This window comes from Poromitra crassiceps (assembly GCF_964638095.1).
Source record: "Poromitra crassiceps genome assembly, chromosome: 2".
Classification (NCBI taxonomy): Eukaryota; Metazoa; Chordata; class Actinopteri; order Beryciformes; family Melamphaidae; genus Poromitra; species Poromitra crassiceps.
The window spans coordinates 101,058,741-101,130,829 of NC_139624.1; the positions used below are offsets into that span (position 1 = coordinate 101,058,741).

Genomic DNA, 72,089 nt, shown 5'->3' on the forward strand with positions numbered 1-72,089 from the left:
CTATAGTCATTGGTGTGGTCTCATATACTATTTCTTTTTGTGCTATGACATTGTTTATTTTTTACCACTACCTCATTTGCCAATGTGTGATTTTAGTGGATTACTATCTACCTCTATGTGTTCTATTCCACTGTTATGCGCATTGTATATGTATTATCTTGCTAATAGTAAGTATCATCTTTTGTCATGTATCTTGATTGTTTAAACATTAGGATTTTCTTTTAATTGCTGTATTTGATATGTACTGTGTGCGCACAGGACTCTGTGTGCCCAGGGACTACAGATGCAAATGAGCTTTTAGCTATCTCTGGTGCAATATATTTATTGTGTAATGTCGCTGCTTAAATAAACAATAAAGATAAAGATAAAGATTCAGTCAAAACACATGAAGTGAAGATGTGAAGATGAAACTTCACACATCCTCATCGGGAAATTGAGGCATTGCAGATTGCAGCAGCAAATAGTAATAGCATACACTTTAAATGCTAGAGCGTGTTAAACAGAAATGTATAAAAGTAATGAGTATGAAGAACTGCAGCTTTATGAGGGTGTGCAAAACATCAGCTGTAGATCATACTGATACTAAAAAGTATGCTTTGTGAACTAAGTGAAAAAATATTAAGTAGGCTACATAGCCTATATGCTATGTATAACAAGAAGAATAGTTCTGCTATTTTGCACATCCTGATATTGCTGGATTTTTTTTTTTACATATCCAATGCCCTATACAGTATATCTTATGTTGGAATTGTTAGTTGAGTATGTCTATGTAACCCTCATTCTTATTTATATAATATTCTTTTATATCATAGAATAGGATATAAATAGCTACATGAGCTGCAACGGCCCAGTTTCCCATTAGGGTTCCATCTACTCAAATCCATTACAATTGTACATACTATCAGTAAGATTTATGTGAAGCTAAAAATATAGGGAGACAATATACAGCAAATTAAAATATATAGTCTGAAATTACAATCCACAGCATCGCTAGTAGTCATACTACTGGTCCCATCCCATGCCATGGTCCCCATAGTCTCATAATTTGAATGAACCCCCCCCCCCCCCCCCCCCCGCGCATCTGATGACGATTACTCCCTCCCACGTATTCACCCTACAATGCCATTGGCGGAAACACCAAGAAAGCCTACGTGAACCAAGACCTCATTGGCCAATAGCAACGCCAATCTTCCGTCCCACTGTCACTGTATGCAAATCGCTGAGTGGTTACGAAACAGGCCAGGGAGAAGGAAAGAGGATAGCGGGCACAGACTGGAGGGGCGGACGATAGTTTTGCCCTTCATCATTTTAGCACAATTTCAGCCTACTGTAATATTGTTATCGAGTTGGATAGGAATATATTGTGAAACGCTGTGAAAATGGCGCAGCCAGACAGCAAGAAGATCTTCTTTGAGAACCTGTCAGGAGCGGGGAAAGCCATCGCAGTGCTGACGAGCGGCGGGGATGCTCAAGGTACCTAATAACGCTACCCGGGTGACAGGCTGACAGAATGTACTCAGTGACATTGCATGGCGTGGATAGGCCCGTAGAGGGCACAGAAAACAAAACACACGCCCTCAAACTATTTGGTGCAGAAGTTGCGGTATTATTGCAGCCAATGGCCGAGGCGTTTAGTTGTATCACCATGTAGCCACACCATTACGCAATTAGTAAATCGGTGGAAAGAAGCACAAGTACCATCATAGCATCCATCCAGGAATTCCGCCGGTTAGCATGATGCTAGCGTTACCTAACGCTATCTAGCTAGCCAGCGGCTAACAACATCCTCTCATTTGGCAGCATGCTTTTCCCCACCATTCACGCTGGCAGCAGTTGAACGGGCTGCCACGGACAAACCGCGTTGTTTTCGCCATACAGTCATTCACTGACTGACACAATTTGTCATCAGTGGCTGCTGATGAGTTTACGAGACACAACATAATAGCCTCCAGCGTGATGAAACGATGAGTTTGGACAGAGAGTCGTGTACGCATGCGTAGTGGTGGGGGGCATTATTGAAGCCTTTAAATCGTGCCACTGCATTGCAGGTGGCCCACCATACCTGCTGGTGCTAGACGTGTAGTAGCTAGTCCTATAGTGTTGTTACATTTGCCAATTAGAGAAGAAATGGCATGCAGATATTTGGTATATGCGACTGCCCAACCAGGAAGTTGGTGACTCTCAACATCTTGCCAAGCTGATTGAAATATTAATATCAGTCGTGACTCGTAACATTTTTATTCTCAGTGAGAGAGACGAGACTGACTACAGTGCTCCAATAGTTGAGGAGGTTAATAACGGTTTATAGGACAGTGGCGACTGCAAAGCTTAGGGGATGCCCAGCAGCAGCATCCTGTGTACGTGATGAACTGCATACAGTTCAGTGAGTCACTCCGCTACATCCCTCCCTCCCAGCCAAGCTTATGTCAGAGAGGAAACCCTAGTCACATGCTCACTGGACCGTTATATGGTTTAATAATGAATGAAAAACACTTGTTATCCATAGAATACAGCTCAAGTCCATTTCTGTTGCTGAAATCCAGGATAGTACATTGGACCACAGACACATTCATGGTGCTTTTGCCTCTCACATGATAACATTGCAAAGCACACACACACACACACACACACACACACACACACACACACACACACACACACACACACACACACACACACACACACACACACACATATATATCATATGTGTTGGACTGAAGCTGCCAATAGTTGATATTTTGTGTCAGTATGTATGACCATTTTCAAGTTCAGAGTTCGAGTTTTATTCTTTTCAGGGTGGCAGTGCCTTTGAAACATTTTCTTTGACACCAAAAATCATTAATTCATTCATTTTCCATACCCATTTCTATACAAAACCACGTCACTGGGTGGCAATGGAATTCATTCATTCATTTTCGATACCCATTTCTATACAAAACCATGTCACTGGGTGGCAATGGAATTCATTCATTCATTTTCCATACCCATTTCTATACAAAACCATGTCACTGGGTGGCAATGGAATTCATTCATTCATTTTCCATACCCATTTCTATACAAAACCATGTCACTGGGCGGCAATGGAACCCTATGGAGCCTGAGTTTGATCGTCTGACTCTAGCCCGGCCGACCGTGTTTACAATTTAAAAACTGCGACAGTGCACACAACTTTAACACAACATGCATATATTATACATCAAACTCTTGAGCTAATTCTGCTCTCACGCAGAATGTCAAAGTATAAGCGATGGGATGTATACTTTTTGAGATATTAACGTTTGTTTGGCACAACTCATACTAGTTAACTGCCGCAGGGTTATGCATTTTTGGGTGGCAGTGACGTCATGCTGATTGGTCCTATTCAGGGTCATGGGGGGACTGGAGCCTAAACATTGGGTGCATGGATGGCAGGAAAACATTTTGCTGCAAGAGCCCTAACAGGCTCAGTAGCTGCTGTAGCACGAACGCTAGTGCACTTTAGCCTAAATTGTTGCTGGCGGAGAGAGGTGGGGCTATGGCGTCATCGGTTCAGGAAAGATGCGTATGGGTTGTAAACACGGAAATGCAAGGGTGGCGTCTTCAGATTTATTCACTCTGGGACCCGGTTTCAATAATTAGCGTATACTCCCAGAACGTATACTCCAAGAACGCTGGTTCCGTCTGGACGAAACGTCTATACGAGAAAAAACTTTAGCGGATACACCTAAACTCGTCTCCGTGTGGACATGGCCTCAGTCTCTCTGCCTCCTCACCGAAGCACCTTTTGTTCTGTTCTTTTCGTTTAATATAGTTTGTGTTGCCTAGTAGTTATTTTCCCTTAGTTTGAGTTCATAAGGTACTTAAAACCAAGGGAAACTAACGACAACACTGACGGCTACCAAAAAGCCTCTCCCTCAGTTCTGTACAGGACAGAAGGATTGAGATATGCACTGACTCACCTGCCAGTTCAGGTCCTGGCTACTGCCTACTAGATCTGAGGTAACGGGAAGGCAGACGAGGAACCAAAACAAACTTTCAATTCCATCAGCGCCAACTGAGTGATATAAAACATCCCCGATCCCATTCCTCACATCCCTCATCAACAACTGTGAGTGAAAATGGACTGATGCACCACAGGCTCCTCTTTTAAACGGGTTTAAAATTCATTAACCATTGTCTTAAAGTCATGAATTGTTTGACTTGTTTATTTATCTTGACACTTAATATGCCTTTATTGCTTATTTGCTTATTTATTTAGATTTTATTTTATTTTAAGATGCGTTTATTGCTTGTTAGTTCTTCATTATTGAAATGTCCATGAATTTCAGTGTCCTCTACCATGTGGGTAATAATAAAACTTGAACTTGAACACAAACTACCATGGGTGCGGGAAGGTGGGTGCTGCAGCACCCCCTAGTGGAACAGTGTTTAAATTGTTGGGGCTTGACATTACCACCCACCAAATGCGGGTATGATTCAGCAGTGGTGTGTAACCGTGTCAGGAGAAATGACTCAATCGTTTGCAGCTGACTTTAGAAGAGAAGAGAGTTCAGTGTTATCTCTAGTATGATCTACCTGCTGCTGGGCCCCAGCAACTACAACTACTACCCACATACACACACAAAGTCCAAAGTAGGTAGTGGAGCTGTGGCATGCGTGACGAGCTGAAGGTCAGTGTCACACACAAAGCATGGTACGTGCAGTCGTGCAGCCTTGGCTTAGTCCTTTTTCTCACTGTGCACGAGGGTACGTGTCAGCCATGCATAATGAGAAGGCCAAACTTACTTCCTGCCTCCTCCTACCACTGAGATCTGTAAGCCTAGTTAAGCTAATTTATAGATACAGCTCCTGGATGGTCTTTATACTCTCTCCCTGTCTCTCTCACGTTCGTGCTCTCTCTCTGTTTCATCCCCTCTTTCTCTCCTCCGGTCCCCTCTGTCTTCTCTGAATGTAATAAAATCGAGGCCATTCATCTGACCATGGTTAGGTTACATAACCAGAGAACATGTCCTCCTGAGCTGTCAGCATGGAAAGCCATGAGAACCTGTAGCTGATCCTCTTCAGATGGCCACGGAGGGGACTGCTCCTTTCATGGCTTTCTATTCAGGCTTTTCCCTGGCTTTTTAGAGGCCTTATTAGGATCATTTTGACTTATTACCATCTGTGTGTACAAACACATGGGAAAGCCAGAGCAGTTAAGAAATAAACAACACTATAAAATAGGGGTGTCACAATAGTAGTTAAATAGGATACCTACACCACCCACACTTGAGAAAAACGCCAAAATCGAGGGGCGGGGTTTAGGGCACCTACATCATCAAAGGGGCGTGGCTTCTTTTTGGGTAAAAATCAATTTCTCAGTACTTCTGCAAAGTGCACTTCTCCATTTTTTTTGCCTTGTGTTTTAAAAACACCTTTCTTGGGAAAGTCATTTTTTCAGTAGTTCCTCAAAGGGCACTTCTCCATTTCGCCCTGTGCTTAAAGCCATTTTGAACAAAAATGCTTTATTTCACTTGTTCTCCAAAGGGCACTTCTCCATTTCCTCCATATCAGCTAGACCATCTTGTGGGTGTTGCAATGTTGTGCGCATCACACAGACAGCCTGACAACGTGTATAAAGCCACCGTGTCAGCCAGAGCAAAGTTTTGATCTCGGCCAAAATGCATTTTGGCCCATTTTAGGAACTACTAAACTAATATTTTGTTAACAGCGGAGACCATTTTCACTGTCTCAATCAATCTCTATCTCAGGGCCCTCACCAAGACAGATTCCTCTGCTTGTTGATGTTTTCTCTGACTCACCCCACCCATAGAAACCCAGGCTTCCCCTGCCAGCCCATCCCACCCCATCCCCCACGTTTTATTTGTCTATTACCACGGCCGGTGTTCTGTCGATTTCCCAATTTCTATAGACAATTTTTGACCGTCAGGTGGGGGGCGTTCCCGACAGCATGTAACGCCCCTTGAAAGCTACGAATAGCGGCGAGATCAGGTGGGCGTTCCCGGCAGCACGTAACACCCCTTTGAAAGCTATGAATAGCTGCTTGCTCACGTATTTCTCTGACTCACCCATAGAGCCCCCACAGTTTTTTCCTCCCATGCCCCACTTATATGTATGTACAACACAATGTACAATGTATCCAGCATTCAAATATTCCATATTTGCATGTTGTGGCAGGCTATCTTAGCTAGTATAGCCTACTAATGTATAGCCTACTAATGTATTCCCAAGGCTATTCTGTAGATTCCATCCGGGCAACACACACACACACACACACACACACACACACACACACACACACACACACACACACACACACACACACACACACACACACACACACACACCCACTCACACACATATTCACAGCCAGCCACAAACACACGCACCCACAAATTCACAGGTAAACATGACACACTGAAACATTCCAGTCAACTTCATCATTCATGTGTGATATTATGTATTTTCCCATGTTTTTCCCACTCCGGATCCAATTGTGACATCACCATTATGTTTTTTTGATAGGCTATAAGCCTATTAAGCTTTGAATTAAATATGATCAATACAGATTGAGGTTTCAATTTCAGGTTTGAATTGAAAACGATTGAATACAGACTATGGTGTATGACTATGCCGTTTGCCCTGTCTCCCTTATCGCCGTAATGCATTATGGGTAGTCAGATACTACCGGTACTTTGGCTAATGTATCAGCTAACGCTACTTACTTTGCATTACAGTAAAACGCCACTGAATGACCAAATTGATGCATTGATAAAAGTTAGTTTGTTGTTTATGCGTATGCAATAACGGATGCGTTATTATATTTACTGGAATACATACACACGCCAGCCTATGTGTCCTATCAGAGTTTGTTACGTTATTGTACAGTACAATAAACAAAACAGCATGATAGCATCAGCTGCATCACTATACGTGTGAGCGTAAGTATTAATGGTTTACAACTTGTTTGTGTTGTACAGCATTTGGTTCAAACATATGGCGACATTGAATCAGTGTTAGCTTAGCGCTAGCTAGCTAGCATACACTACGATCTGTAGAATTGGCCTGGTCTTGGTCGATATGACCAAAAATTGATATAACGTTTCAGTAGCATGGACCCCTCTCGTTTTTTATTACAGTTGAAGATTTCACAAATCTCAACCACTCTCAATCTTGGTACAACCCAGACCCCGGATATCCGTGACCTACGGGTATTATTTCAAAATATAGAATATGGAACGTGAACAAACATCTTAGTTTTATTTTTCGTATTTTTATATGATTATTTTAATAGTTACTAACTATATTATTATATAACTAACTAGTCCTCCTCACAGAATTGGTTAATTTACTGTGAGACTTTATGGTTTGTAGACAAGCACCAAGTATATATAATAATGGTATATAATAATAATAATCTTTGTAATACAATTGTTATAAAATTAAAACGTATAGCACACTTACAATATGTTTGTTGTATGTATTACAACTTAATTCAACTTGGTCTCCCCCCACATCTCCTCTTCTCTCCTCTCCACACCTCACCCCCTCCTATCTCCTCTCCTCTTCTCTCCCCTCCTCTCCTCTCCTCTCTTCTCTTCTCTCCTCTCCTCACCTCACGTCTCCTCTCCTCTCCTCACCTCTCCCCTCTCTTCTCCTCTCCTTACAAGCCTATAGATGAGGGGTTTCAGACAATGTGCCCATTGTTACAATATTGTCAACAAAAATAGCACTAGTCTAAATAACATAACTTAATTCAACTTTTCTCACTACACTTTCCAAACATTAACACACATCAAACACAACAACTCTTTTCTTACTACACATTCCAAACATTAACACACATCAAACACAACAACTCTTTTCTTACTATACATTCCAAACATTAACACACATCAAACACAACAACTCTTTCCCACTACACTTTCCAAACATTAACACACATCAAACACAACAACTCTTTCTTACTACACTTTCCAAACATTAACACACATCAAACACAACAACTCTTTCCCACTACACTTTCCAAACATTAACACACATCAAACACAACAACTCTTTCTTACTACACTTTCCAAATGTTAACTGCATACATAATGTTATGTCTCGAAAGACAAGAGCTATGTAGCCTACTTTAAATCAGATCACTCCGGTGTATAAACATACATTGGTTGTCTAATAAAGTTTTACAAATCAATTAATTTGGTTGTCAACCATCGTTAAACGAAACTTAGTAGTTGTAAACTAAGTAGTTGTATCGATAAAGACTCTAATCGTTAAGCAGTCTCGAAAGTGGGGTCAATATCAATCTACAATCTAGATTGATTTGATTCACTAATTTGGCGTTCTCTCATGCAAAATATCCAACATCCAATATCCAGAAGTAGTGATTACTACACAGAAGTAACTTTAGTTCCACCATTTGCTATTTGCTTCAAACATAATTTTGGATCAGTTGTAACTTTGGCCATTTCTAACAATTTCTAGACAGTGAATTTACACAAGCACTTGAGTGAAATTCATAGTACCTATAGGGACTGTGATTGAATGAACGCAGATTGTCAGATTTGTTTACCAAACCCTTATCCTGGTGCCTGCAAGGGTCGTCTGTACCACTAATGTCAGCCACTATGTGTTACAATATTGGGCTGGTTTCATAGACCTGGCCCAAAAGTACATGCATCACATATATGTATGCTGCATATATCCATATATGCCTCTACCGTATGGGTTAGTCATAATAGTCAAACATGGTTTTTCATGTTCTGACTTGCTGAAATGTGTGCTGCATATATACATGTTAGTTACACATAATAGTCAAACAGGGGTTTTCATGTTCTGATGTGCTGAAATGTTTTACACGTCACGTAAAACAGTTTTTAAAACAGTTAATTGGCCTACACAATGTGTAATTTCAGGTTATTGTAAGTTATTGCATAGTTGCAATCTTTCATACTTGCATACTTACAAGTGGGTTGTTTTTAATGGCATGTGATTTGCGGTTCTAATTACCCAATGTGTAATTTCAGGTGATTGTAAGTGTGTCATACATACAAGCCTTCATATCAGTTGGCTGTGTCAATGATTTTCTGTACCTCTTGGTGCGTCATCATTGTCTTTGTCAGGCTTAGAAGCAATGTCTAAACAGTAAACAGTTTATGACAAGTGGTGGCAGCATGCTATGCTACTACACAAGACGTGTTATGGTACATAAATAATATGTAGCGTGTAATAATCTGTAGAACTCTGTCAGAGTTCTACTCTGTCATTATTTTTACATTTGACTTTGAGAACTATGATGAACTGTTAGTCAGTACTCTGTACTGATGTACAAAAGTAACAAGATTGAGGTTGTGAAATCTTCAACCGGAATAAAAAACTGGATATAATATAACTGAATCAGTTAGGCCAAACTATTATCAGTCAGGTCGGTAATGACCGGGGGAAATTATATGATTATTGTCCATTGTGTGTATGATACAACTTTGTTTATCATTCTGTGCCACACACTATACAGTCTGTTTTTAACTCAACACACTCTACCTGCCCCTGACCTCAGAGGGGCTCTTCTGTCAACGGGCCTGAGGCAAGGTGTGGTGATCACAAGCATTGGCATAAATATTGTGGTAAATGAAATTGGTAAATTGGTTAAGCAAAGCAAGTAATGCTTTTGCAATGAAGTTTGTAAGATAAGATTTGTTGTATTTGTTGTATAAGATGTATTTTACAAGATATTTTCTGAGATTTGGTTATATTAACTTATTATTTATATTATTATTCTATTATTATTATTCTAATTATTATTATTCTAATTATTATCTACTATTATTCTAATTATTATATTATTATATTATTATTATTATTAGGGGTTATTAACTATACATATTAAAGTATAGATGATTGTTTTGCCCACCTTATCAAAACAAATGTACAGCATGTTAAAGTATAGATGATTGTTTTGCCCAGCTTATCAAAACAAATGTACAGCATGTTAAAGTTTTAAATAAAGTCAAGTCAAGTCAAATCCAACAGGTCTTAATGTCAATTAATTTAGCTTTAACGTTTTTTTTTTTGAAACACACACACCCACACATTGACCCCTCTCATATATACGTAACTGCCTATAACTGTACATATATTCCTTTCACACACACTTTTCAAAATAGACACTCTTTCATATTGTGATTCATAGTGATTCTTGTTTGTTTTATGTGATCCCGGTTTTTAAGCAAACCGGATCCAGTTTCCTTGTGTGTGTACATCCTGTACAAGGCACATCCTGTACAAGGTACATACTACATTGGACTCAATGATTCACAGATGTATCAAACAAATGTATGTTTTACTGATACAAATGACCAAATTACCACAAATTCAACATGTAATGCCATTTTCTCAATAATTTTGGTCAAAACATTTGGTGTGTCCCAGATCAGTCCTTGTAACGAGGACCTTGTTATCACTGGTGTATAGCCAGACTTGGCACATTGGATGTGACCCAGATCAGACATTGTAATGAGGACCTTGTTATCACTGGCGTATAGCCAGACTTGGCACATTTGGGGTGCCTCAGGTCAGTCCTTGTAATGACTTGATCAAAAATATTACAGACAATATATATATATATATATATATATATAGTAAATATAATTGTATAATATATTCAAAGTATTGTTAATTGTTAAATATTATTATTCAAAAACCTGAAAATACTGTAAATACTGTAAATAAACTAAACTAAAACTAAAACTTGCTAAGTTGTACTGTGTGTTAATTTAATTTGTGTTTGTGTTAATTTAATGTGTTTTTGAAACACACAACCACATATAAAATCTCAAGTGAGATTTTGAGAAAGAAAAAAGAGAAAGAAAAAAGAGAAAAGAAAAAAAGGTTTAAAGTATATAAACCCCTCCTAGATATGTGATTATGCCTGACACCTAGAGGCGAAACGTGGTACTGAATTGGCTATCCAAATAGCACGTGGTAAACTAAGTACTTATCAAAGCAACGTATCAAACTCTTCATAACACCCTGACTACTGTAATAGTAGTAATACTGACAGGCTACAATTAGTCCAATTAGTTCAATTAGTTTAACTAAAACCAAGAAGAGAGGTCACATAACTTTACATCACATAAATTTCACTGTTTTACTGATTTTCACTGATTTACCTTTGTTTATTCTTCATGTGTAAAACGCTTTGAGCTGCATTTTATGTATGAAAGGTGCTATACAAATACAAGTTTATTATTATTATTATTATTATTATTATAAACAAGCTATTTTGTGCTGGTCTCTATAAAACTTTAACTTTAAAAGTACACTTTGCGTGGAAAACAACTCTTCTCGAGCAGTTTGTGTAATTGTAATTGCATTTACCCACACTGTCCCACAATCAAACCTCTGAAAAATCCTGTCCCACCATAAAACCTAAACCCTAAACCCTAACCATGCTTGGTGGAGACCATTGACATATATATTAATGGCCCCATGGTGCTCATTGACTTTGACACAGCAAAATTAAGCTCACTTCCGGATATTGGTTCATTTCGTTTGATGGGTTGAATGAATTAAATTGAATGAAATGCGGCCCCCAGCGGGTACCGGGGGAGTTTCCGAATTTGCATTATCGCCGTAATGCATTATGGGTAGTCAGATACTACCGGTACTTTGCCTAATGTAGCGGCTAACGCTACTTACTTTGCATTACAGCATTGCATTACATTGATTTATCTCGATTTTTGATTTAACCCCGGCGCTGGTTAGCTGTTTATAACGTGGCTATATTTATAACGCTATAACGTACTCTGTTTTTCTGGCTGAATCCAATGGTCTGAATACAGAGTTAAATCTGAATACGTTAAATGGTCCACCATGTTATGGACGTTAGATTTATGGTAGCTCTATAGTGACGTGTGTCTACTAACATAAGATAACATATGATAATTTGCTCAACTATTACTTGCTACCTGATGCCTTGCGGTGTTCTTACTGTTCTTACTGTTCTTATTATCCGATGTTTGTCGTCAATTTTACTCGAAATGGGGGAGGGCCCGTTGACAGAAGAGGCCCTTTGGCTGATGGGGAGGAGTTTGACTGTGTATAAGTAGCCATGCCCCTATACGATTTCTGCACGTTACTAAGCATGGCATGCATGGAAGAACACGGATGTAACTATGAAAAACGCCACATGCATAGCTTCTACGTTAGGAAGCAGAATAGCGTCACTAGGTGGTCACGTTCGTGCGGAAAACCCTGTACCATCGAGAAATCGATACAGCAGCTGAGAATCGGCGCCAATCCCTCGGGTTGTATCCTCTGATTACCAGAGAGGATGGAAGCATGCTAGCGCCACATGCTCCTTGTGGTGTAGTCAATGTTGGCGAAACGCTCACCCTCAAGCTGATTAAGTTCGATGACATACCGAAGCATTCGGACAAGCTGTTGTACCCCGACGAGCCGCTGGATCGCTACGGCACATTCTTTGTGAATGTAACGTGGAAAGACAAGGGTCGCCAAATGCTAAACAGCAAGGTGTTGAGGAAGATGTCCCAGCGGGAAAAGCTGACTCTGCAAGTGTATGCGCTAAAGGGAGAAGAGCTTCAAGAGGCATTGAATCGGGATGGCCGGTTCACCGACCAGGTGAACCATAGCGGGTGTTATCTGGTGAAGGAGGAACGAGGAGACGGTACATGTTACATGGGATGTTTTGTCGACTTTTACCAGGGCCAGCACTTCCGATTCCGGTACGAGCGGAAAAAAAGAAAAAGAAAAGAGCTGACGCAGGCTGACGCAGGCTCTGTGGCGACGGCGACCGATGAGCAAGGAGGAGAAGCTCAACGTAACTGTACGATTATGCCCATGGTGTATTTGGTGACGTAGGTTTGCACCTGTGGTGCCAATATTTTTATATGCAATATGTTTATTGAATACTGTCCCTGTTCAAATAAACAATAAAGATAATAAAAAAGAAATAACTCTTTTCTGCGTTGTTTTGCCTTCGATACCCCAAACCTCTGGAAATCCCTGACCCAAACCCCAACCCTAACCCGTGACCACTTCTCAAGGGTAAAGGGAGTCGGTGTACGTACAATGTTGAACAATGAGAATCTGCAACTTATATATTAGAGGAGCAATATCTAGATATTTAGAGGAATATTTAATTTTAAATTAACATTAGGATTATATTGTGTAATAATGTTATTCATTATTTCATTACAACAGACATTTGTACAACATTATTATTATGGAAAACCCAGATTATGATGAGAATCAATTTTATTTTTATTGGCACATTATACAAGTTACATATGTTGAATTTGAATTTATATTTCCCTCAGTTAATGTAGAAAAGCTTCCGAAGCATCCAGCACTCTTGAAGGGGTAACATCGATGGCTTGAGATTCCAAAACACGTATGACACCTGGAAGAAAGTGTTCGTTCCACAATTCTTTCAACAATTCTTTGAATTCGACGGATACATAGCCATTCTTAGCCGGGTACAGACAAGGAGGGTTAGTAAGACATCCGTTACACTCCGCCTTCTGCATCCGCAATATCACTTCACCGAGCAGAGTGCTGCTGCAGGCTTTTATAATGTTTAGAAAAGTAAAACTGAGCAGTCCATCTGTTTGGTCCAGAGTCAGGGGTGAGATCAGAGGAGAAGGAAGGTCTTTCGGTGAGGAAGGATGTGAGGAAGGAGTCGAGGTAGGTGGGGTGTGGAAGAACAATGGTGACGACGACACGGAACATCCGTACATCAGACGGTGCAACTCTTCTTCTTCATCCCCCGAATCAGTAATGAAGGACAATGGTGACGGGGTCTCCATGATGATATCTGTCTTTTTTATTGTGTAAAATGGTATGAGTCTCTTTTGAACCCGTCTCTTTTATCCTTATGTTGTGATGAGGAGGAGGAGGAGGAGCTAGGTCTAGGGGAGGGCGTGTCGTAGGGATATGGGAGGAGATCATCAAAAATGGCGCTGACCGGAATTTGTTAGAGAACAAATGTGAACAAAAAGTAAGATGGAGGGCGTGGCTTTTTAAAAATTGGGTCCTGTTAAACGTTCGGCTAAATCGCCCCTCCCCATCATCCGTAAAATGTGTGTGGTTATGTCCATGGTGTATTTCTCGCCGTAGGTTTGTTGTATTTGATCTATTGTGGCCAGGATGTCTGCCTTCTTCAAACATCTTCTAGGGATGGTTTGAATTATGCCGATGTCATCAGGTAACGTTGCGATAGCAGCTGCCTCATCACAGTCCTCAGGATTCCTTTCTGTATTGCCATCTACAGCTACAGCTGCAGTAGCAGGGCAAGGAGGCCTACGAAAACACTGAATGAGTGTCGTTTGAGTCGTTTGCTTTCGCATCATTGTGTACCTATCAAATACGGCATCTCCTCCCCTGAGCAACTGTTTTGGGTCGCAACAAGCAACGTCACAGTTACGTCACGCTCGTCATGTTGGAGTCGGCTCGACGGAAGCCCCTAGGGTCCAAAAGTCCGCACTTTGTAACACCGAGCGCACAGGGTGAATTTTTCTTTTCTCTTTTTTCTTTCTCAAAATCTCACTTGAGATTTTATATGTGGTTGTGTGTTTCAAAAACACATTAAATTAACACAAACACAAATTAAATTAACACACAGTACAACTTAGCAAGTTTTAGTTTTAGTTTAGTTTATTTACAGTATTTACAGTATTTTCAGGTTTTTGAATAATAATATTTAACAATTAACAATACTTTGAATATATTATACAATTATATTTACTATATATATATATATATATATATATTGTCTGTAATATTTTTGATCAAGTCATTACAAGGACTGACCTGAGGCACCCCAAATGTGCCAAGTCTGGCTATACGCCAGTGATAACAAGGTCCTCATTACAATGTCTGATCTGGGTCACATCCAATGTGCCAAGTCTGGCTATACACCAGTGATAACAAGGTCCTCGTTACAAGGACTGATCTGGGACACACCAAATGTTTTGACCAAAATTATTGAGAAAATGGCATTACATGTTGAATTTGTGGTAATTTGGTCATTTGTATCAGTAAAACATACATTTGTTTGATACATCTGTGAATCATTGAGTCCAATGTAGTATGTACCTTGTACAGGATGTGCCTTGTACAGGATGTACACACACAAGGAAACTGGATCCGGTTTGCTTAAAAACCGGGATCACATAAAACAAACAAGAATCACTATGAATCACAATATGAAAGAGTGTCTATTTTGAAAAGTGTGTGTGAAAGGAATATATGTACAGTTATAGGCAGTTACGTATATATGAGAGGGGTCAATGTGTGGGTGTGTGTGTTTCAAAAAAAAAAACGTTAAAGCTAAATTAATTGACATTAAGACCTGTTGGATTTGACTTGACTTGACTTTATTTAAAACTTTAACATGCTGTACATTTGTTTTGATAAGCTGGGCAAAACAATCATCTATACTTTAACATGCTGTACATTTGTTTTGATAAGGTGGGCAAAACAATCATCTATACTTTAATATGTATAGTTAATAACCCCTAATAATAATAATAATATAATAATATAATAATTAGAATAATAGTAGATAATAATTAGAATAATAATAATTAGAATAATAATAATAGAATAATAATATAAATAATAAGTTAATATAACCAAATCTCAGAAAATATCTTGTAAAATACATCTTATACAACAAATACAACAAATCTTATCTTACAAACTTCATTGCAAAAGCATTACTTGCTTTGCTTAACCAATTTACCAATTTCATTTACCACAATATTTATGCCAATGCTTGTGATCACCACACCTTGCCTCAGGCCCGTTGACAGAAGAGCCCCTCTGAGGTCAGGGGCAGGTAGAGTGTGTTGAGTTAAAAACAGACTGTATAGTGTGTGGCACAGAATGATAAACAAAGTTGTATCATACACACAATGGACAATAATCATATAATTTCCCCCGGTCATTACCGACCTGACTGATAATAGTTTGGCCTAACTGATTCAGTTATATTATATCCAGTTTTTTATTCCGGTTGAAGATTTCACAACCTCAATCTTGTTACTTTTGTACATCAGTACAGAGTACTGACTAACAGTTCATCATAGTTCTCAAAGTCAAATGTAAAAATAATGACAGAGTAGAACTCTGACAGAGTTCTACAGATTATTACACGCTACATATTATTTATGTACCATAACACGTCTTGTGTAGTAGCATAGCATGCTGCCACCACTTGTCATAAACTGTTTACTGTTTAGACATTGCTTCTAAGCCTGACAAAGACAATGATGACGCACCAAGAGGTACAGAAAATCATTGACACAGCCAACTGATATGAAGGCTTGTATGTATGACACACTTACAATCACCTGAAATTACACATTGGGTAATTAGAACCGCAAATCACATGCCATTAAAAACAACCCACTTGTAAGTATGCAAGTATGAAAGATTGCAACTATGCAATAACTTACAATAACCTGAAATTACACATTGTGTAGGCCAATTAACTGTTTTAAAAACTGTTTTACGTGACGTGTAAAACATTTCAGCACATCAGAACATGAAAACCCCTGTTTGACTATTATGTGTAACTAACATGTATATATGCAGCACACATTTCAGCAAGTCAGAACATGAAAAACCATGTTTGACTATTATGACTAACCCATACGGTAGAGGCATATATGGATATATGCAGCATACATATATGTGATGCATGTACTTTTGGGCCAGGTCTATGAAACCAGCCCAATATTGTAACACATAGTGGCTGACATTAGTGGTACAGACGACCCTTGCAGGCACCAGGATAAGGGTTTGGTAAACAAATCTGACAATCTGCGTTCATTCAATCACAGTCCCTATAGGTACTATGAATTTCACTCAAGTGCTTGTGTAAATTCACTGTCTAGAAATTGTTAGAAATGGCCAAAGTTACAACTGATCCAAAATTATGTTTGAAGCAAATAGCAAATGGTGGAACTAAAGTTACTTCTGTGTAGTAATCACTACTTCTGGATATTGGATGTTGGATATTTTGCATGAGAGAACGCCAAATTAGTGAATCAAATCAATCTAGATTGTAGATTGATATTGACCCCACTTTCGAGACTGCTTAACGATTAGAGTCTTTATCGATACAACTACTTAGTTTACAACTACTAAGTTTCGTTTAACGATGGTTGACAACCAAATTAATTGATTTGTAAAACTTTATTAGACAACCAATGTATGTTTATACACCGGAGTGATCTGATTTAAAGTAGGCTACATAGCTCTTGTCTTTCGAGACATAACATTATGTATGCAGTTAACATTTGGAAAGTGTAGTAAGAAAGAGTTGTTGTGTTTGATGTGTGTTAATGTTTGGAAAGTGTAGTGGGAAAGAGTTGTTGTGTTTGATGTGTGTTAATGTTTGGAAAGTGTAGTAAGAAAGAGTTGTTGTGTTTGATGTGTGTTAATGTTTGGAAAGTGTAGTGGGAAAGAGTTGTTGTGTTTGATGTGTGTTAATGTTTGGAATGTATAGTAAGAAAAGAGTTGTTGTGTTTGATGTGTGTTAATGTTTGGAATGTGTAGTAAGAAAAGAGTTGTTGTGTTTGATGTGTGTTAATGTTTGGAAAGTGTAGTGAGAAAAGTTGAATTAAGTTATGTTATTTAGACTAGTGCTATTTTTGTTGACAATATTGTAACAATGGGCACATTGTCTGAAACCCCTCATCTATAGGCTTGTAAGGAGAGGAGAAGAGAGGGGAGAGGTGAGGAGAGGAGAGGAGACGTGAGGTGAGGAGAGGAGAGAAGAGAAGAGAGGAGAGGAGAGGAGGGGAGAGAAGAGGAGAGGAGATAGGAGGGGGTGAGGTGTGGAGAGGAGAGAAGAGGAGATGTGGGGGGAGACCAAGTTGAATTAAGTTGTAATACATACAACAAACATATTGTAAGTGTGCTATACGTTTTAATTTTATAACAATTGTATTACAAAGATTATTATTATTATATACCATTATTATATATACTTGGTGCTTGTCTACAAACCATAAAGTCTCACAGTAAATTAACCAATTCTGTGAGGAGGACTAGTTAGTTATATAATAATATAGTTAGTAACTATTAAAATAATCATATAAAAATACGAAAAATAAAACTAAGATGTTTGTTCACGTTCCATATTCTATATTTTGAAATAATACCCGTAGGTCACGGATATCCGGGGTCTGGGTTGTACCAAGATTGAGAGTGGTTGAGATTTGTGAAATCTTCAACTGTAATAAAAAACGAGAGGGGTCCATGCTACTGAAACGTTATATCAATTTTTGGTCATATCGACCAAGACCAGGCCAATTCTACAGATCGTAGTGTATGCTAGCTAGCTAGCGCTAAGCTAACACTGATTCAATGTCGCCATATGTTTGAACCAAATGCTGTACAACACAAACAAGTTGTAAACCATTAATACTTACGCTCACACGTATAGTGATGCAGCTGATGCTATCATGCTGTTTTGTTTATTGTACTGTACAATAACGTAACAAACTCTGATAGGACACATAGGCTGGCGTGTGTATGTATTCCAGTAAATATAATAACGCATCCGTTATTGCATACGCATAAACAACAAACTAACTTTTATCAATGCATCAATTTGGTCATTCAGTGGCGTTTTACTGTAATGCAAAGTAAGTAGCGTTAGCTGATACATTAGCCAAAGTACCGGTAGTATCTGACTACCCATAATGCATTACGGCGATAAGGGAGACAGGGCAAACGGCATAGTCATACACCATAGTCTGTATTCAATCGTTTTCAATTCAAACCTGAAATTGAAACCTCAATCTGTATTGATCATATTTAATTCAAAGCTTAATAGGCTTATAGCCTATCAAAAAAACATAATGGTGATGTCACAATTGGATCCGGAGTGGGAAAAACATGGGAAAATACATAATATCACACATGAATGATGAAGTTGACTGGAATGTTTCAGTGTGTCATGTTTACCTGTGAATTTGTGGGTGCGTGTGTTTGTGGCTGGCTGTGAATATGTGTGTGAGTGGGTGTGTGTGTGTGTGTGTGTGTGTGTGTGTGTGTGTGTGTGTGTGTGTGTGTGTGTGTGTGTGTGTGTGTGTGTGTGTGTGTGTGTGTGTGTTGCCCGGATGGAATCTACAGAATAGCCTTGGGAATACATTAGTAGGCTATACATTAGTAGGCTATACTAGCTAAGATAGCCTGCCACAACATGCAAATATGGAATATTTGAATGCTGGATACATTGTACATTGTGTTGTACATACATATAAGTGGGGCATGGGAGGAAAAAACTGTGGGGGCTCTATGGGTGAGTCAGAGAAATACGTGAGCAAGCAGCTATTCATAGCTTTCAAAGGGGTGTTACGTGCTGCCGGGAACGCCCACCTGATCTCGCCGCTATTCGTAGCTTTCAAGGGGCGTTACATGCTGTCGGGAACGCCCCCCACCTGACGGTCAAAAATTGTCTATAGAAATTGGGAAATCGACAGAACACCGGCCGTGGTAATAGACAAATAAAACGTGGGGGATGGGGTGGGATGGGCTGGCAGGGGAAGCCTGGGTTTCTATGGGTGGGGTGAGTCAGAGAAAACATCAACAAGCAGAGGAATCTGTCTTGGTGAGGGCCCTGAGATAGAGATTGATTGAGACAGTGAAAATGGTCTCCGCTGTTAACAAAATATTAGTTTAGTAGTTCCTAAAATGGGCCAAAATGCATTTTGGCCGAGATCAAAACTTTGCTCTGGCTGACACGGTGGCTTTATACACGTTGTCAGGCTGTCTGTGTGATGCGCACAACATTGCAACACCCACAAGATGGTCTAGCTGATATGGAGGAAATGGAGAAGTGCCCTTTGGAGAACAAGTGAAATAAAGCATTTTTGTTCAAAATGGCTTTAAGCACAGGGCGAAATGGAGAAGTGCCCTTTGAGGAACTACTGAAAAAATGACTTTCCCAAGAAAGGTGTTTTTAAAACACAAGGCAAAAAAATGGAGAAGTGCACTTTGCAGAAGTACTGAGAAATTGATTTTTACCCAAAAAGAAGCCACGCCCCTTTGATGATGTAGGTGCCCTAAACCCCGCCCCTCGATTTTGGCGTTTTTCTCAAGTGTGGGTGGTGTAGGTATCCTATTTAACTACTCACAATATATCGTCCCACGAAATTTCGCGATAGTAAAACGTCACGATATGTATCGTTGAGATGAAATCTCATGTCGCGCAAAAAAAAAAAAAAAATTTTTTTTTTTTTTTTTTTCTCCTTCCAAAAAATAGACTAAGAAACGTCTTTGTTTGTTGAAGTTCAATGTGTGGAAAGTAGTTCAGTTGAACAAGTCTCTGAAGAGACACATGAGAAGTTATACAGGAGAGAAACCATTCAATTGAGTTTCTGGCAAAACTGTTTACTTTACAGGAAAAACTGAAGATGCATAAAAAATAGATTAAGAAAAGTCTTGTTGTTTGAGTTTGAAGAAAAACTGAAGATGCATAATGAGAATTTATACTGCTGAGAAACATTTTAGTTCAAAGTAAATCTAAGTGACGGTGTAACTCATTCTATTTCAAGATAAGCCTTATCTCCAATCTCATGTTTTTTCTAGTTGTTATTGTAATAACAATTTCCCACAACAGCATGTTTTGTATTTGTGCATTTCAAATAAAATACTACTTTTCCAGTCATATATTGTCATTATTCAAGTTTAAAAAAATATTGTTAAAATCGTATCGTATCGTATCGTTATCGTGAACCCAGTATCATGATACGTATCGTATCGTGAACTGAGTGTATCGTGACACCCCTACTATAAAAGCTTAAAGACAAAACTTGCTAAAGACGTCCACTGGGAAGTTGGGAACCAACAACATTGATTGTATACATTGATTTGGTGCCCAAAATGGCTTGGGTGCTGCTAATGGTAGCAGGGGAAACACTGTACGTATAAAAGAACAGACTTGTGTAGACAAAACTTTCAGTGGTTCTCAATTCCCAATAGTTTATTTAGGCTTTTTTTCCACTGTCTTTAATTTTTTTTCCTCATTTCTTCCCACTATGCTAATGACCAACAGATATCTAGCTTCATGTTGCTTAGTAACGGCACTTTCTAACGCGCAATTACCATGAGGGATGTAGTGTTTTCCAGAGAGCATGGCAACAAAATCCTTTGTCCGCTGGTTTATGTCTCCCCTAGTCGGCCAAGTTCCAACCTGCCTGCCCTGGGTAAAGCATTAGCCATTATTCACACTGTCAGAGTGCGGATTTGGCAAAAACTGCCGGGAACAGACTCTCGCCCATGTTAATAGATGGGCAATATACATGCAGTACGGAAAACAGATGCACCTGTTCTATTTTTGCCATAACGCACGCCGTGGACAAGACATAGGCCATTAGGCTAGCCTGGCATTGACATTCAAGTCACAGAACAACATCTTATTGGTTGATCTTCACTTGAAGAGCCACTGAGTAACTGATAGAGCCAGGAGGAGAAGCTGAGGAACATTTTGACCAAACATGGCAGTCCAGTCTCGCTGTGGAGAGAAATGTCCTGTGCGCACATGCCGTGCACACACGCATGCACACACACACACACACACACACACACACACACACACACACACACACACACGCACACACACACACACACACAACCAGAAACACACACATACACACTTGGAGAGGAACTTCAAGTTGTAGAGCTGAAGCAGCATGCAAGTTAAAGTGTGCACAGCCATCCAAAATGCTAATCCAGATTTGACATTGATTTGCTGCAGTGGATGGAATCCTGTGTGATCTCCTCTTTCAGCTCTTACAACTATTAACCCTGACCAACACATTGTTGTTTTATATATATATAAAAAAAAGCAATGTTATTGGACCAAGCGTATTTTACTTTGTAATATTCTGCTTTCCTATGTGTTTTCTTTTGATTAGGGATGAATGCTGCTGTTCGTGCTGTGGTTCGAATGGGGATCTATGTGGGAGCAAAAGTGTACTTCATTCGTGAGGTGAGTCTCACTACAAACTACAAAGCACCAGTGTCCTGCCGTTTATTTAGGCTTTCCTGTCTCACTTTCATGAAATGCTACAGTGGCCCTCGAGTAGGGAGAGATTCTCTGCACTATGCCATTTATTTATTTATTTATTTCATGTTTGAAGACATTTTTCATGCATAGCATTCTGTTACTGTAAGTAAAGCGTTTAACTGTGAAAATCTCATTTCCCACTTGTCTTTATTTGTGAAAGGGGGCAATAGAGAGAGAAATGTAATTTCTTATTGGAGAGCAAACGAACAATTCAATATGCTTTTTTTTAACAAAACAGTTTCCACGCTTTGTAATAGAATGTTAAAAAAAAACAGTTCCACTCATTGTAATAGAATGTCGAAGCTGCCTGTGGCGCCGTGTGGCGGTGACAAGTCTTAAATTAACGGCTATGTCTCACAGAGGAGGGATGTGCACTTTGGCTGCGTACAGGCTTAGAAAACAGTGTGCCTCGCTCTGTAGTGTGTGCTATTTCCTCTCACACAGCAGAGGTTAGCAGAGGTTTGGCAGGGGGCCATATAATGCTTGCTCATTGTCTGATCTCAGCACATCTGTGTGTACATGCTGGTCCTCACGCAGTGTGCTGCTGTGACATAGCTGGCCCCAGGCTTTAGCATGCAGCTCAGCTCCCACTCAGGTGCCACAGCAGCACTCTGGCTGTGCTCTCGCCTGCTTCAGCACCATGAGCCGATGCACAACGCTGAAAACCTTAAAGTCGAGCTGAACCCAAAAATGACTTTTCTTTTCTTTTAGTTCAAATACCTGGGCATGCAGTCCACCTATTTAATAATGTACTGTATGCTAAACAAAATCACAAAAGTCAAATTTCTTTAGCTTTTCACACTTTTTCACATCAAAAGTTCATTTTTCAAGATTTCATTGATAACAGTAATGTACAGTTTGCTGACGTCACCTAGTACTATCAAATTTCTACCCCATTTCAACCAATCATATCATGACATGCAGCTGTCAATCAAATCTTCATTTCAGGATAATTTTCTCTTCCAAAAGAAAGAGAAAATGGCGCCTAGTGCCTGTCATCTGGCAGAATTCCTATCCCATAAACAAACTACTAACTTGGCCAATTGTTAGAAACATGAACAAAAAACAAAAACTATAATCTCTAAGAATGCAAAGAAATGTAACTGGCTCGTTAAAACGCGCATTCCAGGGATATCGTATCGTTACAGCAGCGATAAAGGCGCGCGCACCCGAGAGCTTGGTTGTCAGGGGTTGCACTTCGGAGATTCCAGGCCGATGTGCTGCACTCTCCGCTCGGCAACACAAAGGCAGCTGGCTGCCTGCGGCTCGCTGAGCTCCGCTCCTCTCGTCAAAAGGCTCTTCCCAAGGGGAGCGCCACAACACACTGAATCGGAACATGCCAGGATTGGCCAAAGCCCAATCCAGCCCCCCGAATTGTCAAATAAAATCATCGACATGATACTATGACCCGCCTCTCAACCTGTCATCTTAGACAAACTATGTTTTCAGTCTGAAACGGACTCATTATGCACGTGACGAACGGGTTCAGTTCGACTTTAAAGCCTCACTATTATGTAACAATTGTACCATAATGTAACAGCTTCTAAATCATTTTGACGGTCAGGACAATGCCGCCTCTATCATTTTCACTCCACGCCCCAAATGCCTATTCCTGGCACTATGTAACGTCAATGCTCCATCCCGGTACCTGGATGTAACTCCATTTCCTGCCGCAGCTCCTTCGTATTAAGAGCTTCCCACTGACAAACTAATTGGATGCTTTTATTGTGAAGAATGTATAGGAAGTGAAATGTGTTTTATCGCTCAGAGTTAGCATAGCTTCATTAGCGGTGCGATTCTTCAATAAAACAAGTTGACACAACAACTTTTGGGGATATTTGGAGGTACCCCATCCCCCCATCCTCCCATCCCCCCATCCCCCCATCCTCCGCCCCCAGCTAATCAGTTAGAAACACCGCAGAGGTTAACAAAGTAGAGAGGACAAACAGCATAAACAGTCAAATAAGGCTGATATCTGAACAGGAAAGTGTAGCATTAGTGTCCTGTAATGACCAATTGTGGCAGCAGAGGCCGCTGTTGCTGCTGCTCCGCAGATTTCTACATGTCGGGGCTTTTAAGATTTGTAGTGTATTGTGGTTAAACAATTATTGAATAACTTTGTTTATTTCTTGACAGTGATGACCCCACTGATGACCCACCGTTGCGGTGTTTCACTTCACTGTTTCGTGTATTTGCTTTGGCTAGCGCAAGACACACATGGCTGGCTCCATAGTGTCCCATTATAAGCTGCCATTTGCTTACAGTACCAACACTGATCCTTCGTATTGGAAAGCTGGTATTCAGCATGTAAGACTTGTTTCTTTGCAGGGATATCAGGGCATGGTGGATGGTGGAGAGGACAACATAAAGGAGGCCACATGGGAAAGTGTCTCCAGCATGCTGCAAGTGGTGAGTCATGATCATGGGAAGCTTTGCAATAACGGAAACCACAGCCTACAAAGCCATTATAACGGAGAGCAGAACGTCAAAAAGAGACATGAAAGTGAAATAGAATGTAATAAGATTAGGTTGGCCGTGTTGTTAGACTATCCTCTTAACATCCTCATAACAGCCAGTGTGTGTCCATCAGCAGCCTTTCATCTTGTCAAAGTGTCCTTCAGCAAGATACTGCACCACCAAACTGCTTACTCATTGTCTATTGCTCTGAACAAGAGCATCGTCTAAATCTAAAGGGCTAAAATGTAGGGGTGTCACGATACACTCAGTTCACGATACGATACGTATCACGATACTGGGTTCACGATAACGATACGATACGATACGATTTTAACAATATTTTTTTAAACTTGAATAATGACAATATATGACTGGAAAAGTAGTATTTTATTTGAAATGCACAAATACAAAACATGCTGTTGTGGGAAATTGTTATTACAATAACAACTAGAAAAAACATGAGATTGGAGATAAGGCTTATCTTGAAATAGAATGAGTTACACCGTCACTTAGATTTACTTTGAACTAAAAGGTTTCTCAGCAGTATAAATTCTGATGCATCTTCAGTTTTTCTTCAAACTCAAACAACAAGACTTTTCTTAATCTATTTTTTATGCATCTTCAGTTTTTCCTGTCAAGTAAACAGTTTTGCCAGAAACTGAATTGAATGGTTTCTCTCCTGTATAACTTCTCATGTGTCTCTTCAGAGACTTGTTCAACTGAACTACTTTCCACACATTGAACTTCAACAAACAAAGACGTTTCTTAGTCTATTTTTTGGAGAGAAAAAAAAAGAAAAAAAGTTTTTTTTTTTTTTTTTTTTTTTTTTTTTTCACGATATGAGATTTCATCTCAACGATACATATCGTGACGTTTTACTATCGCGAAATTTCGTGGGACGATATATTGTGACACCCCTACTAAAATGTAATGAAAACAAAGTACATAGAACTCTGTCTTTAAAAGAGAAAACATTATATAAGTGAATAACCTAAACTCAGATACTAATTTTTGGCTCACCTGATCTCCAGTAAGATGTACAAAAATAACAACGAATCCACCAGTGCGACTTTTCAAACTGTCTTTCCTTTTGCACGCGTGCCTCCTCGTCGTCGTCGTCAGGGCGGCACTGTCATCGGCAGCGCCCGCTGCAAAGAGTTCCGTTCCCACGAGGGGCGCCTGAAGGCAGCCCACAACCTGGTGCAGCGCGGCATCACCAACCTGTGTGTGATCGGCGGAGACGGCAGCCTGACTGGAGCCAACCTCTTCAGGGAGGAGTGGAGCGGACTGCTGGCGGAGCTGGTGCAGCAAGGTATGCACACAAGGCACCGGACGTTCAACCTCCTGTGTTCAAGAGCAACCTTTTGTTTTGGCCCAGTTCGTTGCCACTGGTTCTTTGCCGTCGGTTTGGTCAGAGACCTTTTTAATATAGAGAGACACCCCAACTTCCAGTCACTTCCTGTATCTGTACCATGGAGGTTTCGCCACTGCCACGCCCCTTAGTCAGCCAATGAAGCTTCATACCATTGACAGACAGCCAATCACAAGCCGAGAACCACGCCCGTTTAGGAGAACGGAAGAGTTCCATTTCTTACAATTGGCGGAGCCTAGGGTGGGGTGTTTCTAATATTAAAGCTCTCTGGTTTGGTGTTTCTTGGGCTTTATGAAACAGTAGATACATAAACATACCTATGTTCAGATTCAAGTTTACATTCACATTCACACCCAAAAGTGAGCTGAGGAAAGGTCTTTACACGCTGCAGAGTGGAGATAATCCACTCAGATCGGGCATGAACTGAACATAAAACAATCATTCAAAATACAAAGATGTAATCTGGTGGGATTTTTTACTGTAAATCAAAACCTCTGCTGTCAATATGATGTTTATCACAATGCAAATGACCATTTTGAATTGCTGCTGACCTCAGCAGTTTCCAGTTGTCAAAGCTATGCTGCTCCTCTGGCTGAATAGCACTGAACTCCTCGCTAAATATTATGTTTGACAGTATGCTGCTGGAAACAAATATGTTTTTACTAAGTGTTATGCCCGGCCTAGGGGATACCCAGCATAACATAAAAGAAAGTGACTCCCCCTTTCCCCTCTCCCAAGGATGACCATGCCACGACAGGTTTTGCAGTCCACAGAATAAGATTTATTTAAATATAGCAGCAGAGAGCATCAGGATGAGCACACTCAAAATAATAAACAAAATCTATATTAAACTCTAAGCTTACCTGTAAAGAAAACCCCCCCAAATAAACAACATGGTGCTTACCTGCTTAAAGGGGGACTAACCCCCTAGATATGTATTAGAACAGTGATTTGAAAATACCTATGGAAAAAACCAAGAAATGACATATGCTCTTGTCTATACTGGACTCTTTGGCTGTGTTGAAGTCCAGATTTTTTTTCGGAAATCGACGCCATTACAGTTTGCCTATTGCCTCAAAAATAATTTATTTGAGAGGGGCCATATCTGTATAATTATCAACAACTAGCCAACGCTGGTGGCCTGTTTGGAAAGAGCTTTGCTCAAAATGGTTGAAAGTTATATCAATTTGGTAATTCAGTGGCGAACTAGAAATTTAATTATTTTTCTGCATGTAACTCTATGGCAGTGTGTTAAACTACGTTACGAGAGCAAAGTGGCATGGGCTCGTTACAGCAGCACACCGCACAATACGACAAACCCCCCGTTCTGGGGTAACACAATGCGAGATTTCTCTACGTCATTCCCTCGTCCAAGTTGCCATATAGTCCATTTTTCATTTTAGTTTGGGGGCTTTTCGTGATTCTTGTTAAAAGTTGTGCAAAAGTTTTTTCCTCTCAGCGCAGTGCAGGCTGCCTGCGCCTCCTCCCTCCTGCCAGACCCCGGCTGGCGAAACAGCCTGCTGCATGCATGGGGCGCTTGTAACCTCACGGAGCAACAAACAAACAGACAGAAATAGCTGGTGTGCGATTTAGAGAATACAGTCTGAGATTGGGTACAGGATTGAGGGAATCCCGCATCTGTTTGCGAAGGTGCGACTGGACAGGACGCTTTCCACAGACAGGCACAGTAGTCGGAGCGAGGCGAGTGTCTCTACTCAGGGCACAGCTGCAGATCTTTCCTCCTCCTCCTCCGCGCATTCAGTCTGTCCAAAATCATTACCGATATAATCTCAGTAGGAGGGATGCAGGGAAATGATAGTAGCCGATGTGTTTAGAGAAGCTTTGTCACGTTGTCACGTCGTAGTATAGCGTTATATTTTACATGTGCGCTAAACTGCGACCATATTTGTTTGCGGAAATATCAGACTGCTCTCTCTACTCTCAGAGCACAGAGAGCTCTGCTCTGCTGCGCGCGCCCGCGGAGCTTGGAGCTAGTGCATGAGGTTTACAGTACGACTCTCTCCCGCATGCCTGGGCTGGAGACAGTGCTTGCAACTCGGACTGATAATATAAACATCATCATTCGAGCTTATCCAGGTAAGATATCAATAAAGTAATGACACATTCAGCGGGAAACTAACTATAATTAAGACATGTGCCAACTTTGACGACGTTTGGTTCAGTATTTTAAGAGCAAACTTCAATAAGAATAGGCTTGGAGTTCTGAGGAGCTGAAAGGGTACAGGGGGGGTAGGGGAGTAATTATCTTGAAATCCCATAGTCTTTGGGAACACTGTGACGTCAGTGTGTTCCTAATCTCCCATTCATTTGAGAAAGAAAAAAAAAGCAGTCTTTGACCCTTAGAGGGCGCTTATGCCAGATATGCTGCTGAAAAATGATACAAATGGTAAAATGGCAACAGTTTGGTGTCAAATGTGGAAATTCTGACCAGAATTCTTCACACATCACCCCCAAAGTCATATATATTGGTTAAAAGCTGAAAAAAAGTGTTTTGGAGGTTAGTTCTCCTTTAACTAATAACAAACACAGGAGAAAAAGTAATTAAGGATAAATCAGAGATTCTCACCCCTACATGCTGCTATAGGACTGCTCACAGTTATAATCAAAAGTTTAGTACTTGATACAATTATCCAATGTGTTTAGCTAGGCTAACACACAAAGACTGAATCAGCTCCTGACGTGACACAGCCTGGTTGGGAGGAGGTAAAAGAGGAGTGAGGAGGCCTCAGCACAGGCTCCTTTTTAAAGCCGGCCCGCATCCGTCTCCAACCAATCACCAGCATAGTCTGTGATGATCACCAGCAGCACCTGCAGCAAGAACTCAGAGTACACTGGAGAGCTCCACGCCAGGCAGGGAGGGAGAACACAGCACATCAGAATACACATAATGATCCTCTGGGTCATAACACTAAGCAAGGTCTGTCTTCACAAGGAGATCTTATAGTGGGACTAAAGTGGCTGAGTTGACTCAGTAAAGAAATAGAAGACCGTTTGACCCCTGAATCCCCTGATGCTGTCAGATTTGATCGACGCCGACGCGGCTCAGAGACACTCTGCCCTCCACATCGTCGGCATGGTGGGCTCCATCGACAACGACTTCTGCGGAACGGACATGACAATCGGCACCGACTCGGCCCTGCACAGAATCATCGAGGTGGTGGACGCAATCATGACAACGGCACAGAGGTGAGGAGGAGGACGAGGGTGGGACAACCACCAGGTTGTTGAATTTGGTGAGGGCAGGGGAAGCGCATCCGAAAGTGCCATGTAAAGGTTGAACAATACTGCATTCCATTTAAAGTCCAAAGTCAGACATTCCCAACTGGTGGGTCGTAATTTCAAGCTTTGTGAGTTGTAAATAAAAGCTCCCGCACACTGTCTCACCTTCTTAGGAGAAAATTTATTGGATGTTATACGTTTCGGTCATCAATATTGATGAAGGTCCTAGTGACCGAAACGTATAATATCCAATAAATGTTCTCCTAAAGCTGTGTTCACACCAAGATATTTATTTTTCTCTCTGTCGCTTGATTCAACCCTTTGGAATCGCTCTGTCTCTCTGTTTAAATCGCTCATCAACAGGCACACCAATTGACGGACATGTGGGGGATATAACGTTACGCAATGTCATGCTGTTTGTCCACTACGAGCCACCGTCATTGTTTACAAGCTAAAGCCTATCAGCGTGCTCCTAATGCGAGCTCCATACCGGTAGTACAGACTTCACTTCATGTCAGCTCTCAGGCTGTCAATGAGCTGTCAATGCGGTTTGTTGCCACACAATAAACCAGCGGTTTGTTCCAAGCCAGTGTGATCCTTGACTCACTCTCACACGGCAGCCAATCAGCGTTGAACAGCGAGCGACTGATGCCAGCTCGAGTTGGGATATTTCATCTCGGGCGACGAGCGTATTTTCGCCCTATCGCTCTGTCTCTGTCGCTCGGACGCCCCAGCGATTTTTCTCCCAGGCGAATATACGCTCAATCGCTCGTTTGCATTGACTTTGTATGTAAACTCGACGCCAGCGAAAAACTTTAATAGGTCGGTGTGAACGCAGCTTAAGAAGGTGAGACAGTGTGCGGGAGCTTTTATTTACAGTTTCATGTCTTTCCCCGACGCACCTGTCATATTCCCAGGTGTGCAGAGATCCTTTCTGCTAAGCTTTGTGAGTTCCAATGCTGAAAATCAAACTGAAATGACTCTTGATGATTATAAACATGTTAGTAAAGCTATGTAGTGTTACACAGTATATGTCATCAACTCATCATATTGATGTGACTTCAGGCATCTGGAAATTACCGGATAAAGGAAAGCCTGATGATGTAACGTAATACATTGGTTTGAAATTGCACACTGGCTATATCACCATATCAAGGCTCATTTCATCTCCATTCAGCATGATCAAATAGCTCCTCTTGAGTAGCTGAAGAAGCGCTGCTGTATTAATAAATACACATCATCTTTTCTGTTCCTCTCTTTCAGTCACCAGAGAACATTTGTGTTAGAGGTCATGGGCAGACACTGTGGGTAAGAGCACACTTGATCACCTTTATAGCCCATTCACAAACATATGAACAGACACCAGTATCACCCATAGACTGTAAATAGGTATCGCCCCTGTTTATATACATGGTGTGTGTGTGTGTGTGTGTGTGTGTGTGTGTGTGTGTGCGCGTGCGCGTGCGTGCGTGTGTGCGTGCGTGCGTGCGTGTGTGCGTGTGCGTGTGTGTGTGTGTGTGTCTGTGCACGCGTACGTGTGTGTGTGTGTGCGTGCGTGCAGCTACCTGGCCTTGGTGAGTGCGCTGGCCTGCGGGGCAGACTGGGTGCTGATCCCTGAAATGCCCCCTGAGGACGGCTGGGAGGATAAGATGTGTCAGAAACTGTCTGCGGTAACGTGATCTTTTTTTGATCCCCTACAGTACAATAAACCCAATGAACTCTATACTGCACCAGTCTCAAATGCTGTATCATGTTTCTCTTCATGCATTGACACTGACTACGTTTACATGCACAAAATATATATTTTTTAAGCTTTTACTGTGAAAAAAGACAATATTCCGACTAGTCAATATTGGCTAATGAAAAGGAGTACTCCACTAATATTCCTGTTTACATGCAGCCGTGCATACTCCGATTACTGTAACATAAAACATGATGTGCTCTATGTCCTACGGCTACGTTCTTTCATCCATCCATTTTCACCACGAATCCAACGCCGCCATCCGTGAGTCTCTGTGAGTTATAGTTGCGGAGATACGTCCGCCCTGCATGCAGGGCTACAGGAGAGAGATAGAGGACAGTGAGGACTAGTTACTGACCAAAAACTCTATTTCAGTGATTGCTGTCAGAATATAGAGCCATTTAACACTTATTTTATTTTGGAAAATGCTGAATTCGGAATAGCCAAATGTAATATACTATACTGTTTACATGACCCATATCAAATTTGGAATATTGTCTTATTCGCAATTGGAATCGCAGTCGCAGTGGAATATTAGTGTGCATGTAAACGTACTCATGAACCCAGACGAGCAGAATGAACTGAACCCAATCAGAGAAGATCAGAGAAGATTTGCCCCCAAGTATGTTTTAGTGTACTGTGATGCTTTCTGCTTTGGAAACATGCTTCTTGTTCTGTGGTCCAGACCCGCTCCAGGGGCACAAGGCTGAACATAATCATAGTCGCTGAGGGAGCCATTGACAGACATGGGAAGCCTATAACCTCTAGCATAGTCAAGGATGTGAGTACATGAGTGCAGAAAGGGGAAGCCAGAAGCACGGAGGCCCGACTGTTTGAAATCAGTCCACTGAGCCGCAAAACAACATGTACTGTGTGTGCATCATGATTATCGGCACCGATATAATCAACAAGGATGTCTATGAGAGAAAATGACAAATCCAGCTTCAGATAAGGTAGTCAGTCACGCCGTATGGAGGTGCTCAGCTCACGATAAGCCAGCGAGAAGTAACAAGGTAGTCAGGATATTGCTAATTACGGTGTGCAAACATGAACGGTCAATGACATTCACTGCTCCCCCGGCTGTGAAGAATCGTCTGGCCCCCCGTGCTTCTGAAAGCCCATGTCAAAGCCGTTGTCTCAATTTTTCTGTCATGTCGTTTCTCCACCACCACCCCTCCTCCACGTAGAACCGAGCAGGGATGAAAAGGCTGAATATCATAATTGTAGCCGAGGGGGCGATTGATCATAACAACAAGCCCATAACCACTGACTATGTTAAGAATGTAAGTACAGCCCTTTTTTGTGAAGTGTGGCGGGTCCCACTGTTAAAAAAGTCCAGCTCCGCTTGCTCCTGGATGACCCTCTACTCCTCCTGTACTGCTGCCCTGGTGTGGTTTGACTCTGTCGCTGTGCCTTCTGGAATGCTCTCTCAGACACCCTGGCTAGTTTGGTAAGGCAGCTTTCACCTACACTACTAAAAGCTGGAAGAGCCTTCCTACAGTAGATGTTGTTCACTCCAGTTCCTTTCTCCGTCACACCCTAACTAAACCTGACACATACTGTAGTAGACAATCGAAGGATATTTAAGCAATATCACACGAGAGGGAGTAGTGATGTTGTAATAAGCACAGCCATGCTGATATCCAGTACAACAGTACGACCTCGAGTGTGATATTGGTTTTATGCAACAGTTGTATAAACAGAACTACTCTTCAAGAAATGCTATAATTTTTTTCCCCAAGTAATTTGAGACAACAGATGATTTGTGTCTGTTATTTGTCTCCGCCAAGAAAAACAGTTCCCTCACGATTGCACTGCCAACTGTTGCCAAGCAACAGGTAAACTTGCTGCCTGCAGCTTCCAGACTGCAAGCTAGCTAGGCTAACATTAGCTACTTTGAAGTCAGCGCAGAAAATGTCATCTTATCATTCATAATTAAGATCAAATGTATCTATATCGCTGTCTGTCTACTAGGTGTGAACACTGTGGACGCAGCCTCACAGCTGTGAAGCAGAGTGATACATACTGACTGTACACAGTGAAGCGTCCCGTGCTCTCATACTGTATGTCAGCACTCATGTTATGCCTCTTGTCCAATCAAATTGCTCGACCGAAACTGACTGTTGTATATCTGTAACTTTCTCACAGTAAATATGTGTTCTTAACATTTATTATCACAGTGTAGTTATCCACCATGACCCTACAGTACACCATGTTTGCCTTGTGCCTGGATATCTCTTAATCAGGCGTGGGAAGTAATTGATTACATGTAATCCGGTTATTGTAATCAGGATATAAAAAGGTAACTGTAAATCCCTTACAGTTACAGATTCAAAAAAAAATCAAGATTACAGTTACATTCAGTCAAAATTGGGATTACTAGCAATGACTACAATTTAATATATCATATTGGTGAAAAAAATAAAAAATAAAGTAAACCCTTGAAGAAAATACTTACTTAAAAAGGACCAGTGGACCCAAAAAAATAAATGACTAGAAACCAGATAATATCAGTGCACTGTAGGCTAATCCGAAGGTGGAAATATTATTATTGTGATTGTATATTTGAATGAGAAACAGGCAACACTACATAGATTGGTTGAAAGCCTGCTGTAACCAACACAAGGTCTGAAATGAGTATTACAGAGCTGTTTTTCCCCCAGCCATGCACGTCGGCATTTAGTGCTGCAACCAAGTGATCGTCATGTTACATTGTACAGTGATAAGTGAGAAATTAAGTTTTGGGGGGAAATGTGCTCCTGAGGGAGCATGCCCCCGGACTCCAGTGGTCGATTGCAGGACATTTGTTCAAAAGTTATACAAAAGTAACGGAAAGTAATCAGTTACATTACGTTTATATTGTGATACTTGGCTCACGTTACTGATTAAAAGAAATTAACAGATAATTAGTAATTGTATGGGATTACATTTTTAAAGTAACCCTGCCAACCCTGCTCTTAATATAGCATTTAGCAGCTTTTTGAGCTAATGTGCCGCCGCTGTCTTCAGTACAGGCTTAAAGCAACCCCACTAACATGACTGAAAAATAAGAATGGTTTGCATGTGCTGTGCCGATTCCCTTTCTCTTCAGCTGTGTTTCTGTGTCTTCAGTGTGTGTGCACATGCTTGTATTTGTATTGTCATGTTACTTCGATGTTACTCGATGTACATCATTCTACATTCAGTAATGTACATAAAATGCATTAGATTCATTAGTATAATTTCATTATTTTATGTATAGTAGTATTACCATATCCCCTTAAACATGGCTAAGATCTGAACCTTTCTTCCTCTTAGCTTGTTGTCAAATGTTTGGGTTTCGACACTCGTGTGACAATCCTGGGTCATGTCCAGAGAGGAGGGACCCCATCTGCTTTTGACCGCATCCTGGTAGGTACACTAATTCAATACTAGCAAATAGATTTATTCATTGATTGCTATCCTGAGTATTGTGCAGTAAAGTACATGATCACTATTCACCTTATTCACCACGCCCACTTTTTCTCTCTTCCGCGTTACACGCAATTGTATTTGTTCTTCCGGTTCAGCGCTAGTTGGCGGCCAATTTCAAAACAAAACGTCACTATGAATGAAGTTTGGCAACATTCAGAATTAAGCTACACTGCGGCCAACTTCAGTGACATGTTCATAACGTTACTGCTGCGAGGAGCCGATGGCTGTACCCGGTCGGCATTTAACGTTAGTTACAAAAGCACGTCGACAGTGTTTTCTCACTGCCAGTAGCCTACACGGGCTACGGGCTACACGGGCATGGTGGCTCAGTGGTAGAGCTGTCGCCTCACAGTCAGAAGGTCCTGAGTTCGATTCTCGCCTGGGACACTGTGGGTGCTGTGGTTGTGTTCCCCCCCATATCCTCAGTGCCTACTGCCCAGGTGGGGTATCTCGTCGTAAGGGCCTTTCTCTCTGTGTGGAGTTTGCATGTTCTCCCCGTGCTCCCCCAGGGGGTTCCTCCGTATATAACCCCCCCACTAAAAACATGCAGAAGATCAGATCGTCATCGTCATCCGACCAGTGACGACAACATCCAAAGTTGGTCCCCGGGCGCTGTACGAGAAAGCGACCACTGCTCCTGGCCTGCCCCCCCGGAGGAAAGGACATGCCTGGATGGGTTAAATGCAGAGGACACTTTTCACCGGCCACCGTCAGCATGAGTGTGTTGTGGCCGCATGCATGTGTTGTGGTGTTCGTGTGACAATAAAAGACGGGCTTGTCCCGTTACGAGAGTTTTTTTTACGAGAGTTTTTACAGTAGGGTTTGACAGATAGCTAGTCCGACTGGTCAGCACCAATAGCTCAGTGGTCAGTACAGCCAGCGCTCCCAGTCCTCGCTGCTCGTTAAATATTTCCAAATAGGCGTTATTCTGATAAACTGGTCACATACAGTATATGTTACGTTCTCACCCGACAATATATTAAAACTTTAAAACAGTTTTTTTTGGCTTGAAAACAGCTTGAAAACAGGCAAGTCTAAAAATGTCTACGGTAGGCGTAATCTACTTCCTTGTCTAAAACGGAAAGACGATTACAAAATGACGTCATGCAGAACCGTCCTTATATAGAGACAGTCCGCATGTATGGGAACGCCCATACAGGCTCTAGGAACGCCCACAATAGATGCTGGGTTAGCCTGGGGGCGGGGTCAGGGTGGGGTAAATTCCCCCGTTTCTATCCATTCAGCAAAGTTAGAATTTAGCTGATAGCCCAGCCCAGGCAGACACGATTGGGGATTTAACCACCGCAGTAAATGCACATCTGAGCAGACGTCAAACATGTAGTTTAGAGCCGCAGCACCGTCTTTTGGTGAGTCAGCCAATGAGATATATGGGCGGTTTTACCCCACTCGCGCGCCAGCCGTTTAACATTTTGTGGGCTTTCCCAGACATGCGGACTGTCTATGACGAGACGTGGCCTCAACCTATGGACAAAGAATAAGGTGAATAGAGTTGATCACAAATTAAAAATAAATAAATAATAATAATCAATCGGTACAATCAGTTTTTGCCTGCCTACAATTTAGTGTGGCAACTTAAGACACAAACGTGCATATTTACACATATTTAGCCTAATGTACAGTAGATTTATGCAGTACTACTACTGCCTACTGCAACCATTTGACTTCATTTGGTAGCAGTAGTCCAGAGCACTAGGATTACACTTGCTCTGTAATCCTATATATGCTATTGCTATGTCATGTGTGCCCTGTAGGTCTGAGGAGAGATGGCCACTGGTTTTAGGTTAAGCACTGTGTAATCCTATATATGCTATGTCATGTGTGCCCTGTAGGTCTGAGGAGAGATGGCCAATGGTTTTAGGTTAAGCACTATGTAATCCTGCTATGTCATGTGTGCCCTGTAGGTCTGAGGAGAGATGGCCACTGGTTTTAGGTTAAGCACTATGTAATCCTGCTATGTCATGTGTGCCCTGTAGGTCTGAGGAGAGATGGCCACTGGTTTTAGGTTAAGCACTATGTAATCCTGCTATGTCATGTGTGCCCTGTAGGTCTGAGGAGAGATGGCCACTGGTTTTAGGTTAAGCACTGTGTAATCCTATATATGCTATGTCATGTGTGCCCTGTAGGTCTGAGGAGAGATGGCCAATGGTTTTAGGTTAAGCACTATGTAATCCTGCTATGTCATGTGTGCCCTGTAGGTCTGAGGAGAGATGGCCACTGGTTTTAGGTTAAGCACTATGTAATCCTGCTATGTCATGTGTGCCCTGTAGGTCTGAGGAGAGATGGCCACTGGTTTTAGGTTAAGCACTATGTAATCCTGCTATGTCATGTGTGCCCTGTAGGTCTGAGGAGAGATGGCCAATGGTTTTAGGTTAAGCACTATGTAATCCTGCTATGTCATGTGTGCCCTGTAGGTCTGAGGAGAGATGGCCACTGGTTTTAGGTTAAGCACTATGTAATCCTGCTATGTCATGTGTGCCCTGTAGGTCTGAGGAGAGATGGCCACTAGTTTTAGGTTAAGCACTATGTAATCCTGCTATGTCATGTGTGCCCTGTAGGTCTGAGGAGAGATGGCCACTGGTTTTAGGTTAAGCACTATGTAATCCTGCTATGTCATGTGTGCCCTGTAGTTCTGAGGAGAGATGGCCACTGGTTTTAGGTTAAGCACTGTGTAATCCTATATTCTATGTCATGTGTGCCCTGTAGTTCTGAGGAGAGATGGCCACTGGTTTTAGGTTAAGCACTGTGTAATCCTATATATGCTATGGCATGTGTGCCCTGTAGTTCTGAGGAGAGATGGCCACTGGTTTTAGGTTAAGCACTGTGTAATCCTATATATGCTATGTCATGTGTGCCCTGTAGGTCTGAGGAGAGATGGCCACTGGTTTTAGGTTAAGCACTGTGTAATCCTATATATGCTATGTCATGTGTGCCCTGTAGGTCTGAGGAGAGATGGCCACTGGTTTTAGGTTAAGCACTGTGTAATCCTATATATGCTATGTCATGTGTGCCCTGTAGGTCTGAGGAGAGATGGCCACTGGTTTTAGGTTAAGCACTATGTAATCCTGCTATGTCATGTGTGCCCTGTAGGTCTGAGGAGAGATGGCCACTGGTTTTAGGTTAAGCACTATGTAATCCTGCTATGTCATGTGTGCCCTGTAGGTCTGAGGAGAGATGGCCACTGGTTTTAGGTTAAGCACTATGTAATCCTGCTATGTCATGTGTGCCCTGTAGGTCTGAGGAGAGATGGCCACTGGTTTTAGGTTAAGCACTATGTAATCCTGCTATGTCATGTGTGCCCTGTAGGTCTGAGGAGAGATGGCCACTGGTTTTAGGTTAAGCACTATGTAATCCTGCTATGTCATGTGTGCCCTGTAGGTCTGAGGAGAGATGGCCACTGGTTTTAGGTTAAGCACTATGTAATCCTGCTATGTCATGTGTGCCCTGTAGGTCTGAGGAGAGATGGCCACTGGTTTTAGGTTAAGCACTATGTAATCCTGCTATGTCATGTGTGCCCTGTAGGTCTGAGGAGAGATGGCCAATGGTTTTAGGTTAACTCATTCACTGCCAATATCTGACTGGCATTTTTGGCACAGGCCAAGTATTTCCATAATGTTTGGTCATCTTTCAAGACCCACAGTAAATTCTGTACTAGGACTACAGTGATGTCCAATACCTCGAAATGAAGATCTAAGTCTCTACTTTCACCCCCAAAAAGAAAGTTAGCTTTTAGCATGTTCTGTACTCTACTTATAACCCTTTTTATACACCCCATGTTCATCAAAAAAGCCTGTCTGGGAAGAGAAAAGGGAGAAAAAAGCATTTTTGTAAAAGGGCACAATCTCAGGCATAACTCACTCTCAATTCTTTTATTTTGAACTGTATTGACATCAGACATGTAAATATTATTCGTTAGGACACAAATGACAAAAAAAAATATATATATATATATATATATATATATATATACACACATGAAGTGCTTTTTTTTTTACATTCAACAATACAGTTTACTCGGTGTGAGTGTACAGACAGACAGACAGACAGACACACCGACAGACAGACAGACAGACAGACAGACAGACAGACAGACACACACACACACACACACACACACACACACACACACACACACACACACACACACACACACACACACACACACACACACACACACACACACACACACACACACACGATCCCCCTTTTAGATTTCTAACCCAACATAGGATAAGCAATAACCACGCCCTGTGGCGCTGGGATTGGCCAGGAGCAACACTGGATGGCACGCAGCCCAGCGATTTCATAACTGAAGAGCTCTTGAGAAGGACAGCGGGCTGCTGTGAGTGCCTTCTGCCCGCTGCTGCCTAGCTGTTCCTGTGTTTATTTTTGATTTGTTCTGGTACACCCGTCTCCCTATCAACTCTGCTATTTGATCGTTCCCGTTTTCCCCTCGGCTATTCAACACGTCCTCACCGCCCTCGCAAACTGATCGATCATTTCCTCATTCCTCCGATGATCAAACACATCTCTTGATTACTTTCTCCCGTTTTCTCCTGGCTGGCACAGAGGAAGGCGACTCCAGCTCGTGCCGAGGGCGTTTCAATTGCGTTTCTCCTGTCTGCACAAGGAAGCGTTACCCGTTCTCTGCTTTTCCTCTTGCTAGATTTCAAAACAACAGCTGCGGTATGTGTTTGATCGCGTGCTGTCGGCTACCCTTTGAAGGCAGGGACCTGTGTCTGTGTGACAGGCTGGGCAAGTGTTTGCTGCAGGCGCTGCACCAATAAAAACAAAAACACGTCAAACACGTCCTTGGCGGGGAAGGCCATTGCTGATAACACGTCAAAGACGTCATTGGCGGTGAATGAGTTAAGCACTATGTAATCCTGCTATGTCATGTGTGCCCTGTAGGTCTGAGGAGAGATGGCCACTGGTTTTAGGTTAAGCACTATGTAATCCTGCTATGTCATGTGTGCCCTGTAGGTCTGAGGAGAGATGGCCACTGGTTTTAGGTTAAGCACTATGTAATCCTGCTATGTCATGTGTGCCCTGTAGGTCTGAGGAGAGATGGCCAATGGTTTTAGGTTAAGCACTATGTAATCCTGCTATGTCATGTGTGCCCTGTAGGTCTGAGGAGAGATGGCCACTGGTTTTAGGTTAAGCACATTAACAGATTTATTCCTCAGCTCATGCTGCCATGAAGCGCTCCATCACAGACGCTGAGGGGAAAATCTCTCCACTTACACTGTAGCGCAATGCAGTCCACTCAAACTGAAGTGGAGAGAGAGACTGTGAGCACAGGAGAAATTATTGTCCAATGAGAAATCTGAATTCAGGGTCCACTGAGAACGGGGAATTTAGGTTCTAATAACACACTGTGTGTGTGTGTGTGTGTGTGTGTGTGTGTGTGTGTGTGCAGGCCAGTCGTATGGGTGTGGAGGCCGTACTCGCCCTTCTGGAAACCACAGCAAACACGCCCGCCTGCGTGGTCTCTCTGAGCGGTAACCAATCGGTGCGTCTGCCTCTGATGGAGTGTGTACAGATGGTAGGTACTGGACCTGGCTAGAAACAGGCCAAGACATCCACACACGCACACACACACACACACACGCACGCACGCACGCACACACACACACACACACACACACACACACACACACACACACACACACACACACACACACACACATCAAAGGAGGAAAGCTGAAGAGAAGGGAAACTGCAAACACAAACACTCGGAAATGACTCTGCAAGAATCCAAGGGGCATAATCAGAGGAAATGGGGAGGAAGAGCTTAAGTAACGATGACAGCACAGGTCATTGGGCCTGGAGTGCCCCTTGTGTCCACAAGAGAGAGCTGCACTGTTGCGTGCGTCAGTTGTTTCTGGTTAATGATTATCTAAAGCATTTGGCAGGGTCCCGTCTGCAGGATAGTGATGTACTGTAACAAAGAATATTTTTCATATGGCGTTCTTCACTGATTGAATTTGGACTTGGGGGGGGGGGGTCACTGTGTTGTGGTATTTTTTAATTGACACCGATTGGCCCAAAGGGAAACCTATTGTTTGTTTGTCTATGTGTCATGCGCAATATCTCAGACAACTTGGGGAAATTCCACACTCACCACTGTATTCTGATGTTTGCAAAATTATATTGATTGACTCCAGGGAGGGCGCTTCAATTACATGTCAAAACAAGGATTTACATACATATTTGATACTGACTGGCCCAGAGCGGGACTGAATTATTCATAGGGGATGACATGTTTTCTGTTGTTTATTGTTTATTAAAAAAGGATCCCCATTAGCTGATGTCTAGGCGTCAGCTCGTCTTCCTGGGGTCCAAGACAACAAATACATTACATGTCAGACAAACAATAAAATAGAATGGAAACATGTCACGTAAAAGTAAGAGAAGAGAAAAGATAAGACAAATTTAAGAAAATATTAAAAGTATATCTAGAATCAGATAGAACAAAGTAGCAAGGTCCAGAATATCACCTACAATCAGAAGATATCTCTAAAACAGACATCACAAAATACGACGTTGTGTTCCCTTTTGTACTTTCTACTTGTTATTTCTAGAGACACTTTAAAGATCACCAGACGAACTTGGCCCTGTTTGTGTACATACAGTATGCAGTGTATGAAACAGTGTTGCCATTCAAACAGCCAAGTTCTCCCTCTCCTTCATAGACTCAAGAGGTCCAAAAGGCCATGGACGAGAAGAAGTTTGAGGACGCGGTGAAGCTTCGAGGCAGGTATGATTGACAGCTTGCTGTGACCAATCCCATACACCAGAGCCATCAGTTCCGTGGAGATGAAGACATAGCAAATTGGTTTGACGTTGCTTACTGTGGACGGGGGTAGTAAGAAATGCAAAGAGGATCAGAGCAAAAAAATAGCAAATTAGAGACGAATCACCATCATGTAAACAATACTTACTTGCTGTGGTGCCCTGAATTTTGAACTTTGTATATTGTACAATTTCAGGAGTTTTGAAAACAACCTGAGGACATACAAACTGCTGGCTCATCGTAAACCGGAATCTGATTTGCCAATCGTAAGTCACCTAAGGACATGCTGACACTCCTCTGGGACTTGTGAAACTGACGGTGACAGTGTGTTGCTAACTGGTTTCTTGCTCAACGCACATGCACACACACAGACGCACAAGCGCGCACGCACACACACACACACAGACGCGCACGCACGCACGCACACACACACACACACACACACACACACGCACACCAAGCGGGAGCTGTTTATTTCACACATAGCTATTCACCACCATATCTGGAGTGCAGTGCGTCTTTAGCAACAAGTCGCATTAGCCTCTCCAGATTGCTCCCAAAATAGGAAAGCCAGTGGGATGTTAAATGTTTAATTCCACTCTTCTTGGCCCCAGTGTCTGTCTACTAATAATGGCTTGTCTGGCTCAGCTGCTGCAGGCAGTAGTAGACAGTGATGATAACGCACTGTGCAGGCAGTACTGTAGACAGTGATGATAACGCACTGTGCCGCTGCTATTTTCAAAGCTGTCCTAGAAAAGACGAGACTCAATTATTGAGTAAATTATCCCTGTAAATGAGCGTTTTGGCCCATGAGGTAAATTGAGGCATGTTACTACTCTGGTCATACTGCGACCCACCAGAGACTGAATGATGACTAGACAATAATAAACGGTTTCTGTCTGCCTGCTGTGTAACCACCAGCCGATACCAAGATGATTGCCGATATATCGTGCATCCCTATGTTTGGCTCGGGTAGCCTAGAGGTGGTCTATCCCACTGTGACATCGGCTAACACCTGGATCCCCACTGAGGGGTGACCGTTCAACCCTGTCAGGAGCTCTTTTCGGCCTGCTTGCCCGTCTCCAGAGGAGGTAGCACTGACTGAAGAGCGATGAAGTGTAGAGACAGCATGGTGGCCTCCATGCCGTGGTGGAGCTAGTCTTAGGGCCTGGCTCTCACTGCACCTGAGATAATAACCACTGCAGGCCCAGCAGGGGTCCGTGAGCAGACCAGACACCAACTATTGATCTTCTCTCTGCGGGTGAACCTGCTTCTCACAGCCACAGCTTGATCTGCTGTCCCCCAAAACATCTACAACATATCCCTGTTTTATTTGGTGTCATTAATACTTATACTGTAGGGGGCGACGGTAATCACTCTGGGACTGGGTGGAGCAAGGTTTGCTTGTGTAGCATGTTTGTTGAACCTGTTGCTGTGTGTTTTGATGCCCTCAGAGCAACTTCAACGTGGCAGTGCTCAATGTGGGCGCCCCCGCCGCAGGTATGAATGCTGCCGTCCGCTCAGCCATCAGGGTGGGCATCTCCGAGGGACACAAGATGTTTGCCGTCAATGACGGCTTTGAGGGCTTCTACAAAGGACAGGTGGGTACTACAGAGCCGTTACAGTGTAGTAACTGATGTATGCAATACACACCTTCCATCCTCATTCCAGGGACATTCCCCTCTGATCAAATCAAATATCTTTATGACCTTTAAGATACAATTATTCAAGGCAGTTCAAGCAGGCATATAAAAAAATATACATGAAGGAATTTACCAGTACCCAAACAACTTAAAGCAATGTTTGCAATGTTTTGTGTGCCAACTGTCAACAGGAATTGTCTTACACCGATGAGAATACAACATTAGACAATCACCTAGACTGAAGAAGACCAAGGAGATAATCATGCACAGATTACTGTGAACCAATTAACCTCACTGATGCTCCCTCCCTTGTCCAAAGTTGGTGCAATACCACAATGAACCAATAGAGGGCAGCAGCAAATGCTCACAACCTGGCCCACAGGGAAAATGCAGCTTTGGAAGAGGATTATTATTGATAAATCAGCACTGTTGGGGCTAACTCATTACAAAAGTAACATGTTACATGTAATATATTACCTTTAGCACTAACTCAGTAATATAACTTATTACCAATAGGATTTAAGTAATATTATACCAGTTACTTTATCAAGTAACACAAGTTACAAATTGAGTTACCTTTTTTAATCAAAGCACATATAAAGATACAATCATTTCCTAATTAAATTGTGTGTTTTTATGCAACCACTATAGATGACAATAAGAAAGGAAAAGGATAACATTTAGAATGTTGGACAGTTTACACTGACTTCAAAATGGTTGAAATTATTTTTCTGGATGGTTCGGGGCCGGCGATGTCATTCTGCTACTGCTGTTATCTCGGTGAAAGTAATGCAAAAGTTGTGTAATAAGTAACGAGTTACTCTACACAGACAGTAATATTGTACTGTAAGTGTAAAGTAACTCATTACTTTCAAATGAAAGTAACTAGTAATATGTAGTATATTACATTTTGAAAGTAACTTGCCCAACACAGTAAATCAGTCAGTAGGACGATTCTCACCTGATATAACTATGGGAAGGGTCTGAGTTTAGGGAAAAGGAGAAACTGTGTAAATCTAAGGTGTTAACCTGTATTGTGTTTGGACTGTAATCTGACACATTCCCAACTTTCTTTTCAATGAGGGTTAAAACTGGTTTGACAGGCCTCTCCCATTTCCTCTGCTGCCCTTTTCCCAGTGAATATCTTGAAAACCTCTTAGTCCTGCATTGGCCCAAGTAAACAATGAAATGTAATAATGAAATAATATAATCATGCAACCGCCCGACCATTTTGCTCTATACACCTAATGAAATATTTCAGCATTCATCTTTATCAAGTGCGCTGCAGTATTACTGGTTAGCTGAGCATCCTCTGCATGCCAGCAGCCCACTGGGCAGCTGAAATCAGGCTGTGCCAACTGACCTCAAGAAGATTAGAACAGCGGGTGGAATGGATTTTTTATACTTCAGTGCCCTTGGACTTTCACGGTACATCTCTCTCTCTCTCGCTCTCTCTCTCTCTATCTCTCTCGCTCTCGCTCTCTCTCTCTCTCTATCTCTCTCTCTCTCTCTCTCTCTCTCTCTCTCTCTCTCTCTCTCTCTATCTCTCTCTCTCTCTCTCTATCTCTCTCTCCTCTGATTCCAGGAGGACGTGACAGATAATACAGAGCTGTGTAGATAACACAGACGATGCGATATTGGTTCCTATATGAAGTATAGGCACCTATTAACACCTCATTCATTTGTATGCAAGTAGAACATTGTTTATTTTCAGACTTCTGAACTGAACCGACCCAACAGGCATAAATGAATAGAGAACTTCCTAATATATGTGTGCACATCTTTTTATATTGTGAACACGCTTTACTTTGCAATTTAGATCTTTCTCACTCACTCAAGTACTCTCTGTTCCCAAAGGCTTTAGCGGAACAAGATCTTCCTGTATTCATTTTGTTGTAAATGTGTTGATGTAAAAAGGAACTATTCAATATGTACTGCGGATGTAAAGGAACTATTCAATAGGTACTGCGGATGTAAAGGAACTATTCAATAGGTACTGCGGATGTAAAGGAACTATTCAATAGGTACTGCGGATGTAAAGGAACTATTCAATAGGTACTGTGGATGTAAAGGAACTATTCAATAGGTACTGCGGACGTAAAGGAACTTCAATAGGTACTGTGGATGTAAAGGAACTATTCAATATGTACTGCGGATGTAAAGGAACTTCAATAGGTACTGCGGATGTAAAGGAACTATTCAATATGTACTGCCGATGTAAAGGAACTATTCAATATGTACTGCGGATGTAAAGGAACTATTCAATATGTACTGCGGATGTAAAGGAACTATTCAATATGTACTGCGGATGTAAAGGAACTATTCAATATGTACTGCCGATGTAAAGGAACTATTCAATATGTACTGTGGATGTAAAGGAACTATTCAATAGGTACTGCGGATGTAAAGGAACTATTCAATAGGTACTGCGGATGTAAAGGAACTATTCAATAGGTACTGCGGACGTAAAGGAACTTCAATAGGTACTGTGGATGTAAAGGAACTATTCAATATGTACTGCGGATGTAAAGGAACTTCAATAGGTACTGCGGATGTAAAGGAACTATTCAATATGTACTGCGGATGTAAAGGAACTATTCAATATGTACTGCGGATGTAAAGGAACTATTCAATATGTACTGCGGATGTAAAGGAACTATTCAATATGTACTGCGGATGTAAAGGAACTATTCAATATGTACTGCCGATGTAAAGGAACTATTCAATATGTACTGCCGATGTAAAGGAACTATTCAATATGTACTGTGGATGTAAAGGAACTATTCTATAGGTACTGTGGATGTAAAGGAACTATTCAATAGGTACTGCAGATGTAAAGGAACTATTCAATATGTACTGCAGATGCTGGAGTAAGATAAGGCTGATAAAAAGTGCAGCTCTTCTTACATGTGCTGCTGTTGCCACAGATCAAGGAGATTAAATGGGCTGATGTGGGAGGATGGACAGGCCAGGGTGGATCTCTGCTGGGAACCAAACGGTAAAGGCCTCACATGTTTTCTCCAATAGGGACTGTTAAATCAGACTAGAATTAATATTGTTAATATAACCATTACATTCATATCATTAAAGGAACACTCTGCCCATTTTCAACCAGCTTTGTATCATTAGAACATCAGTAGTATATCAGAAAACTGTAAACGGTTTTGAAGTCTGTCATTTAATTTGACAGTTATTGAGTGTTAAAGTGTGGACCAGTGACATCACTGGTCCACACTAACTCAAATTAATAACTCATTAACTCAAATCAACTCTCAATAACTGTCAAACTAGATGAATGATGAATAGTTTGACAGTTATTGAGAGTTGATTTGAGTTAATGAGTTATTAATTTGAGTTAGTGTGGTCCACACTTTAACACTCAATAACTGTCAAATTAAATGACAGACTTCAAAACCGTTTACAGTTTTCTGATATACTACTGATGTTCTAATGATACAAAGCTGGTTGAAAATGGGCGGAGTGTTCCTTTAAGTGAGTATTTATTCACAAATAACACCTGTTTTTCTTTCTGTTTTCCTTCTGCAGAACACTTCCCGCAAAGCATGTGGACAAAATTGCTGAGAAGATGCGAGAGCACAACATAAATGCATTGTTAGTTATTGGGGGATTTGAGGTATGTTAAAACTTTTTTGTCCTTATTAGTCAGGCTAATTTTGCTAATGATGCTACATTCTCATCTATGATTTTGTCCATTAGCTTGTCAGCTCTTGAGCGTTGAACATTCATGGCAGTCACTCTAATGCTACACTTCTTATCTGCCAATGTTATGAATGTGTTATGTTAGCGCTTAGAATTACAACATCGGATTTGTTGAAGCATTGCTAATTATAATGTCAGATAGTAAACACTGTTATGCTGATTATGCTGATTATGCTGATGTTGCCCGTCTTTTCCTATCCCATTTGATGTTACCTCCACATGCTTCCATGCATAACCATGCTTTAGAGTCATTTCTCTGCAAGAGAAAAAAAGACAATTTGGTTCACTGTTGATTTTCCGTGCTTTGAATGCCTTGTTAGACTGAGGCATTCAAATGACTGAAATGATAAGTGAATCAACATGGAAGTTAAATATAGAGACTGCTGTCATTCGGTCTTAGTTAGAAAAAAGAAAACCTGCTTTTCTCCAGCTTAATTTTCCTACGATGTATGCAAGTAAATGGGTTTCATGTTATGTGTATGGATGTGTGCGTGTATGTGTATGTGTGTGTGTGCGTGGGCGTTTGTGAGAGCGTGTGTTTAGTGTACTGTACATGTACTGTATGTGGAGTGGTACCTGTCTGTTTCACGCTGCTGTCCGATGTGATAGAGCTGGCTCTCCCCTTGGCACCCTGTCTCTCCTTCTCCCTTTGGCAAGTAACCCCACTCAGGCCAACCCAACCCACCTGCCAACCTACCTTCCACTAAAGCCCTTGGCTCTGCCCTGCAGGCCTACCTGTCACTGCTGGAATTGTTCACGGCGCGCGGGACACATGACGAGTTGTGTGTGCCCATGGTCATGGTGCCAGCCACCGTCTCCAACAATGTGCCCGGCTCAGACCTCAGCATTGGCGCTGACACGGCTCTGAACGCCATCACTACTGTAAGTGATGGGGGCTGGAACATCACACAGACAGACATATATAAAGCACACAAATGCAAAACACCTCATACAACGCTCTTGCCAACGTGGTCAGCCAGCCAATCACGTTGCAAGAAGGGAGAAATCGCTCATTCACTTGACCAATCACTCGGTCTGAAATGTACCAGCATCAGCCATTGAAACATTGAAATACAATTAGGGCTGCAACTAACGATTATTTTCAGAATCGATTAATCTGTCGATTATTTTCTCGATTAATCGATTAGTTGTTTGATCTATAACATGTCAGAAAATGGTAGCAAATGGCGATTAGTGTTTCCCAAAGCCCAAGATGATGCCCTCAAATGTCTTGTTTTGTCCACAACTCAAAGATAATATCAGTTTACTGTCATACAGGAGTAAAGAAACCAGAAAATATTCACATTTAAGAAGCTGGAATCAGAGAATTTTGACCTTTTCTCTTAAAATTGTACTCGTAACGATTAATCGATTATCAAAATAGTTGTCGATTAATTTTCTGTCGATGACTAATCGATTAATCATTGCAGCTCTAAATACAATTAACAATGGTTTCAGGCCAGGGTCAAGATAACGCTTTTTGCAAATAATGATCCTACAGTAGAATACTAGATCACACATGGCTCCTATTCGCCACATCCTGAAAATACCCTCATTGAAAACGTAGGCAGACAGACACGCAGAGTCACAAGTGTCTGGACTGCCAGGCGTGGCTGGTAAAGGTAAAGCCGAGCGTGCACAGTAGCGTGCTAGCCTTCCCCGACAGGTGAGTGACAACATGTAGGCATGCTGTGACGTACTGTACCGTAAATGTCATGATGGTCACCATGTTTGCTCCGCCTGCCCTTCTCCCTGACTGTGTTTGTGTCTGTGTGTCCACCCACCTCATTATTAACATCAAGATGAGTGGTCAAGAGCGAGCAGCTTTAACAGCACAGACTAATAGCCTATAGTGTAAGACTAGATCCTGTATAGTGTAGTTCTTATGGTATCTCCTCTACAAAAAGTAGATAGTTAAAAAATAAAGTTCATGCACTAACTTCACTCCATATCACACAAATGTGGTACTGTCAAATTCTATGTTATTTATGCCAGTCAAGAATATATTTTAGTATCTTATTTTGTCGTAAGCTTTAAGATACCTCAAAATGAACACAGACAGTTTCTTGGTGTTTATACTTTTAGACCGCACAACTGCAGCCTCTGTTTCAGAGAGCATAAACATGTACTGAGATTTTAAATAAGTAAATATGTAAACAAAATGACAAGCCTGAGTCTTGGCTTGGCCACCGTCTTCATCTCAGTTCTCCCATCATCGTCCTGTGTGTGCAGACTTGACCAGTGCTTGTCCTGCCTGTGTATGATCTTCAGCAAACATGGCTGTTGCACGGTTTCTGATTGCTCCTCACTGTTTACCCTGGTGCAGTGTCACTGCATAGAGCTGCTGATACACACACACACACACACACACACACACAGAAAGCCCTGTGCCTGCCCAGCTTTTTTCTGTCTCTCTTCCTTCTTTCATTCCTTCCTTAGCCTCTGCTTCGCTGGCTGGATTCTAATAGTCAAAAAAATACTGTACATCCTACCTCCTTTTCCTAACCACTTTTCCTTGACCTGGATGGAAATTGTCACGGGGTCAAGGAAACATGTGAAGGAGAATTCATACGGGCTTAGGAAAAGACAACTGCAGTGTTAAGAGACTCCTCCACTTACACTAGGCTACGTACATACTGTGTAGGCTACTAGGGTACTGTGCTCAAAACAGCACTGAGTGACTGAAACAATAACTGACTCTTAACATGTCCAAGTCACACTGATTTCAATGGTGAAATCGTTTCCTGCTCAGTTGCTGAGAAAATGATCGTAGCATAAATGATGCAAGCTAATTGGCTGAATCATGCTGAATGGTACTTCGCTTTGCTGCCGCAAGCAATTGTGCATGATCAGCTTTCCTTTCGTAAAGGATTGAAGTACCTTCCCTTAACATGGAATGGATTTGAAATAGCTCGTATCATGGCCACTGATGTACTTCCAGCTCATTTCATCAGTTACAGTAGGAACCTTCCTAACCAAAAAGCAGAATTTGGAAGCAGCTATCCTTTTCCTACCTGTCTTTCTTCCCTTGATTGTTCCTTGTTCTTTCGGTTTCCTCTTTCCTCCCACAGTACCTTCTCTGGCTCTTCTCTGCCCACCCTTCCTTCTTCCAGTCTGCCTCCACACACTCTTCTTCACTCTCTTCTCCATTCCTCCAGTCCTCTCCCTCCCCTCCTCCACTTTGCCAAAGGGAAGCCATAGCCGCTATCACACGGAAAGAGGCAGAATGGCAGGTCACGCTCTAGCATCCCGCGAGAGACTCGCGTCTCTCTCGGGCGGCTGACTTCCAAGCAGCTCTAATGCGTTGTGTGTGTGTGTATACTGCCCACCTGCTTCAGGCGCTTGAGTGTCTGCTGCAGCTGTATGATGCTCGGACCACCTATGAGGAGTTTTGCATCCCCATGTGTATGCTGCCTGCCACCATAAGTAACAATGTGCCGGGCACTGATCTTAGTATCGGGGCAGACACGGCCCTCAATGCCATCGTGGAGGTAAGGCAGTCAACCACCCACTGATTTCTGCCTCACTCGTATATCTTCAATTATATGTGTATGTTAGTTTTGTCCAGTAAACCCTGTTTGATCTGTGAACCATGTAACCATGTCTGAACCTGTTTACCAGTCCATGTGCTCTCTCGTCCTTATGCAGGACTCCAGTCTTATCTGTTGAAAGTAACATTTTAGCCTGAATCTGCCTGAGCTGTTTTAAATGTAGCAAGCTGACTCTTTTGTGCAGTTTTGGGAATGAGCATGCCGGCTTTGTTACTCGATGCACTGTCATTCTTCCGTGTTGGAATGTGTTACTCAGTTTGTGACTTATAAGAACTCGTCACACATCTAACACAAAAATGGCTTGAGTTCTCTACACACTGATATACATGAGATGTAGACGGAGCTTTGTAATGCTGTAGCGTGTAGTAATCAATGAAGGTGTACTATTGACAGCATGTGTGCATGTATGTGTCAGACTTGTGACCGCATCAAGCAGTCGGCCAGTGGGACCAAGAGGCGTGTGTTCATCATTGAGACCATGGGGGGCTACTGTGGCTACCTGGCCAGTGTCGGAGGCCTGGCTGCCGGAGCCGACGCTGCTTACATCTATGAAGAGCCATTTGACATCAGAGACCTGCAGGTGACTTTCTTTCTTTCTCTCTCTCTGTCTCACACACACACATACACACACACTCTCACAATGTGAACTCTCACATTAAAGGAACACTCCGCCCATTTTCAACCAGCTTTGTATCATTACAACATCAGTAGTATATCAGAAAACTGTAAACGGTTTTGAAGTCTGTCATTTAATTTGACAGTTATTGAGTGTTAAAGTGTGGACCAGTGACATCACTGGTCCACACTAACTCAAATTAATAACTCATTAACTCAAATCAACTCTCAATAACTGTCAAACTATTCATCATGCATCTAGTTTGACAGTTATTGAGAGTTGATTTGAGTTAATGAGTTATTAATTTGAGTTAGTGTGGACCAGCACTGGTCCACACTTTAACACTCAATAACTGTCAAATTAAATGACAGACTTCAAAACAGTTTACAGTTTTCTGATATACTACTGATGTTCTAATGATACAAAGCTGGTTGAAAATGGGCAGAGTGTTCCTTTAAGGGAATATACTACACATGATTGCCTCTAGCTCTGTTGTCTTTATGTCTATTCTTGGTTTATACATTATTCCTTCTTTAATTAATCAAGAATTATATCATCTTTCACTTTGTCCACTAGAGGGCATTTGGACTTGATTCTGAGACCATGCTACAGAAATGCTTCCATGATGCCATCTGCTGGTCAGCATTATTCATTTTTACTATTGATTCCCACAGGCCAATGTTGAGCACTTGACAGAGAAGATGAAGACCAGCATACAAAGAGGACTTGTCCTCAGGTAATCCAACTATGTCATTATAGATCAGATGCCCAACTGATGATGTTCTCTAGAGAGATGGTGACTTGGACTTGAGTCGCACTTAAGTCGCACACACAGTGAGTTGAGACTCGTCTTTAAAGACTTGACACTTGACTTGGACTTTGAGGTTTGGGACTTGTGAACAATCTTTATTTTTTATATACCAGTGTATATATATTTTTTTGGTGCATTAACATTAAGGAAATGTCTACTAATGTCAACTAATCACTGCTGATATACGGTATGCTTAGAGATAAAGGATTGAGGATGATACAGTACATGCTTTGAATTATTTAGTTTTAGCTATGCAGTGTTCTAAACAGACCGGATGCCATGCAGCAGATGATAGATCGCTCATCCATAAGAGGCTTGAGACTTGACTTGGACTTGTGACCAAATAAAGACTTGAGACTTGACTTGGACTTGTCCCTGAAAGACTTGAGACTTGACTTGGACTTGAGCTGAAATACTTGAGACTTGACTTGGACTTGTCCTTGTCCCTGAAAGACTTGAGACTTGACTTGGACTTGAGCTGAAAGACTTGAGACTTGACTTGGACTTGCAAAAAAAAAAAAAAAACTTCTCTACTGCAAATAGTGAAGGTGTGCTAGTGATAGGTCGGTAGTCCACAGTTGAAGTCTTTGTACAGTAAATAGATTTTACCCAGTTTGTACAGTAAACACATCCACTGCTGATGCCATGAGTTTAAAACCTGAACCTTTGCAGTCCTGCTGTCATGTTGGTGTCTATATAACAAGACAATGTGGGGCTAAGCTGACAAAACAGCAACAGCAGCACGGAATAGGTCATTCTACACTCCAAAATCTGACTGTTCTGTTTTACTGTGTGTGTGTGTGTGTGTGTGTGTGTGTGTGTGTGTGTGTGTGCGTGTGTGTGTGTGTGTGTGTGTGTGTGTGTGTGTGTGTGTGTGTGTGTTGTGCATGTAGGAATGAGAACAGTAATGAGAACTACACAACAGACTTCATCTACCAGCTGTACACTGAAGAAGGGAAGGGAGTGTTTGACTGCAGGAAGAACGTACTGGGACACATGCAACAGGTAGGCATGGCTACACTGCTTCCCATTCCCACTACAGACTAAGATGGGAACGCTGCTGCTGGAAATCATACTGTAGCAATGTCAGTGCTACTGCTTCCTGAAAAGATGTACACAATTTATATTTGTGTCGTGGAATTAATGGCATTTTTATCAAATATACATAGATGGACGGGCTGTGTTGTGCTTTGGCCTAGTGTGTTTTGAGATTAGATCAGATTATAGAGATGAAAGAAATTGAAGATTCAATTACATTCTATTAGATTAGATTCAACTTTAATGATCCCCATAGTAGAAGGGGAGTAGATTATGTAAAGAACATAATGGATATGGATCGAATAAATACTTTTTTTAACGTAACACAATCAGCATTTCAAGAAAGAAATTCTATACAAAAGTATGTACCGGTATATGTGTGTGTAACATATCAGCAGTAGAACATACTGCGAAAGCCAAATGAATGAAAAATATGTACGTATGAATGAAAACAAATTCAAATGGAACAAATGAGGAAAAAATGAGAAAAGGAAAGTGCTGGAAATAGTTCATTTACAGCATCTGCAGGATGTGCAAAACAAGCACTGCATTACGTGGGATTGCGTTGGAAAAAAGCGACAGAGTGATACCTCTCGGTTCTTTCTGAAAGGGAGGAGCTCCGTCTCCGTTTGACCGTAACTTTGGGACCAAGATCTCAGCCAAGGCGATGCAGTGGATCTCCAAGAAGCTGGTGGAGACGTTCAGGCAAGGTACGGTGACAGTACGACAGCACTGGTTGAAATGACCCGTGGTGGTAGATCATCCCGCTGCCCTCAGAGGTGTGTTGGTTGTGACACAATAGAGAGCCGCAGTAACGAGTCCGGAAATCATCGATGCTAACAGTCCTGGTTCTTCACAGTTTTCGCCTATGGGAGTTTTGAATGGGTTTTTGGCGCGATGCTTCTAATAAGGTCTCTGGGCAACGCTGGCTTAATCAAACGCGAACCAGTGTTTAGTAACATCATCTTCACACATGAAGACTACTTTTATGAGTTTTGAAGCTTTTATGTGCCGTTAAAAGGGCGGCTAGCTAGCAAACGACTAAATGAGACTACACTTTTGAGTCGATGGGGATACAGTATATACGTCAATAACGTCACCACTTCAAAGGGCGAACACGGAAATTCTCTTTCCCTCACCTGGTTCAGCCCCGTTCAGCCCGGGGTAATCAGTGCACACATCAACAACAGTCCAGGTTGAGTGCTGACGTGACGTGGAAGCCTATGCGACAGTGTGTAGTTCTGGATTAGCTTAGCTCGAGCATTTTACTTCTAGGGCTCGCATTTACGCTACAAAACTCATGAAAGTGGTCCTCATGTGTGAAGATTATCCGACGGAACTCTGGTTCGCGTTTGATTAATCTTGCGTTGCCCAGAGACCGTATTTGAAGCATCGCGGCAAAAACCCATTCAAAAATCCCATAGACAGAAACAGTGTAGAACCAGGAAGTTCGGGACTTCCGCATTCTGCCTACAAAAATACGTCATCCCTGCGGCTCTCTATTGCAAGCAATGTTGGATCACAGTTGTAGTCGTATATCCTGAAGCCACACTACACTCAGTCTGCCTAAAGGCTAAGGTCAAAGTTGAAATTGCTCTTTGTTTTTTGTATGTCTATTTGCTGTACATGGATGACATAAGATGAAGGTAAATCCTTTATGGTTTGGTGTTTTTCATACTGGCTCCATGACCATCTACATCTTTATATTCGGCTCCATCTCCCTCTTTGCTGTTTCCATTCTCCTGCCAAAATCCTATAGAGGCACACAGCCTGTCTAGGTACTTATGTGGTACTTAGTCAAAGTTTTAAAAGATTCCTACCATGTTACACTATTTAGTTCAGCAATTATCTAAAATGATGCGGTTTGCATTGGAATGAACGAGCATGAGCTGACAACCCTGTTGTGTTTTCCCTGCTTTGCCCCACATTTCCTTGTCAGGGTTCCTATGCAGGTCTGGAAAATCTGGAAAAGTGTTAACAATTAATTTGATTATTCCCAGGTCTTGAATAGTTTGGGAATTTGAAATCTGGGGAAAAAATGAAGGAAAACTGCGGAAAATGTTCTCGTTCAGGCCCGATACACACATAAGTACAGTCGCTTTGATGTTGTTGTAGAGCCACTTTGAGTCCACAGTTTCTGTTGTGAAGAATAATGTTCAGATAGAGGAATGCTCTCATTACCCAGCTGCTTATGTCAAATACCTTGCACCAAAATCACATCCAGTCAAGAACATAGATGGAATAAAGATACATGGAAAAACATTGAATTTTAAAATGGAACCCGTCTAGGAACCCTGCCATCATCTGATATTTGTCACTGTGAAGAACAATCTTCATCTATACATTGATATGAGCTAGTTAGCAGGGGCAAAATGTCTATCTCCGTCAATAAATCATTGAACACGACAAAATCTTCAAGACAAATCAAGGTCTGGAAAATGTGTAGGAACCCTGCCTTGTGTATCTATAGTGCTTCATGTTGCTTCAATGACTAAGGTTTAGTATAGATTTGTATCCATAACAGCTAACAGGTGCACAACCCCATTCTAGTGCTGCCTTAGATCTATACAGACCATGACATCACCCCACCACTAGTACATGTCTAGGAAAAGTGACTGCATGCTTGTCAGCAGAGAGAGAGAGTGTCCACTGTGTCCCCCCCCCCCTGACTGCTGCTCTGTCTCCCCTCTGCAGGCCGAGTGTTTGCTAACAGCGAGGACTCCTGCTGTCTGCTGGGGATGCGCCGCAGGGCTCTGGTCTTCCAGCCCGTGGTACAGCTCAAGGATGAGACTGACTTTGTGTGCGTATCATTTAACCAAACAAACTTTGTATTGTTTGTACCTAAATGTTGTATGCTGTCTGAGTAGATGGAGCTTTAATGATATCCATAGGGCAGTGTTTCTCAAACTTGTTTTGCTTCAGTACCCCTTTCCCTTATTTCTGAATCCAAATAACCCCCTTTACCCGACAACAACATTTTGCTTAGAAAACTGCAAAACCAATAGCATATGATGCAATGAATTAATTATAACCCACCTTTTGAAGAATATAAGATTACAGAATAAGAAATGGAGTGAAATAGTTGTAATTACGTAGTGCATCCTGAGCAGATTTATTTTAATTTATTCTTACATTTTTCCATTTCCCCCTTTCTCTCAAGTACTCCCTGTAGTACCTCCACGTACTCCTAGGGGTATCGTACCCCACTTTGGGACCCACTTTCCCATAGGGAAATACGGCCATTGCAGCAGCAGAGAATAAGCCAAATAGCGAGTACTCAAAATGCTAAAATTGATCATTTCAACGAAAAATTAAGACAGCCAAACATATAAGATAATACAGCAAATAAATAAATAAGATAAATGAGAGGTAATGATACACCTTATAGCTTCTACATCCTCAGACATATTCATTCATAGGTTGAAATGGATGTATACATGTGCATCACAAACACAAATCTATATCAATTATCCGCACTACCACAACCTGATTTCCATAGTCCTGCATCATTTTAACATTTCAATACTCTCTGAAGCTACATTCACACTGCAGGCCTTCATGGTCACTTCCAAATTGCTGTTAATATTGTTTTTCATATCTATTCTTGGATGTAACCCTCATCCAATATCAATATGAACTGGCAATGATATCCAAAAGATATGTGTGGGCAGCGAGTGATATTATCAAAAGATGCCAGATCGTTATTGTTCCAAACACATTTTCTGCTTACAGTATGTCTTTGAGTTTTGATGGAGTTGAATCTGCATCTCCTCAAACATCAATTTCCTATTTCACTTTCCTTTTTTCTGTCCCAGGCGAATGACAAAAGATGTACTTATTGTCACGGCAATGCTGACAAATTCTGATTGGTATGTTCAAATACAAGTGCCATAGGGGGACGCATTCCTCAATCCAATTCTCTACCACATATCCATGCAGTACTTTTATATAACATGCTCTCCTTTATTACTGTCATTTGTACTTGTATGTACAGTATATAACCTTGTTTTTATTTCAGCCTCCCACCCCCTTCCCTCAAAAGGCCTTGTGCTTTTTGACAGGCTGCTCTTGTATAGAATCTGTTCTTAATTGCTTGCCTGGGTAAATAAAGGTTAAAAAAAGAAGAAGTCCAGATTAGAATTGAAAAAATAGAAACCCATGCACATGCTTTGCCATCCTGCTGAAATCTCCCTGTGTGTCCGCAGCCACAGGATCCCCAAGGAGCAGTGGTGGCTGAAGCTGCGCCCTCTGATGAAGATCCTGGCCAAGTACAAGACCAGCTACGACGTCTCCGACTCCGGGCAGCTGGAGCACGTCGTCCGCAACCGGCCCAAAGAGTCAGACGCCTCCGCGGCCATGTGAAACGCAGACGTCCAAGGCAACTACGGTGGCCCGCGTAGCCCAGTCCGTGTGTGCGAGTGCCGGTCCCCGAGGCATCAGTCCGCATTGTAAGAGAGCACCAATAGCCGCTTGAAAAGACCTCTCTGTTTGGCCATGTACTGTGTTCATTCTGTCTCCTTCAGCACCTTGTATGATGCAGTAAACGTCACCCTTCCTTTACACGTACTACCTAGCCTCTGCAGAGCTCCTGATGTCAGGTACACACATAGCGCTAATGACAACCTCTCATCTGTGTGTCTTAGTCGGATTCGTTGTCACTGTTGTTTAAATTTGCACTTTCTCCGATCCCCGAAGCACAGACCACACATCGTTATCTGCTGTAGAGCCGGTGTGTGTGTCTGCCCGGAACCAGTGAGGTTCAGCATATTTATGTGAGACTGACGTAAGAGAGCTCTACTACTGTCAAGTCGTGAGCACTCCTTGCTGTGCTTCACATCGAACGAAAATCGGATTTTATTTTTTAACATTTTCATTGTTTTTGCTTGAAAACATGGTTATATTATAAACTGTAGGCACTGCTGTACTAAGTAGGAGTCTATTGTATTGCACCATTAATTTAAATGTATAAGACTAATGTTTCCCATAAAATAAAAATCAGACATGAGAAATATACCCGACTGATAATGTGTGGATTTGTTTTTGTTGGATAATCTAAGAAAAGATGCAGCTTGATGATGGTTTACTACGAATACACATTCTAAAAAATAATGTGCTGAATAATTTTGAGACACAAATTGAGATAATCTCAACTATGGTCTCATTTGTTTTAATATACCAAATTAATTTTTCAATGATATATTGATAAGCTATTTAGAAAATGATACACCTATGAGTACTACATACATTTTATAGATTGTAGGCAAAACTATGTTCTGGTGTCTTTGGGACTAACTTCACCCAAGAGCCAGCAGATGGCGCCAACGCACTGTCATTTACTGATGGTCCGGGTTCATCAAGTCCACGATGACACAAATTCCCTCCATCACTTGCAGTCCAGCTCTGCTCTTGACAATTTCGGTGAATGGCGGCTTATTACCAAAGTAGATTAACTGTGCACGCGTGTTTGTGTGCATGTGTTGCCATAATTAGGAATTCATCTTATCATTTGAAAGGAAATTTCAATTTCCCACGGATGTATTAAATGTGTATACATGTAATTGGGCCACTATTTCCCATCTAAATGGACCTTTTTTCCCCCCACCCACAAGCAATTACATGCATACTGTATATGGCGAGGCTGCGGCGGCGGCCATTGCTTGGTGACAGCGTAGTGACATGAAATGTAATGTGAAGAAAAGCCACCTAGATTCCCCACAGACCCTCCTACTGTAATTAACATCCTTTAACTCAAACTGGTACGGTTAATTTCACTTCACACCCACGCCTCCGCACCAAAAGATCCCTTTTCTCCCATCACTATCATTTCCTCGGACCCCGGTGGGCACGTGGTTCGCGGCGGTGGCATTTTCACTCATTTCAGCATTTGCTCCTTCTCTCTGAGCACGAAATTAGCAAAGCCAATAATTTGGGCTGATTTAAGAATGCAAGGGGAGCCCATGGGGTCATATGCACATAGGTAATCAATACTAATTACCATTTCATTTCTTCCCCCCTCCTTTGCTTTTAGAAATCGCACACACATCTGATCTCATTGGACTGATTAAAGGTTGCAAATGAAGGGCCCTCACTCCCCGGTTCCCCATCAAAGGCCAAACACATACTCAGTAACTTTGTCTTCATTTAATTCTACATTCTCTTCAGACAAGGCCCCAATTATAAGCTTGCAGTGAATCTCCCCAAATAGCTCCTGCAAATTGACCTTTTTAGATTAAATGCACATTCTCTAGTGTCTCCTAGAGTCCCATGCACTCCACTTTCAGCGACGACGAACAACAGGATTTCTTGTGGGGTAATAAATGGCGAATAGCAGCGACGCTAAAATAGATTACTATAAAGGTATTGTGATAACAATAGTAACGAGAGACAATAAATCCTAGCTTTGCCGTTATTGAAAAAGCAATATTTTTTCTCTCAAATTAATCATGTATATGTGACACACGGAATGAATATTTATGAATGAATAAATCCGTGCAAAAATAAACAAGCATATAATACATTTCAGGGGAGGCTGCACAATGAAAATGCACAGACGTAGCAGGAGTTATGGATTTGAGCTATGGATCCGTTTTGCTGCTCCATTCCCCATTGGCAGCATTGAAAACGTATACTTTGCAGGCGCTGGTTGCCAAAGGAACAAGAGTGAATCACAGGAGCCGTTTCCCGACATTGGGCGGCGAGGGGATTTGATCCACCTCGCACACACGAGAGACGCTGTGGCTCAAAACAAGCCCGGGCGAGCTGCACTCCAATTTAGGCTTCCCACAATCCATCTGTGAATCTCCTTTTGACAATTAACACGACCATAGAGGCATGGAAAGCTGTCTATGTCTCTCTCTTCCATTAGACTCTATCTGTCCACTCAGCCTTAACTTACTTATTACCACCACTCTGCCGTATTCTGTTCGGGAAGCGATTAGTGAAATCTACATGAAAAGGCAATTTGCCCTCATCTTTTCTTTGCCTTGGCTCTCTCTCTCTCTCTCACTTCACTGGGATCAGACGGATCTAAAGAATGGCGTTTGAGCGCTAATGAAATTCTCTCTGCATCATTTCGATTGGCTCGTCTTTGGAGGGAAGTGACTTGTGTCTTTATTTACTCGTTTCCACATGACGAATGGGCAAGAGATGAGCAAAATGACACGGGGCGCTGGTGCGCTCCCTTATTTAACCAAAGGCTAGGAGCACGGGCTGCCTGCTAGTGGGCGGGGCTTAGAGACTGCAGCTCCACTTTGATGTATTGGAGTTAATATCTTCCTGACATTTCTCAGGACACATTTTCATCACTGGGTTCATCTGTACTTTTGGGGCTGCGTGATAAACGACTCGGGACATTCATTTTCGTCCAATCGCCTCGCTCCTCCGTGAAGAATCTAAGCCGCATGTGTGTGCAGGTGTGCAGGTGTAAATATGTGTGTCAGTGTATTGGATGTCTGATATGTGGGGGTGTGAGTCATTGCATATGTAACTCGTGTGTGTGTGTGTGTGTGTGTGTGTGTGTGTTACAGTATGTTTAGTGCATACACACATCCGACACAAGCTTCTTTGCGTGTGTGTTTGAGTTGTGAGTCCCGCCGAGCCCGTCCTTCGTGACAAGAAATAGGCGGCGGCGGCATTAATGGAAGTGACGACGTTAATTTGACAAAGCGCCTGCTAACATGTGAAGTCACTCGCGGTTCATAAGAATAATATTAACTCTGCATTAACATGCCAGGCGGTCTGTCGCACCAGATGCCCGAGTGTTTCTTTTCAGTGAGCGGGCTGCTGCATGTGGCCCGGCGCGCTCTTGGGCACCGTTACCTCCGGCCTGCCTGGCCAGAAAATGCCTCATTCTTACTCGCCTGATAGGCCATACAGACAGTACACACTGCGCTCTGCGGACACTGTCGGAGCTCCTACTGTCTGCGGGCGGCCAGAGCTGTTTTGCAACACTGTCCGGCAGCATTCTCTAAATAGCTCAAAGGGAGAGACGGCGTTGAGCTAATGGTTTAGAAGCGGGTTTAAGGCTAAAGCTAGTACCTATCCATCACCGCAAAGAGGATACAGGCCGCCCTTTTCAACTTGATGCATTGCTAGCATGCCCTTGAGCAGGGCAGCACACACACACACACACACACACACACACACACACACACACACACACACACACACACACACACACACACACACTCAGGTATAGGTGGTGTAACAGCTGAAGGCTATTAAGTCCCTGCCATTAACTAATCAAAAACCACTTCACCTGATAAGAAGCGCGGGGGTCGTCTACCAACTAGCGGCGACACATCCCTCTTGGGCTGATATTGAGCAGGCTTAAACAAGGTGCCAGCCGGAGGAGCCATCCCTCTTGGGCTGATATTGAGCAGGCTTAAACAAGGTGCCAGCCGGAGGAGCCATGAAGGTGATGAAGGGGCGGTTGAGGCTGGTCATTCTGGTTAAAGTGGAAGAGGGACTTCTCCGTCACTGCAGAGGCCAGAGCACGACCATTTGTCCATGACGCACATTTGGTTAGGTTCAGAAACATGCAAGCAAGTGACACACAAGGAGAGACACAATGCAGTATGTCGACACTCCATACGTGATGTGCACCTCCTGATTCAATACAACCACGTCACGACACAATGCAATATCTCTCTAACCATGTCATTGTAAACAATTTAAAAATATCTTTACAAACAGAAAATAATGTAATTTGGATAGGTAGCTTGTGAAATAGTGATGGTCAAGTGGCTTGTGATTACTACAGCAGATTGTGGTGACACATTTTTCTACGATACGTATTGTTACATTTTTGTATTGCGATACACTGAATTTTCGCTATATCGTCCCAGCCCAACACATCTACACACATAGAGTATTTGCCCTCATATGCACACACACACACATTGAGAATCCTTTATTTATGCCCACATCAATACAAGTCACACCGGGACAAAAAAACAGGTGCTTCATTTTGCCGGACTCGCCGGGTTCAACTCCTGGAACGCAGAAAATAAAATGCAGGGTTGCACTCTCACCTTCACACACACACACACACACACACACACACACACACACACACACACACACACACACACACACACAAACACACACACACACACACACACACACACACACACACAGGCCTCTCTGATATGGATTGGGCATTGACCATACCTCATGAAAGATGCAGTTATGCAGATGGGGTTCAGGCTGAGTGAGGGAATGCCAGCCATAGGGGAGGGGGGGGGCAGTGTGGAGCAGCTATAGGGGGGGGGGGGGGGGCAGTGTGGAGCAGCTATAGGGGGGGGGGCAGTGTGGAGCAGCTATGGGGGGGGGGGGGTGCAGTGTGGAGCAGCTATAGGAGGGGGGGGGTGCAGTGTGGAGCAGCTATAGGAGGGGGGGGGGGTGGAGCTGTGGCAGCCAAAAGGCCTCCTGCTCTGCTGGTTCCCCCGTGACAAAAGTCCTCTGGTGTCCGAATGAATCAGCGGAACACTATGGGACAAGATGCTATCGCTGCACAGCGCGGCCGTAACTCACCGACGCCTTTGAAAGGGAAAACCGAGAATTTACCGAGAGAACAGCCGGCGATTTGTTTCTAAAAGCACTTCTTCTGCATTCCGGTTGTTTTATGCTTCTTCAAATTGTGTCTGCTTCACCTCCTACGCAAAACCTACCCGGCACCACGAGTCTGTCTGCACGTGGGATGTTTTTCATGTTTCTATAGACTCTTTGGAGAGGCACCACAAGTCTGTCTGCACGTGGGATGTTTTGGATGTTTCTATAGACTCTTTGGCGAGGAAAACGCCACGTTTTTTCCATGGGGAGAAGTGGTCATTTGGACATGTATGATGCTCAGAATGGTGAGACAAAGATCTTGTTGAAGAAAGAGACACAACCGCAGTGTCCTAATCCAGATTTAACATCTCTTCACACATAATTCAATTTAATATTTCCCATTTTACGGCCCTAAATATTCATGACTGGTAAGAGCTCAGGGCAAACGTGTTCAGAACTTCTGTGAAACTAGCTTCTAGCTTCCCGCCACATGTTTTTATTTGATCTTTTTGGACCGGAGTTGTTTTCGCCGTCCCTCGTTTTCACTTGAACAAGATCAATAGTGCGACATGGCCGTTACCCCGCGTTTTGTGTCACATTACACCATCGTCGGGCAAAGGAAATAAAGGCAGATGAAGGCATATTTGAACATTCAAAGAGAGAACGAGGGGAAGAGAGAGAGAGAGAGAGAACATTCCCCAAATTAATTTTCATCTGCAGGGTTCATGCATATTTAATAGAGAGCGCTTGAATATCATACGGGTAATACTAGCCGCGGCGTGCATACAGAGGCCGGGGCTGCGGAGAGAAAATAAACGACCGTGATCGTTGTCATGAGCAATAACTCTCTGTAGAGCTGGGAAACAAAATAGCCAGAAATGCTTTGATGAAGGGGAGAGGGAGAGGACATGGGGAGGGGGGGGGGGTGGGGTGTTAGAGAGAGAGAGGAGAGAGAGAGAGAGAGAGAGAGAGACAGGGGAAAGTGGGAGAGACAGAAAAGACGCTGTATTATAGCAGAGGTTAAATACTGGAGGAATGATGGTCCCTTTGGACGTCACTGCTACATGTATGGCTGCTGCTGTCTTTGTTTTGCAGAGGGACCGGCGCAGGGGAGTATGGGATACGGGGATGGTGGGGGGGGGGGGGGGGGGGGGGGGGGGTAGGTGGGGGGAGGGGGGTGATGACTGAATGACAGTAGTTGACAAGCCCCGTGCAGGACGCTGTCCCAGGAGGGCCCTCCGTTGCTCACCCCCTCCCTCCCCCCCAACGAGTAAACACATCACGGAATCAGCACTTGCTACACGCGTCTGTAGGCCTACACATGCTTACGAGCGTGTCTACAGGTTTTGGGTTGTCGGGGGTGGGGGGGGGGGGCTGGATACAATGCTCTCGCCTTCTTTTCCCTCCACCGCACATTAAACATTAAAAGCCTATGATGCTATTATTGAACATGCGGCGGTGTTGCTGATAAGCTTGCCGGGGCCTGGCTGTTATGTTCCACCTGTGTGCTCGAGGTACCACAGCATGCACCATGCACTCCAAGCACAGACCAAAGCATGCACTCCAAGCACATACCAAGCACATACCAAGCATGCACTCCAAGCACATACCAAGCACATACCACAGCATGCACTCCAAGCACATACCAAGCACATACCACAGCATGCACTCCAAGCACATACCAAGCACATACCACAGCATGCACTCCAAGCACATACCAAGCACATACCACAGCATGCACTCCAAGCACATACCACAGCATGCACTCCAAGCACATACCAAGCACATACCACAGCATGCACTCCAAGCACATACCACAGCATGCACCATGCACTCCAAGCACATACCAAGCACATACCACAGCATGCACTCCAAGCACATACCACAGCATGCACTCCAAGCACATACCAAGCACATACCACAGCATGCACCATGCACTCCAAGTACATACCAAGCACATACCAAGCACATACCACAGCATGCACTCCAAGCACATACCAAAGCATGCACTCCAAGCACATACCAAGCACATACCACAGCATGCACTCCAAGCACATACCACAGCATGCACTCCAAGCACATACCAAGCACATACCACAGCATGCACTCCAAGCACATACCAAGCACATACCACAGCATGCACTCCAAGCACTTATCAAGCACATACCACAGCATGCACTCCAAGCACATACCAAGCACATACCACAGCATGCCCTCCAAGCACATACAGTACCGCCGGGGTCTATTTACCTATTAAAGCCGCGGCCGCGCTTATCCAGCATTCGTCCCACGTGTGGAAAAAATGAGGCATGAAACAGCGTTGTCATGCTGAACAGAATTTTAATTACCGACTCGCTCTCCTCCCTCGCTTCCCCCGATCGTGCGCTCCCGACTGGGCTGAAATAACAGAGGAGAGGAGGGGGGGGGGGGAGGACGAAAGAAGACGAGGCCTTTTCAGAGGGGAAGACAGTGTCATTAACGCGCCGCACTATCGGAGCACGCTGGGAGAAAAGCCATAAAAAGCCAATATTGGAGCATAATATTAGCGGCAGGCGGAGCGCACGCACCGTTATAGCCATCCTGAATGTGGAAGAGGAAGAGAAACTAAAGATGTGTCAGTCATTTTCTTGAAGGTTATTCCTTGGCACAGACTACGTTTACATGGACTGCAATATTCCAATATTAACCCAATTAAGCCAATACGCTGAATAACACACTGCCAGGTAAACAGCATTTTCTGATTACCTTAAACGGAATCAGGTCATAGTCGGAGTAAGCAATAGTCACATTAAGTCATGTGGCTGCGCGGGCTCGCAGCCTCGTCCCCGCCCTGCAGCTCAGCCGCTGTGTGGCCTCGCCTGCAGCTGGGCTGCTGCATGGCCTCGCCTGCCCTACTGGCGCACACGCAATGTCTCCCTCTCTCCCTCAGTCTCTCCCCCCCTCTCTCTCTCCCGCAGTCTCTCCCCCTCTCTCTCTCCCTCTCCTCTCTCTCCCTCTCCCTCAGTCTCTCTCCCCCTCTCTCTCAGTCGCTCTCGTGTGTCTGTCACTGATCACATCAGTGATGTCAGAATGATGTCACAATGCCTATGTATGACATCACTGATGACATCATCAGTGATGACATCATCAGTGATGTCATCATCACTGAACTATATCCTCGTGTGTGTGAGTGAATTTATGACATCACTGATGATGTCATCAGTGGGACAGACAGACAGAGCCCCAGCTCCCTTTTACTGACTGATGACTGATAAAGGTCAATACAGTCCGATTAATGCAGTCCATGTAAACTAGTCAATGCCTGTTTCATGCCACAGAACATTAAAGATTAGCATTAAGCGCCCGTGCCTGAGTCCTGCATTTCCTTCTTCGCCGTCCTGAAGTTGCTGAACCTAGAGACTGACGCTGATCTGTATAAACCTGCTTGATTAGGGCTGACCCCCCCCCCCCCCCCCCTTCCGTTCACTCCCTCTGATCCCCAACCCCCCCATGCCCCGCTCTCTGACAGCTCAGGGAGCCCCACTAACTCATCTCAGCCCTCGGAGCTCCGACAGCCCGCTTGTTTTATTTCCCGCCCTGCTAAATTGAGTCGTAAAGACTTGTAAAAATAACGACGCAGCGGATGGACCGCATTTCCCCCTTTTTTTTTTACCCTCCCCCCCCCCCCCCCCCCCCTTTGCCTTCTCTTTCCCAGGAGTCCCAGGTGGGCTGTTTGTCGACGCGCTTAAAAAGCTGTGACACGTTAACAAGAGCGGGGATATTTACGGAATCGCTGACCTCCGGCTTCAGCTGAGTTTGGCAGGTTTGATGTCGGCACGCGCTAAACTTCAATGGCCACCCCCCAACCACCACCACGAGCGATCCTTCATGGCCAGCTGAGCTGTCTGGGAGCATCTACAGAGAGGTTGGAGACAGAAGTGTGGGATCTGTTCGTGCACCGTCCTCCTGGGCCAGAGACGGAACATAGGCCTAATGGGACGGTAATAACAACCTGGACCCCCCGACAATCGCGGAGCAGAGCGCGGGGTCAATCTCCAGGCCCGGGCGTGAAAACACACACTATAAATCCCACTTAGGCCAAGAAGAGTAAATCAATCTTTCATATTTTCTCGCTCGCTCCGTTTACCCATTAACCCCTCGCAATTCACAGCACCATTGATTGGTATTTGGAGGCAGTTAACCCATGTTTAACAAAGGCAGTAAAATGAAGGGGGTGTTCAATTCAGCCGGTAGCAATACAATTCATTAGGTGTAATTTGGTGAACAGTGTAGCTCATAAATCATACTGTTGGGTGGTATAGTAGCCTAGCACAGCGCTGGATGTGGCATGGGGCATGCTAGAGTAATGCAACCCAATCTGCAAAATCCCTTTTCCCCCAAGCGACGCTGTCGCTCTGTGAGACCGAAATACAATAGAGCTACATGAAGGGGGGCAGGAGCTACAGGACCCTGTTAACACGCAGAAAACATGTATGCATGGAACATGTGTTGCAGCATTTAATCACACCTATTGAAGGATTTCCACACGGCTATGACTTCTTCACTAAACCCAATGTCCATTAAATATATTGTTCATGGAAGAGAAATTCCACAAGCGCAGTATGGCGAGTTTGACGGTGAGGTAAGGTAGACTGCTTCTATTCAAATTGTCCCCTTGTGGACTGGTGGAGCGTGCTTCCTTAGCTAAATCCTCCTCCCTGTGTCCTCACTTTTACCGCTCTCCCGGGATTAAGCCGTGTGTGTGTTGTGTGTGTGTGTGTGTTGTGTGTGTTGTGTACGTGTGTGTTGTGTGTGTGTGTATGTGTTGTGTGTGTCTGTGTACATGTGTCCCCCCCTCCCCACTCGAGTAACACACGTCGTGTCATCTCCTTCAGAAGTCGGCCATGTGTGAAGGAGGGACACACTCACTCTGCCGCTGGTAAAAGCTTTACCTGCTCCCAATGTCACGATGAATATTCCTCTCTTCCCGTTCACTACCTGCTCCCAATGTCACTATGAATATTCCTCTCTCTTCCCGTTCACTACCTGCTCCCAATGTCACTATGAATATTCCTCTCTCTCCGTTCACTACCTGCTCCCAATGTCACTATGAATATTCCTCTCTCTCCGTTCACTACCTGCTCCCAATGTCACTATGAATATTCCTCTCTCTCCGTTCACTACCTGCTCTCAATGTCACTATGAATATTCCTCTCTTCCCGTTCACTACCTGCTCTCAATGTCACTATGAATATTCCTCTCTTCCCGTTCACTACCTGCTCCCAATGTCACTATGAATATTCCTCTCTTCCCGTTCACTACCTGCTCCCAATGACACTATGAATATTCCTCTCTTCCCGTTCACTACCTGCTCCCAATGTCACTATGAATATTCCTCTCTCTCCGTTCACTACCTGCTCCCAATGTCACTATGAATATTCCTCTCTTCCCGTTCACTACCTGCTCCCAATGTCACTATGAATATTCCTCTCTTCCCGTTCACTACCTGCTCCCAATGTCACTATGAATATTCCTCTCTCTCCGTTCACTACCTGCTCCCAATGTCACTATGAATATTCCTCTCTTCCCGTTCACTACCTGCTCCCAATGTCACTATGAATATTCCTCTCTTCCCGTTCACTACCTGCTCCCAATGTCACTATGAATATTCCTCTCTCCCCGTTCACTACCTGCTCCCAATGTCACTATGAATATTCCTCTCTTCCCGTTCACTACCTGCTCCCAATGTCACTATGAATATTCCTCTCTTCCCGTTCACTACCTGCTCTCAATGTCACTATGAATATTCCTCTCTTCCCGTTCACTACCTGCTCCCAATGTCACTATGAATATTCCTCTCTCTCCGTTCACTACCTGCTCCCAATGTCACTATGAATATTCCTCTCTCTCCGTTCACTACCTGCTCTCAATGTCACTATGAATATTCCTCTCTTCCCGTTCACTACCTGCTCTCAATGTCACTATGAATATTCCTCTCTTCCCGTTCACTACCTGCTCCCAATGTCACTATGAATATTCCTCTCTTCCCGTTCACTACCTGCTCCCAATGACACTATGAATATTCCTCTCTTCCCGTTCACTACCTGCTCCCAATGTCACTATGAATATTCCTCTCTCTCCGTTCACTACCTGCTCCCAATGTCACTATGAATATTCCTCTCTTCCCGTTCACTACCTGCTCCCAATGTCACTATGAATATTCCTCTCTTCCCGTTCACTACCTGCTCCCAATGTCACTATGAATATTCCTCTCTCTCCGTTCACTACCTGCTCCCAATGTCACTATGAATATTCCTCTCTTCCCGTTCACTACCTGCTCCCAATGTCACTATGAATATTCCTCTCTTCCCGTTCACTACCTGCTCCCAATGTCACTATGAATATTCCTCTCTCCCCGTTCACTACCTGCTCCCAATGTCACTATGAATATTCCTCTCTTCCCGTTCACTACCTGCTCCCAATGTCACTATGAATATTCCTCTCTTCCCGTTCACTACCTGCTCTCAATGTCACTATGAATATTCCTCTCTTCCCGTTCACTACCTGCTCCCAATGTCACTATGAATATTCCTCTCTTCCCGTTCACTACCTGCTCCCAATGTCACTATGAATATTCCTCTCTCTCCGTTCACTACCTGCTCTCAATGTCACTATGAATATTCCTCTCTTCCCGTTCACTACCTGCTCCCAATGACACTATGAATATTCCTCTCTTCCCGTTCACTACCTGCTCCCAATGTCACTATGAATATTCCTCTCTCTCTCCGTTCACTACCTGCTCCCAATGTCACTATGAATATTCCTCTCTCTCCCCGTTCACTACCTGCTCCCAATGACACTATGAATATTCCTCTCTTCCCGTTCACTACCTGCTCCCAATGTCACTATGAATATTCCTCTCTCTCTTCCCGTTCACTACCTGCTCCCAATGTCACTATGAATATTCCTCTCTCTCTCCGTTCACTACCTGCTCCCAATGTCACTATGAATATTCCTCTCTCTCTCCGTTCACTACCTGCTCCCAATGTCACTATGAATATTCCTCTCTCTCCGTTCACTACCTGCTCCCAATGTCACTATGAATATTCCTCTCTCTCTCCGTTCACTACCTGCTCCCAATGTCACTATGAATATTCCTCTCTCCCCGTTCACTACCTGCTCCCAATGACACTATGAATATTCCTCTCTTCCCGTTCACTACCTGCTCCCAATGTCACTATGAATATTCCTCTCTCTCTTCCCGTTCACTACCTGCTCCCAATGTCACTATGAATATTCCTCTCTCTCTCCGTTCACTACCTGCTCCCAATGTCACTATGAATATTCCTCTCTCTCTCCGTTCACTACCTGCTCCCAATGTCACTATGAATATTCCTCTCTCTCTCCGTTCACTACCTGCTCCCAATGTCACTATGAATATTCCTCTCTCTTCCCGTTCACTACCTGCTCCCAATGTCACTATGAATATTCCTCTCTCTCTCCGTTCACTACCTGCTCCCAATGTCACTATAAATATTCCTCTCTCTCCGTTCACTACCTGCTCCCAATGTCACTATGAATATTCCTCTCTCTTCCCGTTCACTACCTGCTCCCAATGTCACTATGAATATTCCTCTCTCTCTCCGTTCACTACCTGCTCCCAATGTCACTATGAATATTCCTCTCTCTCTCCGTTCACTACCTGCTCCCAATGTCACTATGAATATTCCTCTCTCTCTCCGTTCACTACCTGCTCCCAATGTCACTATGGATATTCCTCTCTTCCTGTTCACTACCTGCTCCCAATGTCACTATGGATATTCCTCTCTTCACTTTAACTCAACTGCACCATCTCCACTAAACAGAGTGCACAATAGAGGCTTGTTTTGTAGAAGGTTTTCATGTGATGTAAACCTGGAAACCTCATGGCAGCCATATTGGAGGTCCACTGCTCTTGGTGAACAGCTAGTAGTCGCATGTCATTACTGTTACAACACCATTAGTTTTTATAATGAGAACTAGCAGGCTTTCCAGAAGCTCACAGAGAACAAATAAAAAGAGATAGGCTTGAATGTGCAAAACATTCTCAACTGTGCTGTGTTACAGTGATGGCAGACTAGGCTACATGCAGACAGCGGAGCGTAGCCTATTTCTTAATGAAAAAATATCAAAATAACCTTACATTTCTATTTATATTCTTGCACAAAATATATAAATTCAAGCACTTTCATTCACCCATGTCTATTTTCAAAAACTTCCAATGCTATGACCCCCCCCCCCCAAGGACCCGTGATGAGAACCCTGACCTCTGCTAAATGTGCCTGCTGGCTAGTTAGCTGTTTGTTTACTAACTGGGCTAACACTTTTCAAGCTGCAACTTGTAGTGTGTTTAAGTAGGCTAGTGACTAAAGCAAGACAGTTTACTGCGTTTACTGTAACCTACATTTGGAAACAAATATACCTTATCAGGCTATTCATCTTGACTTAGTGTTACTGAATTGTCCTACATCACAACATTCATTTTTAGGTAGCCTTCATTTTTCTAGACTGGCTAATTGCTCACACAATTCTCCTCTGGACCTTCATGATGGCACCAGCTGGGTTTCTCCTCTGGACCTTCATGAAGGCACCAGCTGGGGTTGATATATTGGTTGGAGAGATTCGTGGTGCAACTGGCTCTATTTACAGAGAAAGAGGAAGAGACATTCAGTGGTCCCATAGAGAGACATAGGGAGAAAGAGAGATATATGTCTTTGCATCAGTGAGTAAGTAAAGCTGGACTGCTGTATACGCCTGTGTTGTTCTGTCGTTTCATTCGGTGAGGAACGGGGAACACTTCCAGTATCTGGAAGGAGAAAACAGAGTATCATCCCCAACTCGAGGAGGAACGCTCAAAGGAGCTTGTAATATTTTCGGTACTTCAAAATCTTTGATTCAAATCTAGCAGTAACTCTTTTTTATCCTGCGTTTCCATGGAAACAAGTGAAGTTGGGGCAGGCGAGGAGAGGCGGGGGGGCGGGGGGGGGGGGCTGGTAAGGGGAGGGAGAGGGAGGAGTGAGGAGGGTTGCATTTAGGAAAGGAATGGAGGGGAGGGATGAGGGGACGAGGATTAACTGTCAGAATGAAGAAAAGGTGTCTGTCCCGTGGCTCTCGTTTCTCAGACTCCCTCCCATCACCTCCGTGTCCTTGACAAGCCTACTCACAAAGGTATTTATCGCTCTCCATTCCATTCATTACCAGCCAATTAGTGACTCCCACAGTGGAACTGCTGCAGTCCTGCACAGTGTCAAGTCGCTTCAGCTCGGCGAAGGTTGGACACCTTCGCGTTTTCCGCCGGCTTTCCTGAAAATCTCACAATGATAGCGGGGGGAGAGAGGGGCGAAAGTTTTCACAAAGAATCCCCCAGGATGCTAATACATCCATTAAAAATTAAAAAATTAAAACAGTTTCTATTCAACTGTTCAAGCTTGTGTACTGGATGAAGATTCATTTGCGGGTTAGATTTGTCCCTAAATTGCTATTTTAGCTAATTGGCAAGGCGGCTTTCCTTGTATGTGATGTTTTTTTTTCTGATTTCCCCCCATTTACTCCCCAAGTGTACTTGGCAAATTTCCCCTGCTGCCCTGGTTGCTAACCCGCCCCCTCTGCTGATCTGGGGCCTTAGACCCACACATGCTTCCTCCAATACATGTGCAGTTGCCAGCCACTTCTTTTCACCCGACAGTGGGGAGCTTCACCAGCAGGACGTAGCACGTGGTAGGATCACACTATTCCCACCAGTTCCCTTCTGCCCCGAACAGGCCGACCAGAGGAGGCGCTAGTGCAGCAACCAGCACAAATACGCTCATTCCGGCTTCCCACCCGCAGACCTGCGTGAACCTGCGACCCACGTGTTGCTAGGCAGGAAATCTACCGCGACACTACCCGGATGCCCGTATTTGATGTTTCTCTAACTAGACGTCTTTCATGTCAGTGATACAGTACAAGCTTATTAATGCACAGCCTTCATTCAAAA

General features: G+C 42.9%; 1 protein-coding gene across 3 annotated transcripts; it reads left to right on the plus strand.

Annotated features, from left to right (window-relative positions):
• Positions 1 to 1,252: 1,252 nt before the first annotated feature.
• Positions 1,253 to 57,539, plus strand: pfkpa (phosphofructokinase, platelet a). 3 transcript variants are annotated; one of them, XM_083631987.1, is made up of 23 exons: positions 1,253 to 1,473; positions 21,936 to 22,009; positions 24,416 to 24,496; positions 25,667 to 25,856; positions 28,958 to 29,123; positions 30,420 to 30,464; positions 30,718 to 30,826; positions 32,085 to 32,180; positions 34,195 to 34,287; positions 39,788 to 39,913; positions 41,064 to 41,128; positions 41,361 to 41,430; positions 42,619 to 42,765; positions 45,735 to 45,805; positions 46,354 to 46,441; positions 47,257 to 47,409; positions 49,866 to 50,018; positions 50,494 to 50,658; positions 51,369 to 51,430; positions 52,399 to 52,510; positions 53,154 to 53,253; positions 55,238 to 55,343; positions 56,749 to 57,539. In XM_083631987.1, exons 1-23 carry the CDS (start codon positions 1,380 to 1,382, stop codon positions 56,903 to 56,905), a joined length of 2,523 nt encoding a protein of 840 aa, XP_083488113.1. In that variant the 5' UTR covers positions 1,253 to 1,379; the 3' UTR covers positions 56,906 to 57,539. The 3 variants fall into 3 exon arrangements, with proteins under 3 accessions (XP_083488113.1, XP_083488111.1, XP_083488112.1); XM_083631985.1 differs by lacking the exon at positions 49,866 to 50,018; XM_083631986.1 differs by lacking the exon at positions 47,257 to 47,409.
• Positions 57,540 to 72,089: the final 14,550 nt, after the last annotated feature.

What these genes read in the sequence shown, in the direction of transcription:
- pfkpa (XM_083631987.1), top strand. Translation starts at nt 1,380, where the DNA reads ATGGCGCAGCCAGACAGCAAGAAGATCTTCTTTGAGAACCTGTCAGGA. An exon ending in AAGTGTACTTCATTCGTGAG is followed by an intron (nt 22,010 to 24,415) that starts GTGAGTCTCACT and finishes GTTTCTTTGCAG; the next exon opens with GGATATCAGGGCATGGTGGA. An exon ending in GGCGGAGCTGGTGCAGCAAG is followed by an intron (nt 25,857 to 28,957) that starts GTATGCACACAA and finishes TGATGCTGTCAG; the next exon opens with ATTTGATCGACGCCGACGCG.